The 72,089-nt window shown below is 37.9% G+C and overlaps 3 protein-coding genes across 3 annotated transcripts; 2 read left to right on the top strand and 1 right to left on the bottom strand.

The window, feature by feature from the left end:
* Positions 1-28,738: 28,738 nt before the first annotated feature.
* On the top strand, positions 28,739-37,866 carry sftpbb (surfactant protein Bb). The gene is made up of 9 exons (XM_079552942.1): positions 28,739-28,810; positions 28,977-29,099; positions 29,187-29,279; positions 30,647-30,727; positions 33,019-33,202; positions 35,652-35,794; positions 35,859-35,939; positions 36,004-36,114; positions 37,721-37,866. Exons 1-9 carry the CDS (start codon positions 28,787-28,789, stop codon positions 37,760-37,762), a joined length of 882 nt encoding a protein of 293 aa, XP_079409068.1. The 5' UTR covers positions 28,739-28,786; the 3' UTR covers positions 37,763-37,866.
* A 127-nt stretch (positions 37,867-37,993) lies between these two features.
* Positions 37,994-49,975, bottom strand: usp39 (ubiquitin specific peptidase 39). Its single transcript, XM_079552623.1, has 13 exons — positions 49,839-49,975; positions 48,290-48,368; positions 48,118-48,212; positions 47,867-48,003; positions 47,636-47,788; positions 46,665-46,890; positions 45,198-45,272; positions 44,729-44,796; positions 43,779-43,967; positions 43,543-43,685; positions 42,656-42,791; positions 40,457-40,543; positions 37,994-38,206 (listed from the first exon to the last, which is right to left on the bottom strand). The coding sequence occupies exons 1-13, from the start codon at positions 49,897-49,899 to the stop codon at positions 38,153-38,155; spliced, it is 1,503 nt and encodes a 500-aa protein (XP_079408749.1). The 5' UTR covers positions 49,900-49,975; the 3' UTR covers positions 37,994-38,152.
* A 47-nt stretch (positions 49,976-50,022) lies between these two features.
* cUnh2orf68 (chromosome Un C2orf68 homolog) lies at positions 50,023-54,319 on the top strand. The gene is made up of 4 exons (XM_079579979.1): positions 50,023-50,387; positions 51,525-51,640; positions 52,955-53,106; positions 54,193-54,319. The coding sequence occupies exons 1-4, from the start codon at positions 50,287-50,289 to the stop codon at positions 54,313-54,315; spliced, it is 492 nt and encodes a 163-aa protein (XP_079436105.1). The 5' UTR covers positions 50,023-50,286; the 3' UTR covers positions 54,316-54,319.
* Positions 54,320-72,089: the final 17,770 nt, after the last annotated feature.

Here is a 72,089-nt window from a genome sequence, read left to right as displayed (position 1 = left end):
TTTGTTCTGTGTGTTGCTGACTTAGGCTGACTCCAGGTAAATACTGCTCTGTAAAGAACTGTGGACTTTACAGAATTTGTTTTGGGATGAGGAAGTTTGAAATCCCCCCCCAGTGCCCGTGTAGTGGCTGCTTTCTACAAACACAAGCTGCTCAGGAAACAACTGTGGCTGTTTTTGAAATATTGAGTTCCACATTAGTGAAATTAGTCTTAGTTTAACCTCTTAACTCCCACCTGAACGGATCCCATTTTCTCCAGTTTGGCTTTACCCTAATCAAAACGCTCCTTAGGAAAAAAGCACCAAAACAGCCACAAAAATGAGAAGAAAACAAGGATGTAAACGCAACTAAAATTCATCAAAAATTCATCAAAAATTCATCAAAAATTCAACAAAAACTCTACAAAAACTCAACAAAAATTCATCAAAAATTCATCAAAAATTCATCAAAAATTCATCAAAAATTCATCAAAAACTCAACAAAAACTCAACAAAAATGTGACAAAAATTCATCAAAAATTCAACAAAAATTCAACAAAAATGTGACAAAAATTTGACAAAAAAGTGACAAAAATTTGACAAAAAAGTGACAAAAATTTGACAAAAATTTGACAAAAATTTGACAAAAATTCAACAAAAATGTGACAAAAATTCAACAAAAATGTGACAAAAAATCAACAAAAATGTGACAAAAAATCAACAAAAATGTGACAAAAATTCATCAAAAATTCAACAAAAATGTGATAAATACTTAACCAAAAAGTGACAAAAATTCAACAAAAATGTGACAAAAATTCAACAAAAATGTGACAAAAATTCATCAAAAATTCAACAAAAATGTGATAAAAACTTAACCAAAAAGTGACAAAAATTCAACAAAAATGTGACAAAAATTCATCAAAAATTCAACAAAAATGTGATAAAAACTTAACCAAAAAGTGACAAAAATTCAACAAAAATGTGACAAATTCATCAGAAATTCATCAAAAAATCAACAAAAATGTGACAAAAATTCAATTAAAAAGTGACAAAAATTCAATAAAAATTCGACAAAAAATCAATAAAAATTCGACAAAAAATCAACAAAAATGTGAAAAAAATGTGGAAAAAATTCAACAAAAATTCAACAAAAATTCTACAAAAATTCTACAAAAATTCAACAAAAAACGACAAAAATGTGACAAAATGTTACAAAAAAAAACAAAAATATGACAAAAAAATGATGAAAAAATTACTAAAAAAAAAGACAAAGAAGTTACAAAAATGAGTTGAATACCCAACATAAAAATGATGTAAAATAAATGTGATGACGTGAGGAAAAAGATCCTCTGGGTTCAGGCGGGAGTTAAGAGGTTAAAGTTCCTGCTGAAATACAGTGAAACACAGTTCAGTAAATAAATGACATTGCTGTAAAAGTCACATGGTCGTCTGCAGTAGTTCTGGTGAAGACGTGTTTCTAAATGTGTGTTTATTTTGTTCTGTGTGTTGCTGACTTAGGCTGACTCCAGGTAAATACTGCTCTGTAAAGAACTGTGGACTTTACAGAATTTGTTTTGGGATGAGGAAGTTTGAAATCCCCCCCCAGTGCCCGTGTAGTGGCTGCTTTCTACAAACACAAGCTGCTCAGGAAACAACTGTGGCTGTTTTTGAAATATTGAGTTCCACATTAGTGAAATTAGTCTTAGTTTAACCTCTTAACTCCCACCTGAACGGAGCACATTTTCTCCAGTTTGGCTTTACCCTAATCAAAACGCTTCTTGGGGAAAAAGCACCAAAACAGCCACAAAAATGAGAAGAAAACAAGGATGTAAACGCGACAAAAATGTGACAAAAATTCAACAAAAATGTGACAAAAATTCAACAAAAATTCAACAAAAATTCAACAAAAATTCAACAAAAATGTGAAAAAAATTCAACAAAAATTCAACAAAAATGTGACAAAAAATCAACAAAAATGTGACAAAAATGTGACAAAAATTCAACAAAAATGTGACAAAAATTCAACAAAAATTCAACAAAAATGTGACAAAAATTCAACAAAAATTTGACAAAAATTTGACAAAAATTCAACAAAAATGTGACAAAAATTCAACAAAAATGTGACAAAAATTCTACAAAAAATCAACAAAAATTCAATAAAAATTCAATAAAAATATGACAAAAATTCAACAAAAATTCAACAAAAATTCAATAAAAAATCAACAAAAATGTGACAAAAATTCAACAAAAATTCTACAAAAATTCAATAAAAATGTGGGAAAAAAATTCATTAAAAATTCAACAAAAATTCAACAAAAATTCAACAAAAAATCAACAAAAAAGTGACAAAAAGTCAATAAAAATGTGACAAAAATTCATCAAAAAAAAAAAAAAGTGACAAAAATGTGACAAAAATTCAACAAAATGTTACAAAAAAATACAAAAATATGATAAAAATTTGACATAAAAATTACAAAAAATTGACAAAAAAAGACAAAAAAGTTACAAAAATGAGTTGAATACCCAACATAAAAATGATGGAAAATAAATCTGCTGACGTGAGGAAAAAGATCCTCTCGGTTCAGGCGGGAGTTAAGAGGTTAAAGTTCCTGCTGAAATACAGTGAAACACAGTTCAGTAAATAAATGACATTGCTGTAAAAGTCACATGGTCGTCTGCAGTAGTTCTCATGAAGACGTGTTTCTAAATGTGTGTTTATTTTGTTCTGTGTGTTGCTGACTTAGGCTGACTCCAGGTAAATACTGCTCTGTAAAGAACTGTGGACTTTACAGAATTTGTTTTGGGATGAGGAAGTTTGAAATCCCCCCCCAGTGCCCGTGTAGTGGCTGCTTTCTACAAACACAAGCTGCTCAGGAAAGAACTGTGGCTGTTTTTGAAATATTGAGTTCCACATTAGTGAAATTAGTCTTAGTTTAACCTCTTAACTCCCACCTGAACGGAGCACATTTCCTCCAGTTTGGCTTTACCCGAATCAAAACGCTTCTTGGGGAAAAAAGCACCAAAACAGCCACAAAAATGAGAAGAAAACAAGGATGTAAACGCAACAAAAATGTGACAAAAATTCAACAAAAATGTGACAAAAATGTGACAAAAAATCAACAAAAATGTGACAAAATTTCAATAAAAATGTGACAAAAAATCAACAAAAATGTGACAAAAATGTGACAAAATGTGACAAAAATTCAACAAAAATTCAACAAAAATTCAACAAAAATGTGACAAATATTTAACAAAAATGTGACAAATATTTAACAAAAATGTGACAAAAATTCAACAAAAAATTGACAAAAATTCAACAAAAATGTGACAAAAATTCAGCAAAAATGTGACAAAAATTCTACAAAAATTCAACAAAAATGTGACAAAAAATCAACAAAAATGTGACAAAAATTCAACAAAAATGTGACAAAAATTCAACAAAAATTCAACAAAAATGTGACAAAAAATCAACAAAAATGTGACAAAAATTCAACAAAAATGTGACATAAATTCAACAAAAATTCAACAAAAATTCAATAAAAATGTGACAAAATTGTGTCAAAAATTCAACAAAAATGTGACAAAAATTCAACAAAAATGTGACAAAAAATCAACAAAAATGTGACAAAAAATCAACAAAAATCTTACAAAAATTCAACAAAAATGTGACAAAAATTCAACAAAAATTCAACAAAAATGTGACAAAAAATCAACAAAAATGTGACAAAAATTCAACAAAAAATCAATAAAAATGTGACCAAATTGTGTCAAAAATTCAACAAAAATGTGACAAAAAATCAATAAAAATGTGACAAAAATATGATTCAAATTTGACAAAAAAAAGACAAAAAATGATGAAAAAATGACAAAAATGTGACAAAATAAAAAAAAAAATGACAAAAAGTTACAAAAATGAGTTGAAAACCCAACAAAAAAATGATGTAAAATAAATGTGATGACGTGAGGAAAAAGATCCTCTCGGTTCAGGCGGGAGTTAAGAGGTTAAAGTTCCTGCTGAAATACAGTGAAACACAGTTCAGTTGCTGTAAAAGTCACATGGTCGTCTGCAGTAGTTCTGGTGAAGACGTGTTTCTAAATGTGTGTTTATTTTGTTCTGTGTGTTGCTGACTTAGGCTGACTCCAGGTAAATACTGCTCTGTAAAGAACTGTGGACTTTACAGAATTTGTTTTGGGATGAGGAAGTTTGAAATCCCCACCCAGTGCCCGTGTAGTGGCTGCTTTCTACAAACACAAGCTGCTCAGGAAACAACTGTGGCTGTTTTTGAAATATTGAGTTCAACATTAGTGAAATTAGTCTTAGTTTAACCTCTTAACTCCCACCTGAACGGATCCCATTTTCTCCAGTTTGGCTTTACCCGAATCAAAACGCTTCTTGGGGATAAAGCACCAAAACAGCCACAAAAAATGAGAAGAAAACAGGGATGTAAACGCAACAAAAATGTGACAAAAATTCATCAAAAATGTGACAAAAATTTAACAAAAATGTGACAAAAATTTAACAAAAATGTGACAAAAATTTAACAAAAATGTGTCAAAAATTCATCAAAAAATCATCAAAAAATCATCAAAAATTCAAGAAAAATTCAACAAAAATGTGACAAAAATTCAACAAAAAGTGACAAAAATTCAACAAAAATTCAACAAAAATGTGACAAAAATTCAACAAAAATTCAACAAAAATTCAACAAAAATGTGACAAAAATTCAACACAAATGTGACAAAAATTCAACAAAAATTCAACAAAAAATTGACAAAAATTCAACAAAAAATTGACAAAAATTCAACAAAAATGTGACACAAATTCAACAAAAATGTGACAAAAATTCAACAAAAATTTGACAAAAAAGTGACAAAAATTCAACAAAAATTTGACAAAAATTTGACAAAAAATTCTACAAAAAAGTGACAAAAATTCAACAAAAATGTGTCAAAAATTCATCAAAAATGTGACAAAAATTCATCAAAAAATCATCAAAAATTCAAGAAAAATTCAACAAAAATGTGACAAAAATTCAACAAAAAGTGACAAAAATTCAACAAAAATGTGACAAAAATTCAACAAAAATGTGACAAAAATTCAACAAAAATGTGACAAAAATTCAACAAAAATTCAACAAAAAATTCAACAAAAAATTGACAAAAATTCAACAAAAATGTGACAAAAATTCAACAAAAATTCAACAAAAATTCAACAAAAATGTGACAAAAATTCAACAAAAATTCAACAAAAATGTGACAAAAATTCAACAAAAATTTGACAAAAAAGTGACAAAAATTCAACAAAAATTCAACAAAAATTTGACAAAAAATTCTACAAAAAAGTGACAAAAATTCAACAAAAATGTGTCAAAAATTCATCAAAAATGTGACAAAAATTCATCAAAAAATCATCAAAAATTCAAGAAAAATTCAACAAAAATGTGACAAAAATTCAACAAAAATGTGACAAAAATTCAACAAAAATGTGACAAAAATTCAACAAAAATTCAACAAAAAATTCAACAAAAAATTGACAAAAATTCAACAAAAATGTGACAAAAATTCAACAAAAATGTGACAAAAATTCTACAAAAATTCAACAAAAATGTGACAAAAATTCAACAAAAATTCAACAAAAATGTGACAAATATTTAACAAAAATGTGACAAAAATTCAACAAAAATTCAACAAAAATTCAACAAAAATTCAACAAAAATTTGACAAAAAATTCAACAAAAAAGTGACAAAAATTCAACAAAAATTCTACAAAAATTCAACAAAAATTCAACAAAAATTCAACAAAAATTCAACAAAAATTCAACAAAAATTCAACAAAAATTCAACAAAAATTCAACAAAAAAATGACTAAAAAATGACAAAAATGAGTTGAAAACCCAACACAAAAATGATGTAAAATAAATGTGATGACGTGAGGAAAAAGATCCTCTGGGTTCAGGCGGGAGTTAAGAGGTTAAAGTTCCTGCTGAAATACAGTGAAACACAGTTCAGTAAATAAATGACATTGCTGTAAAAGTCACATGGTCGTCTGCAGTAGTTCTCATGAAGACGTGTTTCTAAATGTGTGTTTATTTTGTTCTGTGTGTTGCTGACTTAGGCTGACTCCAGGTAAATACTGCTCTGTAAAGAACTGTGGACTTTACAGAATTTGTTTTGGGATGAGGAAGTTTGAAATCCCCACCCAGTGCCCGTGTAGTGGCTGCTTTCTACAAACACAAGCTGCTCAGGAAAGAACTGTGGCTGTTTTTTCAATATTGAGTTCCACATTAGTGAAATTAGTCTTAGTTTAACCTCTTAACTCCCACCTGAACGGAGCACATTTCCTCCAGTTTGGCGCCGGAGGGTCTCCACAGGTTTGAGCAAGAAATGGGGTGTTGTTACGGCAATGTGTGGGTGAAAAGATTGGTCTCAACTGAAACTTAAAGAGGGGGTATTCTGCTTTTTTCAGTCACATAGCACCAGTCTATATCACACTACAATGATGACCAAACCTTCTGTTGGTCTGTAAATGCAGTAAATTAGAATAACTGCCTTGTATAAAATGTCTCTCTCAAAATGGCTGTAGTGAATGTCTTGAAATAGGCCTCTGTCTCTTTAAGAACCTCTGAGCCTTTAGACACGCCCCCTCCACACGCTGTCTGTGGCATCAGTGGGGAGGGGGTTCTGCTGAGGAGCAGTGGTTGGTTACTCGGCTGGTGACCAAAGCTCGGAGGCGTCTCCAGGAGGTGGGGGCGTTCCTAGGAGGACTCAGGCAAACCTATCCCTAAAATGGCCGCCATCAGAGTTTTTACAGATTACTCAAAAAAGTTGGATTTCGGAAATTCCGACCTCTGAGATCAAGTGGAACCATTTATCTACGTGACTTCCTTCAGCAGATTAAAGAAACAAATAAAAATAACTTTTCTGTCCAACATTTATTAAAATCGCTGCTTCACTGAAATAAAATTATAATTATGTAACTTCTGTTTTTCTTCTAAATATGTCTTTAATCCTGTCATCTGTGCTTTAAAGTGACAGGATCTGACCTCGCTCTAACCTCGCTCTAACCTCGCTCCAGGCGGAGAGTCAGGCCTATGAGTTTGTTTACTGCACATATGCAGAACACTGTCCTCAGCGTCGAGGGTGTTCATGTACCGGCTCCGACAGTTTGCCAAATGTCTCTCCACTCTTGCCCCCTGTCTTCACTGAAGCAATAAAAAAGAATAATTGTGAGGACAAAGCCTGACCATGTGACCGGTCTAAAAATAGCTGATCATTAGTGTTTACATGAGGGCGAGGCAGGTCCTGACAGGAACAGGAGCCGTCCTAAAGGTGAGTCACGGTGTTAATGAGGTCAGGCTCACAAAGGGGAAATTACCTTTAATTAAAGGCATTTAACTCTAAATATACACGAGGGACTGAAACTACAGGGTAGAATAATTACACATGTGCTTCATGGGGTTTTCTAATCTGTGAATGAAATGTGGAGCTGAAGTTTGGATCAGGATTCAGATTGTTGGTGCGACGCTGGAAATGAAACTGGAAAGAGATGATCGTAAAGTCATGGTACAGGGTTTATATTACACAATAATACGCCTTATTTTATTTATTTATCAGACGTTTGAGGAAACAGAACTACAGACTTTAAGATACGATAAAATAAAATACAGACTTTAAGATACAATAAAGTAAAATACAGACTTTAAGATACAATAAAGTAAAATACAGACTTTAAGATACAATAAAGTAATACACAGACTTTAAGATACAATAAAGTAAAATACAGACTTTAAGATACAATAAAATAAAACACAGACATTAAGATACAATAAAGTAAAATACAGACTTTAAGATACAATAAAGTAATACACAGACTTCAAAGATACTTTTTCTGTCACTTTATCACTTTATCAATTTATTCACCTGCACATCTGTAAATACAATCCTGCTGTTGTTCTATGTCAATTGTTGTAGTTTTTACCTTTTATTTGTTATCTTATTTATTTAGTATTGTTATGCCTGCCCCTATAGCCTTACAGTTGAACGTTTTGTAGCTTTTTTAAAATTATGGGCCAGATCTTGTGGTTCATGGCGCAGGCTGTAGAGCAGACGACTGCGCAGACGGTGGCGCTCCTTGCGATCTTCAGTTTCATAGCTGGCGCAAAAAGTGGGCTGGACAGGAGGGGGGACAGACTCGCATGTGATGTTGTGGTGCCGCCCCCTCCCCAGGCTTTCCCCAGACCTGCGGAAGGCGGTGGTTTGCGAGGGGGTGAGGGGGGGTTCTCTTGTAAACGCGTAACATGCGTGATGCAACGCGCAATGTAAGATAAGATAAGATAAGATAAGATAATACTTTATTGATCTCACAGATGGAGAAATTGCATTCGATGAGAGAGCATCCGGCAGCAGCACCCATTCAGTGGCACCACTCTTTTTTTTCTTTGGTGAAAGATGGTTGTGTCGCGGCCGCCATCTTCACTGTTTTGGTCACAGGAGGAGCACTGGTTGATGGGAAATCCGTAGACGATGACCACGGCGGTGGAGCTCTTGTGCTTGGCCACGATGTTCTTGGCCACACAGGTGTAGTTGGCCGTGTGGGACAGACGCGCCTGCTTGATGATCAGGTTGTGTCCACGGTGATGTAGAAGTTCCTGTCCTCGGCCGGGTCCATGATCTCGTTGTCCATGACCTTGGAGGATGGAGAAACTGTAGCTCTGTCTCCTCTGATCATCTGAAACGGTGCACCGCCTCCTGGGCTTGTCCCCGTCTCAGAGCGTGGTGTCCTGCACTGGTCAGCTCCACCTCGTCCTTCCTCTTCCTCCTGCACAGCTCCCTCCACAGTCTATCACCATCTCCTCGTTGGTCCCTTGTGTTGTTTCCTGTAGCTCCTCTTGTGACGCCTCCTCCGTGCTGCAGGTGTGGGGGCTCTTGGTGCCTCTTCACTGTTCAGTGTCTCAGAAGAAGATGTTTGTAGATCTCAAATGGGTTTAGCTGATAAGCTAGCAGTTTGTTTTCCTTCAAAAAGCTGCTTTCTTCAGGACCATTTTGGACTCTCAAAGTAAACAAATCCACCAAACCTCCACAAAAACACGGCAAAGACGCACAAAAGTATCCAGAAAAACAATGTGGTTCGCTGAAAAAGGCAAACAATTCACTGAAAAGGGCAAACAATTCAGCTGAACCAGGAGAGAGGGAGGTCACTTCCTGTTTTCACGTCGCCATGACGATGAAAAATTAATTAATTATGTTAATATTAATTATGTTTAGTAAAGATTAAAGAAATAAAACTGTCCCTTCGCTGCTGCAGCCACTCACTGCAGATCCAGGCTGAGCGGGCGGGACAGAGAGGCCTCGCGCTGGACACCGTTCGAATGCGCAAAGTTACGAAATGTACAGGATTTAACTGATCAGAAACTGTCATATCTGTGGAGGAGTTACAGAGTTATGTAGCAGTTGCAAGAAAACTGTACTGAACATTTGCGCTACAGCTGCAGGATTCTTGGAGCGGCTGAATTGGAAAAGAAATAAAAAGTTGCTCTGTTCCCTGTGAAATGTGCTTCTTCCTTTTGGACTGAGCTGTGGCCACACAAGGAGCATCATCAGGAGGTAAAGACTGACACACGATGGAAATGTCACCTTAAAACTCAGATCAGACCTGGTGTTGTGGCACTTGAGGCGTGTGTGGTTTATTTATGGAAACTGTTGTTTTGGTGTTGATCTACTGTAGAAAGTAAGCCGTGTGTATCCTACGCTCGAACAGACTTTTCAAGGCAATTTCGCTTTTGTTTTCAATTTGACATCGATTCTAAGGAAGAAGATGAGGCAGCGCGATGTAAAGAGGAACATAATGTGAAGGCTGCCATAGAAGAGCAGCGCGAGTGCTGCTTATGATGAACCACGCCTCAGTCTCCTCTTTTTCTTAAATAACGCCCTCTCCTTTGCGGCGCAGCCTTTAGCGCAAAACCTGCGCCACCTGCAAGATCGCGCGTGAACCACGTTGCGTTTAGAGCTGCACACGGACTGCGCCAGTCACAAGATCTGGCCCATTATGTGTTACAGGTTTTATGTTTCACGTCGTAGAACAGACGTATGGACTTCCTGGAGTATTTTACAGAAACGACTCCAGGAAGAAGTTTGTACACGGAGGGAAACTTTCCGTCTTTTGTTTGTCACCAGACGAACCTGATATCCTGATCGGCCTTACGGAAACTACAAGTCAAAGTCAAAGTGAATAAACTTTATATACTTTATTTTCCAGCTCCATCACCGGGACATGTTTCTGAGACTTTCCTTCATATTTTCACTTCCCCTTCATTTGGCAGAAATGTTTGTCTTGTTCTGGTTTTATCTCGTTTATTACGGGTGGACAACTGAATTTTCTCTTGAATTACTCGGTCTGGAGATCTGTGAAATTACACAACTGAAACAAATTAATGTTGTCATTGATTTTGCTGCTCAGTATAATTAGAAGTAAACCAGGGCAGGCGAGATGTGGTTCTGCTGGTCTGAGAGGCCCCTCCCTGCCCAGCAGACTCGTAAAACCTCGTCTTTTAAAGCATCTCACAGCTTTGGATACAACACCTCAACAACACAGTCACTAGTTAGGGCAGCTGGAGGGGGGGGGGGGGGCTTGTTGGTTGGGGCTACTGCCCTCTCCTAACTGACCCACTCCACACCCTGGCTTTTTAATGCACCACACTGTATAGGGCAAAAAATAAAATAAAATAAAATAAAATAAATAAAACAACCAATACATGTACATACAAATATGGTAGTGACAATACTAATGACAACACATGTTTTATCAGGATCTCTGTGTCTAGTGAACAAGATTCCATTTAATCTCTGAATATTGAATATGCCTGTATAATAGTATAATATTGTAATATTATACTATTACATTCGCATTATCTAGGATGTCATCAAAAATAATCAAACAAATAACTGTAATGATGGTAATAACCAGTGACGTGCACAGACATTTTGAGGGGCAGGTGCTCAACCAAGACAAAAGGGTTAGGGTTATTATTATTTATTTTTTTCTGGCGCTTTCTTGAGTCATGGTTCACAGATGATCTGGTATAATGAGCGATGGGCCTCTGGGACATAACACTCATGCCCCTCACATTGTGAATACAAGAGGAAATAGTTTATTGTAACTCCCTCCAGGACCCACAGAACCTCAGACCTCTGTTTTTTGTACATTTTAGACAAATGTTTGCAAAGAAGTGCATGCTGGGAGTTGTCAGGTGACTCCGTCGTGCCCCTCGTCGTCAGCGCAGTTTGTAAATCTTCTAGTTTCCATTGAAAGGATTCACAATGTTTGGCCTTTTTGGGACTTCTATTCTCACTCCACACCTCCTGAACTCTGTGGTGAGTTTTACCGTTTCATCTTCATCTACAGTCGGATCATTTGGTTGGTTTTGAGAAGTTTATTTGTGTTGCCGTCGCGAGAGGAACTTCATTAACGGAACTCACATTTTAAGATTGTTTAGAGGTTTTACAAAAGTTCCTTCAAGTTATAAATGACAGGATTAAAGTGTTGAGTCTCTGAGGTGTGAGCTTGAATTCGATCCGTAGCTTAAACTGTTTTAGTTCAAGCCAAGGGTTTATTGTTTTGCTCATCACCTCGACTATAGATACAGACGGCATCTCGTCATAGAAGGGGGCGTGGCTTCGCCGAGGGGGAAAATAGAATCTTTAGAGAAACACAATTTTTCGCTCTTTTTAGCCATTTTCTGGTGGAATATCAACTTATTTATCACATATAAATAAAGTCAAGTGTAAATCGGGCCCATATGGATATTTTCTCACAGCAGATTGTTCTGTAGAAGTGAAAAAACGGCAGTTGTAGCAAGCGCTAGCTAACCGTTAGCATTAGCCCGATGCTAACATGTAGCATCAAGTTAGCATTCTCCATTTTTTATGTATTTATGGGCTGTTGAACCACTTTGCTCCTCCCCATGTCTTTGTATCTTTATTTAGTAGAAACTATATTCATAATTCAGCATAATTGAGTAGTTTTTGAATAATTAGAGAAAGTTTAGATCAAATTGTTTTCCCCCTTAACTGTTTTCAAACATGACCATATATGGGCGATTCCAGAGATGGCGTCTGTATCTATTGCATTGAACATGACAGGTTGGGCCGGTCTTGACCCAAAAGTCCCGGGCCGATTTTTTCTGCCAGTCCAGCCCTGATTGCAACGTTTGGAGGACGACCCCATGATTTAGAAGAGGTTTTTAATGCAGGCTACTAGTTACCATAGACATGCACTAGCCTAGCACTAGCATAGCACCGCTAAACCCTTCAAATATAAGGACTGTGTGGAAACGTGACTCATTTAAAATCGCATTGTTCATCAGAAGTCCATCTGTCAGTCGCTTTGACAGATTAATTTGTTGATGTGTTTTCAGAAATGTTCCACTGGGCTGATCCGCTGAAGGCTGACAGTAAATCACACAAAAGAAAACTATAAAACGTGTCCTGGAGTAAGAGTTGAGCCGACGAGTCCGACTGGTCCGATCAGGGAATGTTTCTGAGAGCAATTATCTTCGCACTTGAGTGATGATGGAGCCGCAATTATGACAACAAACAAACAAAATATGCAGCGCTGTGATTTACTGTGAGATGTCAATGACCTGAGAGGATCTTTGTGGAGTTTACGTGATCGTCAGCGGCTACGAACAAGTCACACGCACAGATTATGTGAATTTAATCAGGTGAAAAGTCGGGCCGCTTTTGGAAACGTCTTTCAACTTTAACCTCTTAACCCCTTAACTCCGACCTGAACCGAGCACATTTTCTCCAGCTTTTCCCCCAATCCAAAAGCTTCCTGGAAAAAAAGGTGTGAAAATAGCGACAAAACTGAGACGAAAACAAGGATGGAAATGTGAAAAAAGTGAGAAAAAATTGACGAAAAATGTACAAAAAATGGACAAAAAAATGACAAATATTGACAAAAATTTGACAAAAAAGTGAGAAAATTTGACAAAAAATGGACGAAAAAATGGACGAAAAAGTGACAAAAAATACATTAAAAAAGTGATAAGAATTTGACAAAAAAATTTACAAAAAATTTACAAAAAAACAACAATGGACAAAAATTTGACAAAAAAGTGAGAAAAATTTGACAAAAAATTGAGAAATAATGGACGAAAAAGTGACAAAAAAGTGAGAAAAATTTGACGAAAAAGTGACAAAAAATACACAAAAAAGTGATAAGAATTTGACAAAAAAAATGTGAATAATTTGACAATAAAGTGACAAAAAAATGGCCAAAAAAAATTTGAAAAATTTGACGAAAAATTGACAAAAAATTGACAAAAAATTGACAAAAAAATGACAAAAAAATGACAAAAAATGGACAAAAATTTGACGAAAAATGGAGGAAAAATGGACGAAAAAGTGACAAAATTTACATAAAAAAGTGATAAGAATTTGACGAAAAAGTGACAAAAAAGTCATGAAAAAGTGACAAAAATGAGATGACTGCCCAACAAAAAAAGTGATGGAAAAAAAAATCTGATGATGTGAGGAAAAAGATCAATTTAGTTTTGTAGGTCTTAGCTTTCAAATGAGCTGAACTGGAGAAAATGCTCTCGGTTCAGGCGGGAGTTAAGAGGTTAACCGAGCACATTCTCTCCAGTTTGGCTTTGCCCAAATCTAAAAGCTTCTCGAAGAAAGCGACGAAAACGAGGATGAAAATACAACAAAATCACAATTAAAAAGTAGGTCTTAGCTTTCAAATGAGGCGTCGCACTTTAGATTTGGATAAAGCTGAACTGGAGAAGATAAGATAAGCCTTTATTGATCTCACAATGGAGAAATTCAGCTCTTAGAAACCAAAAATGTGCAAATGAAACAGTGAATGGTGGTAAAATACAGTGAATCCCACAAACTCTAACGGGTGAAAAGTATAAACGGTAACAAATAAATAAACAGACGATAATAAATGTGCGTGTTGGTCGTGCAGGTTTAGTCACAGCACAAGTGGTTATTGGGGATAAAGGGACCTGCCACTGAAAGAGCTGCTCAGCTCCTCCACAGCTGCAGTGGGTGGGAGGTGTTGTCCATGATGGACAACACCCTCCTGTCCCCCAGGGGGCAGCCCAGCACGGAGCTGGCCCTCCTGTCCCGCTGTGTGCGGCCCGGGGCCCAGCACACGGCAGCGTGAAGCACAAACAGCACGGTTAGCGCTCGTGCTTCACAGCTAGAAGGTCCCGGGTTCGATTCCCACCCGGACGGGGCCTTTCTGTGTCGAGGTTGCATGTTCTCCCCGTGTCTGTGGAGGTTAGTGGTAAAAACATGTACAATAGGTGAATCTGACCACCAGCCTGGCTCCACATCATGGAGACGGGCCCCCCTGGCAGCTCACTGGGTCAAATGCAGAGAAATAATTTCTCTACAGGATAAAGATAAGCCTAAATACATTTTATTAAATTAATACAATTTAACTGAACACGGGGTCAGAGGTTAAAGTGAATGAAGCTCGACTATTGGCCGGTGGTTCAGGCTCATTATACCATGGTCTGGGTGAATACTGGATTCTGATTGGCTGGTGCATTATTTTGGTATAACCACACGTAGTCCGGTAGTTAAATCACTGGGATGTCACTCCGCTGTGGCGTCGCCATAGCAACGCATGACACAGCTGAATCAGATAAAGGCGTAATTAGTGACTGACAGGAACGTATGAGATGGATTTAGTGTTTGCTAAATGTTTGTAGAGGAGAGTGAGCAGCTAGGTTAGCTACTGTTAATAACATATGAGCTTTACATTTCTATTGGAAACGGTTAAGGCTATTCATCATTTTCAGGCGTACATAAAATGATCCTGCATTGAAGCATATTTGTCTGGATTAGTAAAGTCAAACATAAAAGTTTGAGTTGGGGGGGCCCAGGTGTGAGCGACTCCACCGCAGCTGTTTCCATAAACAGTTGAGCTGGTTGAGCTAGCTAGCTTTAGCTTCAGGTTAAACCTTGTAAAAGGTAAATAACTCCTGCCCACGAGTGCCGCATATCGGTGTTTCCTTCCAGGGAAAAGTGTTTCCGGGTTAGTCCTGTTGTGTTGTGATTCTGTGCTGATGTTGTGTCGTTGAGCCTGACTGAGATCCTCGTAATAGCTGCGGAGAATGACTCGCTCTGAGACCAGCCTTCAGTGACCGGCTAATAACCCACACAAAATAGTCCCGTAGTCTGGCAGATTTAGTGAGTTTAGTCAATGAAAAACACATTTATTATAAATGTTGCGTTTGTGGGACCCTGGTATAAGCGGATTAAACAACGAGGAGCCGCGTTAGACGTTATAATGCAGGAGGAACAACACTGTGTCGGGCGTTAGAACCGTCTAACGCACTAAGGCTCTGAGTTGTTTAATCCTTACTTATCGTTGCCTTGTCAGCACAGATAAAGCTCATGAAGTGAATTTACTGTTATTCTCGAGCACATGTGCTGAGATCAGGCTTTTTGTGTGAGTTTCCATGGGTAAAATGATCTTTACACACGAGTCTCTAACACGTTACTTTCATGATGAAGCACTGCAGTGACGAGATACTTCTGCAGAGGAGAAACGTGGGACTTTTTAAAGCAACGATTCCCAACATTATAAGTCCGTTTACACGTGCGGTTCCGTCCGTCCACGTGAGCCTGAAGGTCATCCGAGTATGTAGCGTGTGCGTGTCTCCCTCAGGAATGTTTTATCCTCTTCAGACCAAACATTTCCCGCTCTGAGGAGGAAGGCTTTCGATATTGTTGTTTTTACATAACATTCCAGCCACGCCTTTACGGTAGCCGCGCTCTGTGACTCGCACCTTTGTGTTTTTACCTGCTGCAAAAACAACAAGTGGCTCTTCCAAAGAAACAGGGACTAACTCAGCTTCACTTTCTGACTGACCGAGCGCAGAAGGCAAGACAATTAAAGCTGCGTTTTCATGGAGGAAGAGAAAACCCCGCCTTTAATTTCCATCCCTCAGCTTTTAAACATGTCAAAGAGGAACAGGTTGAGTGAGGCTGAGTCATTACTGAACATTAACAGTGATAAATAATAAAGCCTAACATTAAACAACAATAACAAGCTTTTGTGTCCCATTATTCATTTTTATGTTCAAGCATTTTTCAATCCTCTTTGGTCGGCTCTTATAATTATAGACGACAGCGAACCCCAGTAATATAACTTTATTGTGATTATACACAAATTTCATTTCATTTTTTATTTCATTCATTTATTTATTCATTTGAGCAGAAAAGCATGTCAACATTTTACAGAAAGAAAAATACAAAACAAGACTTTGTGCTCAAAAGGAGTAGGAAGAATTTCAAAGAACTTATAGTAAACCTGCCCCTTATCTCTCATTCAAGTCATCATCACATAAAGTTTCCTCTAGACTCATGCAGGAAACCGATGCATGAGTCTGGGCTTACATGTAGATATAAATCGTTTATGATCGTACAAAATGTCAAAGAATTTCATCATTTACAGTTACCAAAAAATAAAAATAAAGGATTTATCATTTACAGTCAAAAATAAATGAATACACCATATGGTACATAAGAGTTATACCAAGTTATACCCTATAGAGTTATACCCTTTTTGTATGATCTTTCGTTCTGATCATACAAAAATATAGATAATATCGCTCAGCCCTGCTATACCAACTATACCCAAATGTACAAGCTCCGTATAACCATGTAGAAATAGAAACTATCTGTCCATAGTCATTCACTTAAGACTGACAGGGAAAGAAAAAAGACATGTAAACATCCATATATACATACGTATATGTAATCTATGAACATATTGGAAACATGTGTTTTGTCCATTATCGTGTAAACTTGAACTAACAAGCTGACCTCACTTTCACACAAAATCATTTCCAAACGCACAAAAACTTACTGTAGTCGATGCAAAATAAAGCTTTAGGGTCTTAACTTTCTTTATATTTTGATATTCATATCCAGGTAAATACACACAAAAATGCAAGTGTCTGCCTGTCTCAGAATGTAATAGTAATGATGATACTTCGCTAGCATATTTTTTAAAGATAATGTCTTTACATGTTCTTTTAAAGTGTCCGAGTGTTTTGCTCCGTGTAGCCTCTTTGTCGAACTCATTCCACAGTGTTATTCCTGCTTGGGAGATACACAGACTTTTAGAGGTGGTGTGAACGCAATGTTTTCTCATCACAAATTCTCCTCTTAAACTGTAATGCCTTTCTCTACTGTTGAACAATTTTTGGATGTTTCTAGGGAGAAGAAATAAAAGATGAACATTGTTCTGAGACTGGGCTTCACACAAATTAAATGGACTTTTTCAAGCTTTCCATCATGTTATTCTGTCACTCCCTCATTAAAAACATGGCTGAAGTGTTGCCTTGGCACATTCACGTGTTTCTGAGTAATCTGTAAAAACTCTGATGGCGGCCATTTTAGGGATAGGTTTGCCTGAGTCCTCCTAGGAACGCCCCCACCTCCTGGAGACGCCTCCGAGCTTTCGTCACCAGCCGAGTAACCAATCACGAACCCCCTCCCCACTGATGCCACAGACAGCGTGTGGAGGGGGCGTGTCTAAAGGCTCAGAGGTTCTTAAAGAGACAGAGGCCTATTTCAAGACATTCACTACAGCCATTTTGAGAGAGCAGTTTTATACAAGGCAGTTATTCTAATTTACTGCATTTACAGACCAACAGAAGGTTTGTCATCATTGTAGTGAGATATAGACTGGTGCTATGTGATTGAAGAAAGCAGAACACCCCCTCTTTAAACTCAACATGATATGAAATGGGGAGCCAGTGCAAAGACCTCAGAATGGGTGTGATGCGCTCTTGCTTTTTGGTGCCTGTTAAAAGCCGAGCTGCAGTCGGGCGAGGGACGACTGACTGAGCCCAACATGAAGTGCATTACAGTGATCTAAAGGATTTGTGATAAAAGCATGGATTCAAATCTCAAATAAATGCCGGGGTTTTGCCTTGGACAGTCGCCTGAGCTGATCTGGACGTGGAGCTTCAGAAAACTGTCCAGCTTCACACCGAGGTTTGTCACAGCCGGTTTTAAGTGCTCACCTAAAGCAGGGGGAGGCAAGTTTTATTTATTTTTTTTATTTATGGTTTATTTGGTAGGGACAGTGCAAGTTAATGAACAAGCCACACCGGATTGTAGCCTTAGGCTAATTTTCATCCGTCGTCCCCCATGCGCACTCTCAAACACACTCATACATCCTGGCCTATTGTACATGTTTTTAGTGGTAGGGGAAACCAGAGTACCCGGAGGAAACCTACGCAGACACGGGGAGAACATGCAAACTCCACACAGAAAGGCCCCGTCCTTGGTGGGAATCGAACCCGGACCTTCTTGCTGTGAAGCACAAGCACTAACCGCTGTGCTACCGTGCGGAGGCCGATTTTCTTTATTGTAAATAGACCGATGGCCGAAGACGCTGATTATTATTAGTCCAAAGTGAAACATTACCATCTTAAATGAGATAAATGACTTAAAATGGCTTGAATTCATCACATTCTATTTTGAATTTGAGTCGGAGCACAACAAATAATTGTGTTTCACTTGAAATGACAAAATTATCTGAATTAAGAGAATAACGACTACTAGAGGTTTTATCTGATCTAAGACCAGACCAAATCTACTCACACCTTAGATTTAATCTGTTAATTCAAGTAGATTTATGTCATTTCTTCCTTAAAACCATTATTCTTTTCCAGTGCACTTCCTTCAAATACCAATGTTGTACATAATATATGAGCTAACTGGGTGTATTGACAGTATTTCTACCTTTTTCCCTCCCATTTAACTCTAATAATGTTTCTCAAAATCATCTTGAGGGCCAGAGGTTCTGTGCTGAAGGGCCGGATTTGGCCCCCGGGCCTGACGTTGCCGACCCCTGACCTAAAGGACCCAAATCCACAAGGGAGGAGGGGGCGCCTTTTGGGCCGAGCAGAATGACCTCAGTCTTTTTGTCATTTAAGTGAAGAAAATTGAGTGACATTTATTCTTGTACTTCCTCAATACTTTGTAAGAGCTCCTTTTACAGACGTTCTTTTTCATTACACGTGACAAATAAGTGAGAAAACATTGACAAAAAAGTGATTAAAAAAAATGATTGAAAAGAGGCAAAAATGTCACAAAAATGTTACAAGAAATTGACAAAAAATGACAAAAATGTAACAAAAAAATGACAAAAATGTGATAAAAAATTGACGAAAAAAACACAAAAATGTGACAAAAAACGACAAAAAAATGACAAAAATGTGATAAAAATTTGACAAAAAACGTGATAAAATTTGACAAAAAATGACTGGAAAAAATGACAAAAAACGTGATAAAATTTGACCAAAAAATGACCAAAATGTGACAAAAAATGACAAAGATGTGATAAAAAATTTGACAAAAAATAAAAAAAAATTGACAAAAAATGACTGAAAAAAATGACAAAAATGTAACAAAAAAATGACAAAAATGTGATAAAAAATTGACGAAAAAAACACAAAAATGTGACAAAAAACGACAAAAAAATGACAAAAATGTGATAAAAATTTGACAAAAAACGTGATAAAATTTGACAAAAAATGACTGAAAAAAATGACAAAAAACGTGATAAAATTTGACCAAAAAATGACCAAAATGTGACAAAAAATGACAAAGATGTGACAAAGATGTGATACAAAATTTGACAAAAAATAACAAAAATTGGACAAAAAATGACCAAAATGTAAAAAAAAAAAGTAAAAAAATTGACGAAAAAATGACAAAAATGTGACATTTTTTCGACAAAAATGTGATAAAAAATTTGACAAAAAATGACACAATAAAAAGACAAAAAACGTGATAAAATTTGACAAAAAAATGACAAAAAATGACAAAAAATGAGTTGAATACCCAACAAAAAAATGATGGAAAAAAAATGTGACAAAAAAAAAATGATGAAAAAAAAATCTGATGGGGCCGAGCAGAATGACCTCAGTCTTTTTGTCATTTAAGTGAAGAAAATTGAGTGACATTTATTCTTGTACTTCCTCAATACTTTGTAAGAGCTCCTTTTACAGACGTTCTTTTTCATTACACGTGACAAATAAGTGAGAAAACATTGACAAAAAAGTGATTAAAAAAAATGATTGAAAAGAGGCAAAAATGTCACAAAAATGTTACAAGAAATTGACAAAAAATGACAAAAATGTAACAAAAAAATGACAAAAATGTGATAAAAAATTGACGAAAAAAACACAAAAATGTGACAAAAAACGACAAAAAAATGACAAAAATGTGATAAAAATTTGACAAAAAACGTGATAAAATTTGACAAAAAATGACTGGAAAAAATGACAAAAAACGTGATAAAATTTGACCAAAAAATGACCAAAATGTGACAAAAAATGACAAAGATGTGATAAAAAATTTGACAAAAAATAATAAAAAATTGACAAAAAATGACTGAAAAAAATGACAAAAATGTAACAAAAAAATGACAAAAATGTGATAAAAAATTGACGAAAAAAACACAAAAATGTGACAAAAAACGACAAAAAAATGACAAAAATGTGATAAAAATTTGACAAAAAACGTGATAAAATTTGACAAAAAATGACTGAAAAAAATGACAAAAAACGTGATAAAATTTGACCAAAAAATGACCAAAATGTGACAAAAAATGACAAAGATGTGACAAAGATGTGATACAAAATTTGACAAAAAATAACAAAAATTGGACAAAAAATGACCAAAATGTAAAAAAAAAAAGTAAAAAAATTGACGAAAAAATGACAAAAATGTGACATTTTTTCGACAAAAATGTGATAAAAAATTTGACAAAAAATGACACAATAAAAAGACAAAAAACGTGATAAAATTTGACAAAAAAATGACAAAAAATGACAAAAAATGAGTTGAATACCCAACAAAAAAATGATGGAAAAAAAATGTGACAAAAAAAAAATGATGAAAAAAAAATCTGATGGGGCCGAGCAGAATGACCTCAGTCTTTTTGTCATTTAAGTGAAGAAAATTGAGTGACATCCATTCTTGTACTTCCTCAATACTTTGTAAGAGCTCCTTTTACAGACGTTCTTTTTCATTACACGTGTGGCGTGTGGCGTGTGGCGTGTGGCGTGTGGCGTGTGGCGTGAGGCGTGAGGCGCGTGTGGCGGGTGGCGTGTGGCGTGTGTGGAGTTTGCGTGTCTCCCTCAGGAATGCTTCATCCTGATTATACAACTCGTTTCCCGCTCGGACGAGGAACTTTAAATATTTTTTTTGTTTTGGCATAGCGTGATGAGACGTTCCAGCCGCGCCTTTATTTATGATTGAACTTTATTTGTTACATCAGCTCAACAGTTTAGCCAAAGGTGATTCTCAGTGTCCCGAGTCGGGCCTCGCGTTGTTTTTGAAAAAAAATCATCATTAAAAAAATACATTTCCTGTCATGTGACGCCTTCGACTCGCTCCTGTAAAAACAAACGACTCTTCAAAAGGAAACATGGCTCAACTACTGTGACTCTCAGACTGGTTTTTTATTGTTATTTTATTGACCTTTATTTAACCAGGATAATCTTTTTTTTCAGGGGAATCTATTGTACATGGTAGGGGAAACCTGCGCAGAGACGGGGAGAAACAAACTTTATTTTTCTTTTACAAATTGTGTTCTTGCTGCAGCCGCCGCATAAACTTTGTGACGAGTCAAACTTCAGAGGCTGATTTGAAAGTTTATTTTATTTTTCTCGAAACAACCGTCCAATCAGAAATCAGAATGAGTCCTGCCCGTCGGGTTGCCAGATTTAAGGCTAAAACGAGTTTGCGATCAACATAAAAGTTTATATCAATACATGGATTCTTTAACCCCGTAACTCCCGCCTGAACCGAGCACATTTTTTGTCCAGTTTGGCTTTACCCCAATCCAAAAACTTCTGGGGAAAAGGTGTGAAAATAGCGACAGAACTGAGACGAAAACAGTGACAAAAATGTGACAAAAAAGTGAGAAAACATTGACAAAAAAGTGACGAAAAATTGATGAAAAATTGGCAAAAAGTCACAAGAAATTGACAAAAAATTGACGAAAAATGACAAAAAAATGACAAAAAAATGACAAAAAATTGATTAAAAAAATTGACGAAAAAATGACAAAAATGTGACAAAAAATGACAAAAATGTGACAAAATGTTACAAAAAAAATACAAAAATATGATAAAAATTTGACAAAAAAATTACCAAAAAAATATGAAAAAGTCACAAAAAATCGATAAAAAAAATTGGCGAAAAAATGACAAAAATGTTACAAAAATATACAAAAATATGATAAAAATTATCTAAAAAATTGCAAAAAAATTATTTAAAAAATTACAAAAAATGATGAAAAAATTACACACAAAAAAAAGACAAAAAAGTTACAAAAATGAGTTGAATACCCAACAAAAAAAGCTGGAAAAAAAATCTGATGACGTGAGGAAAAAGATCCTCTCGGTTCAGGCGGGGGTTAAGAGGTTAAAAAGGAATCAGAAAAAAGGGCCGGGGCCGATCCCTTTTTTCTGATTCCTTTCTAACGGTCTAGTATTTGAATAATGATTATATAAAACAATCACATCAGTGTCATTCCATCTGATTTTTTAACCTCTCAACCCCCGTCTGTTTATACTTGTGTCCTGGCATTACTCAAATCTAAAAAGCTTCTGGAAAAGAGCGACGAAAATGAGGCGTAAAAGGAGAGGAAAACGCAACAAAAAAGCGACAAAAAAGTGATAAAAATGTAAAAAACGTAATAAAAAAGTGACCAAAATGTGACAAAAAAGTGAGAAAACATTGACGAAAAAGTGACGAAAAATTGATGAAAAATTGGCAAAAATGTCACAAGAAATTGACAAAAAATGTACGAAAAATGAAAAAAAAAAATGAAAAAAAAATGATAAAAAATTGAAGAAAAAATGACAAAATGTTACAAAAAAAATACAAAAATATGATAAAAATTTGACCAAAAAATGACAAAAAATGACAAAAAATGACACAAAAAAAATGAAAAAATGACAAAAAATCGATAAAAAATAGACGGAAAAATGACAAAAAATGCTACAAAAAAATACTAAAAAATTACAAAAAATTACAAAAAATGATGAAAAAATGACAAAAAAAAAGACAAAAAAGTTACAAAAATGTGACGAAAACCCAACGAAAAGCAAAAAAATAGGAAAAAAGCAACGAGAGGAAAAAGATCCATTAGATCAGTTTTGTGGTGTTACACTGGCCTATAGGCTGTGAGCTTTTAGATTTGGGTAAAGTAAGAGGTTAATATAAGTATTTTAAAGAGTTGTTAGTCATAATGCAGGTGTTATTTTAGGAGGAAGCCGTGAGTGGAGGAACAGAAGCTGCAGGTGAGTCAGTCAGATCCGTTTCCCGGTAAGTGGGCGGTGACAGGTTAACAACACGGCGGCGGCGGCGGCGGCAACACGCAAGTATTTTCATTAAAGCAGAAAAAAAAGTCTCAGACCAGAAAACCATAATTGCAACTTGACTGCCACCGGGTCGGAGTCACCAATACACACTAATGGAATCACGAAGAAGAAGCTAACAAGCTAACTGTGGGCTAGCGCTACTTAACCCCTTAACTCCCACCTGAACCGAGCACCGTTTTCTCCAGTTTGGCTTTACCCCAATCCAAAAGCTTCTGGGAAAAAAGGTGTGAAAATAGCAACAAAACTGAGACGAAAACAATGATGGAAATGTGAGAAAAAAGTGAGAAAACACTGACAAAAAAGTGACGAAACAATGATGGAAAAGAGGCAAAAATGTCACAAAAATGTTACAAGAAATTGACAAAAAATGACAAAAATGTGACAAAAAAATGACAAAAATTTGATGAAAAATTGACGAAAAAATGACAAAAAAAATGACAAAAATGTGATAAAAATTTGACAAAAAAACGTGATAAAATTTGACAAAAAAATGACAAAAATTTGATGAAAAATTGACGAAAAAATGACAAAAATGTGATAAAAATGTGACAAAAAATAACAAAAAATTGACAAAAAATGACAAAAAAATGACGCAAAAAAATGACAAAAATGTGACATTTTTTAGACAAAAATTTGATAAAAAATTTGACAAAAAATGACACAAAAAAAGACAAAAAATGTGATAAAAATTTGACATAAAACGTGATAAAATTTGACAAAAAAATGACCAAAATGTAACAAAAAAAGACAAAAAATTGATGAAAAATTTACGAAAAAATGACAAAAATGTGATAAAAATGTGACAAAAAATGACAAAAAATTGATGAAAAAAAATGACGAAAAAATGACAAAAATGTGACATTTTATCGACAAAAATGTGATAAATAATTTGACAAAAAATGACACAAAAAAAAGACAAAAAATGACAGAAAAATGAGTTGAACACCCAACAAAAAAATGATGGAAAAAAAATGTGATGACGTGAGGAAAACGATCCTCTTGGTTCAGGCGGGGGTTAAGAGGTTAAACAGTATTTACAGTTAAGTCCGAGTGAAACACAGGATCTCATGGTTTCCCTTTGTCTTTCCTGTCAGTGTAGGATTTACTCTCAGGACAATTAAAGAGTAAAAACACAACATGTACAACAGCTGCAGTGGCGCTGACGGCCTCTAGGGGCAGGAGTAGAACCCAAAACATCTTTAGTTTGACTTAAAACTGCACTGATAATAAATGTACTTTTTTACTGTGTAGACGATGAATAAAATCATTTAATAAAGTCACATTTTGAAACTGGATGTTATTCAGAGGATCTGGTGAATCAGAGGTCAGAGGTCAGAGGTCAAAGGTCAAAGGTCAAAGGTTAGAGCGGGTGTTTTTGTAAGAATATTATTTCTGAGTGAGAGATCGACAGTGTAAGTATTTGCTCTCACAGGTTCTGTACATGTCTTCTACTACTACTAGTACTACTACTACTACTAATACTAATACTACTACTACTACTGCCACTACTACTACTAATACTACTACTACTAATAATAATAATACTACTACTACTACTACTAATACTACTACTACTACTACTGCCACTACTACTACTACTACTACTACTGCTGCTGCTGCTACTACTAATACTAATACAACTGATACTACTACTACTACTGCCACTACTACTACTAATACTACTACTACTAATAATAATAATACTAATACTACTACTACTAATACTACTACTACTACTACTGCCACTACTACTACTACTACTACTACTACTACTACTACTACTACTACTACTACTACTACTAATACTACTAATACTAATACTAATACTTATACAACTAATACTACTACTACTACTGCCACCACTACTACTAATACTACTAATAATAATAATAATAATAATACTAATACTACTAATACTAATACTAATACAACTAATACTAACACTACTAATACTAATACTACTAATACTAATACTACTAATACTAATACTAACACTACTAATACTAATACAACTAATACTAATACTACTAATACTAATACTACTACTACTAATACTACTAATACTAATACTACTACTACTAATACTACTAATACTGCTGTAGTTCTCAATAACAAACTAAATAAAACAACTAATAAAGTAAACTCAGACTTACTCTCGGATCACGAGGCAAACGCAGCTTTGGCGCCACCTGCTGGTTTAATAACGAACTACGTGGCTTCGTCATCACAAACACTTTCATTTTCTTTTCTGATTCTACAGCTCACGTTGTTCGGGAATGTTGGATGTTTTATGATTTTATTATTGTACTTGTGCCACGTGACCCTGTGACGCAGAGCCGGAGACTGCGCTCGGTGCAGGCGGGGGTTAAGCGGTTAAGCGGGCGCGTGCCGCACCTCGTTTCGGATATAATTTAATAATCGTGTGAGTCCGCTGCTCTGATTGGCCGAGCGGGGTCAGCGCGTGTTTCCGGTGCCGCTCCTGATCCTGCGTCTCCTCCTCCGTGTCCCGGGAGCTTGTTTGTGTCCTCGGTCCGGTCCGGTCGGTGCGTAAACGCTCCTCATGGCGCACGTGTGGCTCCTCGCGCTCCTCTCCGCGTTCACGACTGTGGGTGAGTGAAAAAACAAAAACAAAACAAAAACAAAACCCTGTGAATCCGGGCGCAGACCAGGCCGCGGCACCTGATCCACAGTATGGGCTGATGTTTGGGGGATGGAGGTCCGTGGTTCTGGAGGTCCGTGGTTCTGGAGGTTCTGGAGGTTCTGGAGGCTCTGGGGGACGGACCGACGCTGTTCCGGAACTGCAGTGACGTCGTTTTGAATCGTTCACATCCATGCCTGTGTTTGGTGCATTGCGGGGATGTGGCAGCTGAAGGAAATGAATAATACGGTGTCAAAATACAAACACAGCCTCGTGAGCAGTGTGGGGGAGTAACTAAATACATGTAACTGTAATCTGGTAACGTTTGAGAGTATTTAGATACAGTTACTTTCCGAATACCAACACATGCAGTATCAGACACTACATGTTATTGCACCACATTATTGACCGGATTTTCCTCCTAAAATAAACTAAAGATTTAACTTTGTGTCACATGACGCTGTATCTGCTGCTCCATTGGCTGAGAGTTAACCTCTTAACTCCCGCCTGAGCCGAGAGGATCTTTTTCCTCACGTCATCAGATTTTTTTTCCATCATTTTTTTGTTGGGTACTGAATTCATTTTTGTAACTTTTTTTTCATAATTTTTTGTCATTTTTTTGTCAAAATTTCATCATATTTTTGTCACATTTTTGTCATTTTTTGTCAATTTTTTCGGCGAATTTTCATAATTTTTTTGTCACTTTTTTGTCATTTTTTCGTCATTTTTTTCTTCAATTTTTGGTATTTTTTTTGTCACATTTTTATCACATTTTATCATTTTTTTGTCATTTTTTTCATCATTTTTTGTCATTTTTTTGTCAATTTTTGTGTCAAATTTTTATCATATTTTTTTCATTTTTTGTCTTTTTTTTGGTCAAGTTGTTATCATGTTTTTCATCATTTTTTGTCATTTTTTGTCACATTTTTAGTCAATTTTTTATCATATTTTTGTCATTTTTCATCACTTTTTTTCGTCCATTTTTTCTTCAATTTTTTATAATTTTTTTTTTTCATTTTTTGTCACATTTTTGTCATTTTTTGTTATTTTTTTTCGTCCATTTTTTCATCAATTTTTTTCATTTTTGTCACATTTTTGTCATTTTTTCGTCAATTTTTTTGTCAATTTCTTGTGACATTTTTGCCACTTTTTTATCAGTGTTTTCTCACTTTTTTGTCACATTTCCATCATTGTTTTCATCTCAGTTTTGTTGCTATTTTCACAGCCTTTTTCCAGTAGCTTTTGGATTGGGGTAAAGCCAAACTGGAGAAAATGTGCTCGGTTCAGGCCGGAGTTAAGGGGTTAAAGAGTTTATCATTAATGGTGAGTTTATAACATGTGTTCAAACAATAGCACATAAATAGAATGACAATCAAAGTGAAAGTATCTAAAAGTATTCGGAATACAGTACTCTGACAAAGGAAAACATTACAAAATACATTTTATACAAGTATCAGTAACCAGGGTTTCCTAAACAACACTGGGGGGACGCCTTAACTAACTTCTTCTTCTTCTTCTTCTACTTCTTCTTCTTCAAAAAAAAAAAAAAGAAAGAAAGTGTATTTATTATTTATTTAGTTAATAAATAATTGTTCCATGTATTAAACAGAGTCTGTTTTCAGGCGACTCGAGGCTCATCCCAGATTCTCTCAGACCCAAAGACCTGGTGAGATTCATTTCTTTATTTCTTATTGTTTGAGGCTTTCTCGGTGTCATGTGACTCACGCTGAGTCGACTTTAGGAGTGATTTAATAATGTTTACCTAGAGTTAAAGAAAATGACTTTAAAACACTGTTATTGTAAATATATGACACGTTACAGGCTTTTCTCAACATTACACTGACTGTGTCAGATCCTCTTATCATAATATGTTTATTAAGGCACATTTATGACACAATGTAAGAACTGCATCACATTACCTCAGTTAAACAAGGAAGAACAAGTCAGGATTCAAAAGTGAATCCACCATCATGTCAATTGTTTTGTGCTTCAGTGTCTGTCCTGCAGATTTATTATTGTATTTTATTTATTTATTTTATTAACAGTTTTTCTTGTATTACCTTTTTAAGTTGACAGGACAGGACAGTAAGATTAATTATTATCATTAAAGGATATGTGGGCTTTGGGGTGGTCCCATGACTGACATGAGTCTCACCAACCAGACTCCGCTTCTTTACAGAAGAGGGTCTGGCAACACTCGCGCTTTCAAAGGAAGTGACGCAGCGATATGGAGCCTACCGACCAATCAGAGCAGCTCCCTGAACGGGCGTCACGTTGTTGCGCCTTTGTTTTGTAGTTGTTCCCGTAATGCTCCGGTTTGCTTGTATTCTTAAGTTTTTCTGACATAAACGACAGAAGTCATTTACTGAACTCCGTGTGGCAGGAGCGACATTGTTAATGTCCGAATGATACAACTTTCTTGTGGCTGTTTCTGTCGTCACATCCTCTATGTTCTCATTGGCTGCTGCGCTTCAGTTGTCCCACATTAGTCCCGCCTCAAGCAGAAGCTTTTCTACGACAGGGTCGCCAGACTAGTCTCCTGTTTATTAATTAATAAACATCGGAGATTAGTCTGGATGCCAGGCTAGACATGTGTGTGTTTCCTGTCTGTAGATTTATTATTATCATTAAAGGTAATGTGGGCTTTGGGGCGGTCCCATGACTGACGTGTGTGTGTCTTCAGTCCACAGACGCCTGCTCAGAATGCACTGGACTCCTGCACACGTCCCAGAACATGATCTCTGGAGCTCAGACTAAGGTGAGCCCACACTCGTCACCTCTGCGATCTCGTATCAGTCTCGATAACGATATTATTGCGATATTTCACTAAACCACGTTAAAAAAAGAGCACGATGTCAAAGTGTGGGGGGTCAGAGGTTAAAGGTCGCCCTGTCCCTTTGCCCGCACTGACCCGCTCTGTCCAGGCGGCGGTGTACGACGCCCTGCAGTCCCTGTGCCAGAGCCTCCCTCCTGCCCGGGCCTCCCACTGCCAGGGCCAGATCAACACGCACCTCGCCAAGGCCCTGCTGCGCTCGCCCAGCAGCGCCGTGAGTATCAGTCCCAAACCCCCCCCCCCCCCCCCCCCCCCCATGACTGACCGCACTGAGAGGAAACCTGTGGATGTTTTTTGGCAGAAATCGGCCGAGAGCTGCGAGCTGTTCGGGCTGTGTGCGGCGAAGGGGGAGGAGCCGAGCCCCAGCTCCCTCGCTGACGGCAGAAGTGAGAAGGTGAAGTGAGAAAACATGAAATCTTTGTTCTTTTTTTTTGGTTTCACTGTCGTTTGTTGGTCCTGCTGTTAATGCCTCGTAGACCCCAGAGTCTTTCAATTCTAATTCTTTCTTCCTTACAAATCTGAACACAGAACTGAGATCAGAATTTCATGTGGAAAACATCTGTCCAACTGTTAACCTCTTAACTCCCACCTGAACGGATCCCATTTTCTCCCGTTTGGTTTTACCCTAATCAAAAATTTTCTTGGGAAAAAAAAAAAAAAAGTGACAAAAATTCGACAAAAATGTGACAAAAATTAGACAAAAATTAGACAAAAATTCAGCAAAAATGTGACAAAAATTCATCAAAAATGTGACAAAAACTCAGCAAAAATGTGACAAAAATTCAGCAAAAATTCAGCAAAAATGTGACGAAAATTAAACAAAAATGTGACAAAAATTCTGCAAAAATGTGACAAAAATAAAACAAAAATGTGACAAAAATAAAACAAAAATGTGACAAAAATTCAACAAAAATGTGACAAAAAATCTGCAAAAATGTGACAAAAATTCAGCAAAAATGTGACAAAAATTCAGCAAAAAAGTGACAAAAATTAAACAAAAATGTGACAAAAATTCAGCAAAAAAGTGACAAAAATTAAACAAAAAAGTGACAAAAATTCTGCAAAAAAGTGACAAAAATTCAGCAAAAAAGTGACAAAAATTCAACAAAATGTGACAAAAATTCTGCAAAAATGTGACAAAAAATTCAGCAAAAATGTGACAAAAATTCAACAAAAATGTGACAAAAATTCAACTAAAATGTGACAAAACTTCAACAAAAATGTGACAAAAACTCAACAGAAAAATTACAAAAACTCTCAGCTCTAAACTAAAAACAAAAGGTGACACAACACAGCAACAACGTGAGGAAAAAGATCAGTTTTGTGGGTCTTAGCTTTCAAATGAGTTTTTACACAGACCTATATAATAGCCAGAATGCATTTGGTTCAGGCGGGTGGTAAGAGGTTAATCAGAAGGAAAACTAACACTTGAAACCTTCAGCCTCTGACCTAAACATTGAAGAACTGTGGATAAACCTCCCAAGAGCAGCCGACATGACTGACAGCCCAGAAATCTCTCAGTTCTAGAAGACTTTTGTAAGGAAGAAAGGGCTAAAAGACTCTTTGCTGCTAAAGCATTTAAAGCTGTTGCCTTGTTTGGATGTGACGAGGCGTTCACTCACTCCCATGTGTCGATCCTTAAGTGTGTGGACAGTCAGTGGGACCTCTGGGTGGTGTAACAGCAGCCCGCCCCCCCCCTGTGCCCACCCCCCGTGCCCCCCCCTGCATGAACATGAACACTAAATGTCTGTCCATCCTCAGGAGCAGCTGAACCCCGTCTGCAGCCTGTGTGTCCTCGTGATCAAGAAGCTGGAGACGCTGCTGCCCCAGAACATGACCGAGGTGGGTCCGTCGTGACCAGTGTGGGGGAACGGGACTTTTAACCCGTTAAGTTTAGCTCCTCTGGGAAAGTATCTCGGTACTTTATTATGAAAGTAACACGTTAGAGACTCGTGTGTTAATAATAGTAAACAAGAAGCTGCTGACTCACACAAACAGCTCCATACTAATAACTGTGTTCAATAATAACACAATAAATAAAGCTGAAGGCAACAATAATGAGCCTGAACTGACATTATGTATATATATACACATATATCTCTATAATAGAAAACGCAAACTCAATGGCCGCCGCCATAAGTTCCATGGGCGCCGCCATGTTTATTTCCCATACCGCCTTTGAAGCTAAGCAGGGAAGGGCCTGGTTAGAACTGGGATGGGAGACCGTTTGGGAAGACCAGGAAGCTTGGCGACAGTAGTCTCCAAAGCTTTGTCTCCGAACAAAAGTCCACGCAGAAAGTTGCCCAAACAACCAAACACGAGCTTCAAATCAAACGCGCTGCTCCGAGTGCTTCAGCCTCCGTGAGGAAAGAGAAAATGAAACTGTCACTTAACGAGCGCATGGCCTGCACTGCGCCGCGTTTTTTTTTTTTACTTTGGTATTTTTTATTATAAAGCAGCTTTGAAAGCATTGCAGTTTGTTTCTAAGATTATAAATACTGTCTAATAACGATCATTAGGTTATTTCATTTCAAAACCAACTTATTACTTTTTAGATTGCACTTGCACCGTGATGCTCCAAACCGCGGGTCCTGCACCGTGAACCAAACCGTGAGAGCTGAACCCCTAATATTTATCCATTAATATTCCACTGTCTCTTGAATTCTATTTCCTGAGCTCACTCCTTTATGCAGCTGCAGGAGTAACTTTGCACTAGACTACACAGTCATTACAGCGGTTCTGGGATTGCAGAGGCTCAGAGCTTTGTCAAAGGGTCAGGAGTAAAAATCATCTATTATAGAAAACGCTATCTCAATGGCCGCCGCCTGGGCGCCGCCATGTTTATTTCCCATACCGACTTTGAAGCTAAGCAGGGAAGTGCCTGGTTAGAACTGGGATGGGAGACCGTTTGGGAACACCAGGAAGCCTGGCGACAGTACTGAGTGCGTGCGTGGTTGGTGCTGCTGCTGTCCGAGGACAACCCGCTGTCACAAAAACGCGAGTGCACGAGATCTGACTGCCGTGCGTGTGCGCGCATCCAAACAGGGCGCTGTGTGTATGTGTGTGCGTGCGTGCCCAAAACCTGCTCAAACACGAGCCTCTAATCAAACGCGCTGCTCCGACTGATTTATCCTCCGTGTGAGTAAAAATGAAACTACAACTTAACGAGCGCATGGCCTGCACTGCGTAGTTTTTTTCCTTTTTTTTTTTCCTTTGCTGCTGTACCATTTGTTTTCTATTTTGCTTTCACGTATTGTGAGGCCAGAGGTACATTTTATTCTAAAGCAGCTTTGAAAGCATTGCCAATTTTATTGTAAGGTTATAAATACTGTCTAACAACGATCATTAGGCTATTTCTGTTCAAAACCTACTTATCATTTTTTTTATTGTACATTACCGTGATGCACCAAACCACGGGTCCTGCACCGTGAACCAAACCGTTAGAGCTGAACCCCTAATATTTATCAATAATTATTCCACTGTCTCTTGAATCCTGTTCCCCGAGTTCAGCAAAAATATTGTCGTAGTTTGTAACAAAGGAGTACGGGTGCATCAAACACTCCAATTGCAGTTTCTTTCAAATTGTTTTTTGCCTTCATTATTTTACACTTTTGTAGTGGCCATAGTTTTTGGAATGGGTTGGGAACCACTGGTCTACAGCTGAACTGTGTGACGGGTTGGATATTTCTTTGTAATCACTCATAATCTCAGAATATCAAATGTGGAGACTAGCGAGGCCCGGCCGAAGGCCGGGTCTCAGCTAGTCAAATATAAGACAGGAGCACGGGTGCATCAAACACTCCAGTTGCAGTTTGTTTGAAATTATTTTGAGCTTTCATTCTTTTATACATTTGTAGTGGCCATAGTTTTAGGAATGGGTTGGGAACCACTGGTCTCCTTAGTGCGGGTCTACAGCTACACTGAGTGACGGATTAGAGGGACTAACTCAGAATCTCACAATATCAAATGTGGAGACTAGCGAGGGTCTCAGCTAGTATATACTGTTTATAGGCCCAAACTAAAGAAAGTTGTACTAGATTAACCTGCAAAATCGTTCCTCGTTCCTCTGAAAGCCTGGTCTGTAGTGAGCGTTCCATCCTGAGCCTGTGTCTCCGTGGTCGTGTTTTTCGCAGGACGCCATCCGCGCCCTGCTGGCCGAGGTGTGCGCGCTGATGCCGCAGAGCTACAAGGACCAGTGTGACGACTTCGTGCAGAAGTACGGCGAGGAGATCGTGGAGTTCCTGGTGTCGTCTGCAGCTCCTCACACCATCTGCGCTCTGCTGCACCTGTGTGTGGTCGACGCCACGGCGGCGCCACGTGAGCTCAAACGCCACACACACACAGACACACGCACACACACACACACACGCACACACACACACACACACACACACGCACACTGTTCTGTTCTGTGATTGGACCAGGTCGTTCCTGTGGCACATTTAAAACTCACAGGTCAAGTCATGATAAACGACACCAGTTTATGAACAAGCTGAGGTTCTACTGGTGTCTGGTCATCATCAAGGAAGTTTCTTGGTTGCCTTAACCTCTTAACTCCCGCCTGAACCGAGAGCATTTTCTCCAGTTCAGCTTTACCCAAATCCAAATGTAGGCCAGTGTAACGCCTCATTTGAAAGATCTACAAAACTAAATTGATCTTTTTCTTTACATCATCTCATTTTTGTTAATTTTTTCTCACTTTTTTGTCAAATATTTGTCCATTTTTGTAATTTTTTGTGTGATTTTTTTGTCACTTTTTTGTCACATTTTTCGATTTTTTTTTAATCCATTTTTTCTCACTTTTTTGTCAATTTTTGTCACTTTTTCTTAACTTTTTCGTCCATTTTTTCTCATTTTTTCGTCAAATTTTTCTCACTTTTTTGTGAAATTTTTGTCCATTTTTGTAGTTTTTTGTCACTTTTTTGTCAATTTTTTTTTATTTTTTTGGTACATTTTTTGTATTTCTTAAACCATTTTTTTGTCACTTTTTCGTCCATTTTTGTCATTTTTTTGTAAATTTTTTGTCACTTTTTCCTCAATTTGTTCTCACTTTTTTCACATTTTCATCCTCGTTTCCATCTCAGTTTTGTTGCTATTTTCACACCTTTTTTCCAGAAGCTTTTGGATTGGGGTAGAGCTGTAGAAAATGGTCATTTCTATGGCACAGTTAAAACCCACAGTTTAAAACACGCACAGATTAGAACAAGGTAAACCAATACGGACACGTCCAGGGGCGGGTCACGGTTAGGGCCGGAGACCGCGAAAAGTTTAGCTTCTTCTGGCATCGACGATACGATTCCTTTAGATCCAAGTTCTGATGCCGTGAGGAGTGAGAAAAAACAGTGGAAACATTTCCCCCCGGTGGGAATAGAGTGGGAAAATTGGGGGGATAAATGAAAAAACAAGAACTGAAGGGGGGGTGTATCAGGTATCGGTATCGAAGAGAAGGCAACGATCCCCGTTCGCCGTGTTCATGATGGTGTTTCAGCCCCTGTCCCGTTACTCCTGATCCTCCGACACAGACAGTTTGGTTTCAGAGGAGCTGTAGGCCGTGCATGTAGATTGTAGAGGCGAAACGGCCCGATGCTGGTCGCCTCCTGGCTGCTGAGTTTTTAAGGTTTCCCCAACACGTGTCTCCACAAAATCACTCCAATATTGTGCTTTACTGGCCCCTGTGACCAAGTCCACATGACACAGTAAGAAATAGTTTACCTCGAAACCAGCCGCCCCTGGGTCACTGATTAGGCCCCTTTTGTTGGGAAATCTAGTATTGAAAACAAGCTCAGCAGCGCCCCCTACCAGCTGGGAGAAAGGTGCATTTTGGCTCCTACATAGATGAAAGTATATGTTACGCATCCTTTTGTTTTCCCCTCGTCTCTTGTTTGTATCAGATGAACTCCCTGATGAAGGTTCTTTTTGTTTTCACCTCGTCTCTTGTTTGTAACAGATGAACTCCCTGATGAAGGTTCTTTTTATTTTCACCTCGTCTCTTGTTTGTAACAGATGAACTCCCTGATGAAGGTTCTTTTTGTTTTCACCTCGTCTCTTGTTTGTAACAGATGAACTCCCTGATGAAGGTTCTTTTTGTTTTCACCTCGTCTCTTGTTTGTAACAGATGAACTCCCTGATGAAGGTTCTTTTTATTTTCACCTCGTCTCTTGTTTGTATCAGATGAACTCCCTGATGAAGGTTCTTTTTATTTTCACCTCGTCTCTTGTTTGTATCAGATGAACTCCCTGATGAAGGTTCTTTTTATTTTCACCTCGTCTCTTGTTTGTAACAGATGAACTCCCTGATGAAGGTTCTTTTTATTTTCACCTCGTCTCTTGTTTGTATCAGATGAACTCCCTGATGAAGGTTCTTTTTATTTTCACCTCGTCTCTTGTTTGTAACAGATGAACTCCCTGATGAAGGTTCTTTTTGTTTTCACCTCGTCTCTTGTTTGTATCAGATGAACTCTCTGATGAAGGTTCTTTTTGTTTTCACCTCGTCTCTTGTTTGTAACAGATGAACTCCCTGATGAAGGTTCTTTTTATTTTCACCTTGTCTCTTGTTTGTAACAGATGAACTCCCTGATGAAGGTTCTTTTTGTTTTCACCTCGTCTCTTGTTTGTAACAGATGAACTCCCTGATGAAGGTTCTTTTTATTTTCACCTTGTCTCTTGTTTGTAACAGATGAACTCCCTGATGAAGGTTCTTTTTGTTTTCACCTCGTCTCTTGTTTGTATCAGATGAACTCCCTGATGAAGGTTCTTTGTTTACCCAGATGCCCCGGTGCCGTCGGACTGTGACTCGTGCCGCACTCTGTCCGTCCTGAGTCGTCTGCACCAGGGTCTGAAGGACCTGAACCAGTCCGAGTCGTCCTTCCTCCAGTCTGTGTGCGCCCTCCACCCTCAGGCCATCCCTAAGGTCAGCCCCGCCCCTGCACCCTGACCCTGACCCTGACCCTGACCTCTGACCTCTGTCCTTCCAGTGCGAGGCCTTCACCAGAGTCTACAGCTCTCAGCTCCGCAGAGTCCTGGGCTCCCAGCTGGGGGCTCCCGACGCCTGTGAGGTACGCCCCCCCCCCCCCCTCCTCTTTACACCTGTACCCGTGTAACATGTGTGTCCTCCCCCAGAGAGCCGCCCTGTGTGCCCCCCTGAGAGAGGCCCCTCTGCTGGGGGAGAACCGCTGCATGTGGGGGCCGAGCTACTGGTGCCGGGACGTGAAGACGGCTCAGGAGTGCGGGGTACGAACACTTCACAGTCCAGTCTCTGCTTTGGACGCAGAGACTCGGGCCACAGAGCCGTGAACGCGGAGATGTTCACTTTGTCCAGGGGTTTGTGGAACGTTTGAGCCACAGGACGACCTCAGATTTGTCCATTTCCAGGAGAGTGAAATCACACTCAAAGGGGAGACAGTTCAGGGTCGACACCCGGGTGGAGTTTGTGAATGCAGGTTTAAGCAGAGAGGGAAGGGAGAGAGTTCAGCTTCCTGACAGCCTGGTGGACAAAGCTGTTCTTCAGTCAGTTAGACCTGGCTCGTAGACTCCACAGTCTCCTCCCTAAAGGCAGTGTGTTCAGAGCGTGGGCGCAAAGGCTTTGTGGGTTAGTAGATTATTACAGGATGACATTTTTGGACCAAATATACTCACAGCACGACTCTCAGCAAAGAAATGTTCATTTTCAAAGGTTTACTTTATTATTATTATTATTATTAAGAGTAACTTAGAATAAACCATATAGTTTAGTTTAGTTTATTTCTTATTTGGTGTCGTGCACCCGCCTGCATGGGCTTATAAGACACAAATGCAGGCAGACAGAAAAGCATTAAACAAAGAGTGTCCTCATCCGTGTAAGCGCTTAACAAAAACTTAGACAAAGGAAATGGCTTATACTTGAACAAGAACTTAAGCCTTTCCTCATCGGACATTTCAAACAAACGTACAGCAACATCAGACAGTTTACAAAATAACTGCCTTCCCGGATCATGATACAAAGGACAATAAAACACAAAATGCGATTAATTTTCAATGTCATTTAACTGACACAAACAACATGTCGGCTCCTCCTCTGGGACCGAGTGGAATCGTCTCCAGTGCCAGGGGCAGAGTCCCGGACCTCAGCTGAGACCAGACTGACCTCTGACCTCTAGATAGGTTCAGGGTCACATCGGGCTCAGGACCAAAATTATCTTTAAGTTCTCAACTTTGACTTAAACAAGACATCCTTTAACCATTTAAGTTTATACTTTTCAAAGTAGACTTTTTTAATTTCTCCAACATTACATCTCAACTTGTTTCTAAAAGTAAACTGGAGATCAGCATCAACAAACATGTTCTCCATCTGCTCACTCCAAGTGTATCTATGAGACAGGTCCCATTTACAGATGTTCTTCAGTCTTGTGTCAGACATATTGATAAATCTATTCCATAACCGTGTCACAAACATGCCTCACTTCACATGGTTCCCAACCCATGGTCCCCGTACAGAGCGAGCTTAGGGGGGTTTTGTGAACACCTAGAAAGTACCTTAGAGCTCAGTCTGCATTGAATTTTTTCACTGTGGGTTTGTTTACACGACACGCCTTCACTTTATTTATAGCAGCGCCGAGAGCTCGGCCTGCAGATTCAGACAGTGATTTGATCATTCCTCAAATGTGAGATGTTCATCAACAGTAAATCCAAGATATTTGTAAAAAGAAGCCAGTTTTTCTGCATTTTGGGTGTGGATCGATAATAAAGATTTATAAAAAAAGCTTCAGCTCATTCCACACCACTGAATATGTTCCTTCTTTATATTTCTTTATCCTCCCTTTTGTCCGAACTGTAACCGTGGTTCCTTGTGTGTTTGCAGAACCAGGCCTTCTGTAAGAAGTTTGTGTGGAAGTACAAGTAGCCGCCCTGCAGTTCCTCCTCACATTTGCACTACAGCTTCTGTTTCTATTGCACTGAATGATTTCATGATTCACATTCTGCTTGCGTCGTTCCTGCGGGGTCAAACATCGGTCCTGGAAGGCGAAACCCTGCTCTTTTTCTTTCAAATAGCTCGATCTAGTGGGAAACATGACCGACTGTGACTCTGTGGGACAGACGAGCATTGTTTAGCGCTAATACAAATGTCCAGACACACGTAGGTGAGCAGTTTTATTAAGAAACACTTTATTATTCCAAAGAAAACAGAGAAAATGTTTGCCGTTGTACATGTTTTGTTGCTGTATGATGAGGTTTTGCCACTTGCACTCTTGCTGATGAAATAAACTTGACTCCATCTCCTTTACTGTGTGGACTACGCCCCCGTGTGGTGCTTTGTGTCATCGCCGCTCTCTTGTCTTTTCCAGATCTGCCAGAGATTATAGGTTAGGAAACATTTCATCAGCGTGTGGGTCAGGTAGAAAACTAACTTATGAATAAAAAAAGACAAAACGCATGAACTTCAGTGACACAGTGTGAAAGAGTCTTTAGAAACAGGTCTGTGCGTATTTAACCTTTTACCCCCCGCCTACACCAAATGCATTCTGTCCTCTTTTGGCTATTATATGGGCCTGTGTAACACCTCATTTGAAAGCTAAGACCCACAAAACTGATCTTTTTCCTCACATTGTTGCTGTGTCACCTTTTGTAAGTTTTTTTTTTCATTTTTGTCATATTTTTGCTGAATTTTTGTCACATTTTTGTTGAATTTTTGTCACATTTTTGTTGATTTTTTGTCACTTTTTTGTTGATTTTTTGTCACATTTTTGTTGATTTTTTGTCACTTTTTTGTTGATTTTTTGTCACATTTTTGTTGATTTTTTTGTCACATTTTTGTTGATTTTTTGTCACATTTTTGCTGAATTTTTGTCACATTTTTGTTGAATTTTTGCAATTTTCTTGTTGATTTTTTGTCACATTTTTGTAATTTTTTTGTTTAATTTTTGTCACATTTTTGTTGAATTTTTGTCACATTTTTGTTGATTTTTTGTCACTTTTTTGTTGATTTTTTGTCACATTTTTGTTGATTTTTTTGTCACATTTTTGTTGATTTTTTGTCACATTTTTGCTGAATTTTTGTCACATTTTTGTTTAATTTTTGCAATTTTCTTGTTGATTTTTTGTCACATTTTTGTAATTTTTTTGTTTAATTTTTGTCACATTTTTGTTGAATTTTTGTCACATTTTTGTTGATTTTTTGTCACTTTTTTGTTGATTTTTTGTCACATTTTTGTTGATTTTTTGTCACATTTTTGCTGAATTTTTGTCACATTTTTGTTGAATTTTTGCAATTTTCTTGTTGATTTTTTGTCACATTTTTGTAATTTTTTTGTTTAATTTTTGTCACATTTTTGTTGAATTTTTGTCACATTTTTGTTGATTTTTTGTCACTTTTTTGTTGATTTTTTGTCACATTTTTGTTGATTTTTTTGTCACATTTTTGTTGATTTTTTGTCACATTTTTGCTGAATTTTTGTCACATTTTTGTTGAATTTTTGCAATTTTCTTGTTGATTTTTTGTCACATTTTTGTAATTTTTTTGTTTAATTTTTGTCACATTTTTGTTGAATTTTTCTTAAATTCTTCTTGAATTTTTTCTGAATTTTTGTCACTTTTTTGTTGAATTTTTTGTCGAATTTTTGTCACATTTTTGTTGAATTTTTGGTGCTTTTTCCCCAAGAAGCTTTCTGATTAGGGTAAAGCCAAACTGGAGAAAATGGGATCCGTTCAGGTGGGAGTTAAGAGGTTAAGTTTCCCAGTGCTCGTGTTTTAGATCCATGTCTGATACACTGAGCAGTAGAAACACACAAAGGTCTCACGATGCTAATTTTGACCGATTGCAAAAGCCCGTTAGCCTCTGTTAGCATCTGGAGTGAAGCTTTAGCACACGTTATAGCGAGGGAGAAGTGCGTGTTCGTAGGACAGGATACCAATAAACGATACCAGTCTGGAATCTAAATAAATAGAGTATAGAACGAAAATTATATTTTTAGATCAAAGTTTTGATGTTGTTGGTCCAGGGTAAACATTAAAGGGAAGTGACTTGGTTGGTTGCCCTCTTTTTTTTTTTGCTGAACATTTACCGAATTTATTATTATTTTGGTACAATTTTTTTCTTGTTGTCCCTAATTTTTGCTAATTTACAAAAAATATTTTCCCTATTTCCCCCCATTTATTTTTCCCATTTTTTACCCAATTTATTCCCAATTCTTTACACATTTTTGCCCCATTTTCTCCCCAATTTTTCCTTATTTTTACCACAAATTCTCCCCCTTTTTCACACATTTCTTGACATAAGTTGGCTAAACCTGCAGGAGAAAAGGCTTGGTAAAAGGTTTGTGTTCCTTCTCTCTTTTTTTTTACAATTTGTACGATCATAAACGATAAAATTGCAGTCTTAAGAAATTACAAATGCACAGATTCTGTTATGTTTGTGGCCGTACAGTTAAAAAGCTCTAAATTGATCAAACTCCCACGTGAACGTTGGATTGAAATCACATGAGGCTCTTTCAAACTGTCACTGGAAGCTTCTCTTTTACTTTAGTCACTTCTCATTTGCATTGATTCAAAAGATTTAAGTCACAGTTTTAGTGATTTGCTTTAAACGTATGACGTTTACCTGGATGTAGGCCTCTGACAGAGTGATCATCTGAGGCAGGATGTCGATCACCTGCAGGTCCTGCATCTCGTACCACTTCCCCGTGCCCTGGGAGAGGTCACACAGAGGTCACACAGAGGTCACACAGAGGTCACACAGAGGTCACACAGAGGTCACACAGAGGTCAGACAAACAAGACGCACATGCACGACTGACCACGAGCTTTAGGACAAGGTCTTTTCTTTAAACATGGTCCTTTTCAAACAGTGTAGACATATCTCTGGACCAGAGGTTCCGGCTGGGTCGTAAAATGTCGGCCATTCACAGGAATTACCGGCCATTAAAAAAATATATACATAATGAACGTGGCTTGTTATCAATAACAATCTACATTTAGGCAGAGCGCTACACGAGTGCTTTAGTGGGTCCAAAAGACGGCTATTGCTAATGAAAAAATGACGTGAGAAAATGCAGCTGAAATCCAAATATAAAGTGGATCGATTGAGAGCGGCAGGTGTCACGCGGACGAAGCCTCATCTGCACTTTAACTCAGACAGAAAGTAGCCCATATCTATGACCCTCCTTATCCAGGTCTGACCACATCAGCTGCTCAGCGAGGGTTGGGCTTTAACGTGACATCAGGTGTAAAACGGAGGGGCAAATCGACTGAACATGGACCCAGCTCCGCCGCGATCTAGAGCGGCTCCAACACCGGTAACTGAGCCGAGGCGTCTGCGCAGACTGACCGAGGGAAGCGCCTCTAAACCCGGTCACTCTCTGAGCGGCTCCAACACCGGTAACTGAGCCGAGGCGTCTGCGCAGACTGACCGAGGGAAGCACCTCTAAACCCGGTCACTCTCTGAGCGGCTCCAACTCCGGTAACTGAGCCGAGGCGTCTGCGCAGACCGACCGAGGGAAGCGCCTCTAAACCCGGCCACTCTCTGAGCGGCTCCAACACCGGTAACTGAGCCGAGGCGTCTGCGCAGACTGACCGGGGGAAACGCCTCTACACGCGGCCACTCTCTGAGCGGCTCCAACACCGGTAACTAAGCCGAGGCGTCTGCGCAGACTGACCGGGGGAAGCGCCTCTACACGCGGCCACTCTCTGAGCGGCTCCAACACCGGTAACTAAGCCGAGGCGTCTGCGCAGACCGGCCGAGGGAAGCGTCTCTAAACCCGGCCACTCTCTGAGCGGCTCCAACACCGGTAACTAAGCCGAGGCGTCAGCGCAGACTGACCGGGGGAAGCGCCTCTAAACCCGGCCACTCTCCCAGGAGGAGCCAGTGCAGGACAGCGCGTCAGTCTGACTGACCACACGCTCGTTTAAAGAATATCCTAATCAAAAGTATTGCTGAGTTCTTCACACTTTTATAAAAGTAAAAGTACCTGTAGTTCACTATTTTCTTGGAAAATGTGACGAAGCACGAAGAGAAAATCCTTTCATTTCCAGCGTGACGATGGCGCTTCAACTGCGCTTTGTAAAATGGGCTTTTTGATAAAAACATTGAACCTTTCTTTAATATTTGGGGCTGTCTCAAAAACACTTTGTTATGTTAGTCACTGACCCAGGTGACATGTTGTATTTAATATATTTTTCAATATTCTCTCCATATTTTTTACTGTCTGTTTTACTACTGTTTTTACTGCCAATTTGGCCGATGGAAATTATTTTTACCGGCCATTTGCCGGGTACAGCCGGCAAACAGAAACCCTGCTCTGGACACTGATGGTACATTAAAGCTCCTAAATTAGATCACGGCCCAGTTCTTCCTACATTTAAAAAAAGTACAACTGGAGTATGGAGAGAACATGCTTGTTCTGCTGAGTGTTTTCTCAGAGGCTGAACTCCTTAAGAAGGCGGTTCGGTGGTTGGACTGGGCCTGGACTCAGTGGAGAAGGTGGTGAAGCTGAGGACGTTCTCCAAGATCAGGGCCGTCATGTCCAATCAGAGCCGCCCCCTTAACTCGGTCTCCTCCCGCCAGAGAAGCATCCTGAGCTCCAGACTCCGCTCTCTGAGATGCTCCAAGGACAGACAAAAGAACTCTTTGGTCCATCAGGCTTTATAACAGAGACACTTCAGGGAGGAGCAGAGGAGGAGGAGGGAAAGGTCTTGAACATTTCACACCTTAACTTCTCGATGTTTGTATTGCTTTTTTTTTATTTTTTAACTTCAAATTTAAGCTGTGACAAACGTCTGATGTGTCTTTAAGCCATACTTACGTGGTGCAGCACATGTATCCTGTAGGAGCCTTCGGTCGGTTTCCCATCATGCACCACGTTGGCCACCAGGTCGTAGGTGGTGTTCTTCTCTGTAGCCTGAGCCTCCTCCGTCAGGTACTCCCGCAGGTCCACGTTCCTGTACACGGCAAGAAGAAAACAGAAGGAGCGGATTTAGACATAAACAAACTGTTCTCTAAAAAGGCCAGGAGAGAAGAAGAACAGAAGAAGAACACAGGAGAACAGAAGAACACAGAAAAACACAGAAGAAGAACAGAAGGAGCAGATTTAGACATAAACAAACTGTTCTCGAAAAAGGCCAGGAGAAAAGAAGAACAGAAGAGGAACACAGAAGAAGAAGAACAGAAGAACAACACAGACGAACAGAAAAAGAAGAGAAGAAGAACATAGAAGAAAAACAGAAGAGGAACACAGAAGAATACAGAAGAAGAACAGAAGAAGAACATAGAAGAACAGAAGAGGAACATAGAAGAATACAGAAGAACAGAAGAAGAACAGAAAAAGAGAAGAAGAACATAGAAGAAGAACAGAAGAGGAACACAGAAGAATACAGAAGAAGAAGAACAGAAGAAGAACACAGAAGAACACAAGAAGAACATAGAAGAACAGAACAGGAACACAGAAGAATACAGAAGAAGAACAGAAGAGGAACACAGAAGAATACAGAAGAAGAACAGAAGAAGAACACAGAAGAAGAACAGAAGAGGAACACAGAAGAATACAGAAGAAGAACAGAAGAAGAACAGAAGAGGAACAGAAGAGGAACACAGAAGAATACAGAAGAACAGAAGACAAACACAGAAGAAAAACAGAAGAACAGAAGAAGAACAGAAGAAGAACAGAAGAACACAGGAGAACAGAAGACTCACGTGATGGGGAAATTCACAATGGTCGGGTTCTTCTCCACAAAGAAGTTGTTCTTGGTAAATCTCTTTATACAGAAGATGAGGTACGGCGGCAGCTTCATCAACTGGAACCTCTTGAGGAAATTCTCTTTGTATGTTTTGTACTCCTGCAGACAGACGAGGGGTGGGGCGGGGTCAGTTTGACTGGTTTGACCGGTTCTGTATTCATGATGAGGGTCTGATCTGAATCACACACGTACCTTCTCGGTGTTGCCGTTGAACTTGCCCAGGATGTTGAAGAGCGGCACCTGCGGGATGATGAGCTGCTCCTTCTCGTCCTTGTACAGAGGAGCCGTGGGCAGGTCCAGGGTGAGGAACAGGAAGGTGGACTCGGACATCTGCTCCTGGTACTCGTCCGTGTGCAGCAGAGCCTCCTTCTCCTCCGGGGTCTGAGAGACAAACGCCATTGTTAGATCACTGCGGCTGGGCACCGATAAACCACACCAGACTGGCATCGTTCAGGATCGGTTTCGGAAACAAAGCATCGGTGAAGTACTGGTATCAAATATAAATGCAAGGGTACTCAGTTCTATGGTTTGTACTTTCTCTCAGTGTGCATTGTGTGAACTGAATCTTGGGTTTTTAAAAAAGATTACAAAGATAAGATTTCCTAAAACCTTTAAAGAGGGGGTATTCTGCTTTTTTCAGTCCCATAGCACCAGTCTATATCACACTACAATGATGACAAACCTTCTGTTGGTCTGTAAATGCAGTAAATTATAATAACTGCCTTGTATAAAATGTCTCTCTCAAAATGGCTGTAGTGAATGTCTTGAAATAGGCCTCTGTCTCTTTAAGAACCTCTGAGCCTTTAGACACGCCCCCTCCACACGCTGTCTGTGGCATCAGTGGGGAGGGGGTTCTGCTGAGGAGCAGTGGTTGGTTACTCGGCTGGTGACGAAAGCTCGGAGGCGTCTCCAGGAGGTGGGGGCGTTCCTAGGAGGACTCAGGCAAACCCATCCCTAAAATGGCCGCCATCAGAGTTTTTGCAGATGACTCAAAAATACGTGAATGTGCCAAGGCAACACTTCAGGCATGTTTTTAATGAGAGAGTGACAGAATAACATGATGGAAAGCTTGAAAAAGTCCATTTTGCATAATACCCCCCCTTTAAAAATGAATGAAAAGATAAGTGTTTTCTGTGACTTACCAAATCTGGATGTGGGAGCTTTTTGGAGAAGATGCGCATGGAGCCCTGGAAAGCTTTGCTAATGATCGCTGTGAAAGTCAACAGAGCAGACGGTGAAATAGGCAGGTTTCAGAAAGGCTGTGTGTAATAACAGGCTGTGTGTAATAACAGGCTGTGTGTTATAACAGGCTGTGTGTAATAACAGGCTGTGTGTAATAACAGGCTGTGTGTAATAACAGGCTGTGTGTTATAACAGGCTGTGTGTAATAACAGGCTGTGTGTTATAACAGGCTGTGTGTTATAACAGGCTGTGTGTAATAACAGGCTGTGTGTAATAACAGGCTGTGTGTAATAACAGGCTGTGTGTAATAACAGGCTGTGTGTTATAACAGGCTGTGTGTAATAACAGGCTGTGTGTTATAACAGGCTGTGTGTTATAACAGGCTGTGTGTAATAACAGGCTGTGTGTTATAACAGGCGCTGGACTCACTGGTTTTCTTCTTGGTTCCTCCCAGAGCTCCGTGCAGAGCGTTCAGGAACCACGTCATGAAGTCCACTGCGTCTCCTGCACAGACACGTCCGAATGTCAAAGTATTTTTAATGAGGAACAGCCTTGTAAATGGTAAAACAAAAAAAATCTTACATACCCTCATTTTAACTATACAGTTAAAAAAAAGTATTGTTTTGCTTCTATGGAATATAATTCCAAAATAAGAATATATATCGACTTTCTCTACGTCAGTACAAGTGAAGGAAGTCGACAAGTAGATTTCAATTGAGGCTCACCCTATAGGCTGACCCTATAGGTCTATAGGCCGTCACCTTTTAGATTTGGATCAAGCCAGACTGGAGAAAATGCACTCTGTTCAGGTGGGGTTAGAGGTTAAGAGCAGGCGTGAAGAACATGATCCGTAACAATATTTTGACCTTGGATTTGACTGAGTCTGACTCTGTACAGCAGACTTCAGTACACATGACCAATAAGGCCTTCATTTATACTCAGAGATTCTCCCTAAACATTTGAACATTTAAGTGAGCAACTAAACAGTGTTTAGCATTAGCATTATGAGCGTTATGTTCAAAACATGGCTCCAATGCTCAAAGTCAAGTCTTTCTTATTGAAATTCTACTCAGTTTAAGTCCCCGCACCCCTGGTTGGGAAACACTGCTGTTATCTTATCCAATCTTATAGAATACATGAAGTATTGTGCACCTAGTACATGAAGTATTGTGCACCTAGTACATGAAGTATTGTGCACATAGTACATGAAGTATTGTGCACCTAGTACATGAAGTATTGTGCACCTAGTACATGAAGTATTGTGCACATAGTACATGAAGTATTGTGCACAGAATGCATGAAGTATTGTGCACATAGTACATGAAATATTGTGCACATAGTACATGAAGTATTGTGCACATAGTACATGAAATATTGTGCACATAGTACATGAAATATTGTGCACATAGTACATGAAGTATTGTGCACATAGTACATGAAATATTGTGCACATAGTACATGAAGTATTGTGCACATAGTGGCCATACTGCCTTTGCTCTGCCCAATCCCGTCAGACCTTAGAAGCTCAGCAGGGAAGGGCCTGGTCGGTACTTGGATGGGAGACCGTTTGGTAACACCAGGAAGCCTAGCGAATGTAGTGAGTGAGTGAGAGTGGTTGGTGGTGGTCGGAGGGGCCGATGGCGCAGACTGGTTGCCTCGCTTCCGTCAGTCTACCCCAGGGCAGCTGTGGCTACAATAGTAGCTTACCACCACCAAGTATGGAGTGAATGAATAGTGCAATGTAAAGCGTCTTTGAGTGTCCAGAAAAGCGCTATATAAAACTGATGCATTATTATTATTATAGTACATGAAGTATTGTGCTCATAGTACATGAAGTATTGTGCACATAGTACATGAAGTATTGTACACATAGTACTTGAAGTACTGCGTTCCTACCCTGCTTGGTGATCTGGAAGTTCTTCTTGCTGCACAGAACCACCGCCTGCAGCATCTCGTGAGGGGACACGTGGGCCTTGAAGTTCCGCGGGTTCCACAGTTTCCTCATGAGTTCCCCAAACCTCTGCACCAGCAGGAACATGATGTCCCCGGGGGGGCGCCGGATGTCCCGGTAGTTCTCCTCCTCCAGGAAGTAGTTCCTCAGGGGGGGCACGTTGGAAAAGGCCTGGACAAAACCACACGGGACGTTTAACGAAAGGTTTTCACTGAAGCTGAATCAGGATTAAGCTAAAAGTCATAGTTTTTAAAGGTTACGGCGGGATTGTTGGCTGGATGAGCATGTCCTTGGTCACATTTTTTTCGATACCAGTACTTCAACAAAACTTGGTTTCCGATACCGATACCTGAACGATATTCCTTCCGATACCTATACTAAAATATTTGTTGTCTAGAACCAGAAAAAAGAACAATAATGTGTGGATGATTTTAATTACATTTATAATATCAGGTTCATCTCTAATGTCAGGAAATGTGTGAAATTTTTTGCATATTTAGAGAAAATGGGGGAAAATTGGGAGGAATTGTGGCAAAAAAAGGGAAGAAATGGGGTACAAACGGGGGGGGGGGGGGGGAAATCGGGGGAAATTGGGGTAAAAAATGGGGGGGGGTAGGAAATAATGAGTAAAAAAAACCAACAACAAACAAAGCAACAATGAGGGGGAAAACTTGGGAAAAAGAGAAAAAACATGGGACAAAGTAACAAAAAAAAAGGGAAATTATTGGAAAAAACGGGCCAAACATTGGGCAAAAAAATAGGAAAAAAATCTGAAAACTTATTTGAGCTGACCAACTCACAACTTTTAATCCTGTCCCTGGACCAACAGCATCAAAACTTGTGTCTAAAGAAATACAGTTTTTTTTTTTGCTTTCTGCTTTCGATACTTTTTTCCGATCCCAGTCCTTGGTCATACCTGCAGAACCACGTTGGCGTAGTCGTTGGCCTTGATGTTGTTGAGTCCCACGATCCCCGGCAGATACGTGGTGCCGTCGTAGGCTCTGTACAGCTTCCCCTGTTTGTCCAGCCCCGAGATGTGCGGCTTGGTGAACGTGGGCTTCAGCACATACTGGAGACACAAAGGCAGGAGTCAGACACAGCGGTGAGAAGAACCGTCTCCACAGAACATCAACGAGCAGGGCCTCACCGTGATGTCCTCCAGGGAAGAGTCGATGATCTCGTAGTTGTCGGGCAGGCAGTAGAACTTGAGCGTGTGCAGGTTGAGGAAGACGTGATGAGCGAACTGGACGCTGTGGGTGTAAGCGTGGGACTTCAGACCTCGGCCTGGGGCAGAAACAAGTGCAAATGTTCAATAATGGTTTATAGTTATTGTGTGATTCAGCCTAGAACCCGCTAAAAACAAGCCAGAACGAGAGTAGGTCCGAGAAGTCGACCTACCTTGAAAGTATTTCCCACATATGAGACACGCGTAGACATTTATGTGAGACAGAGAGACGGAGCACAGCTTCTCGAAGTCAAAATCCAGCACGCTCCTGGAGAAGAAAGAAACAAGAGGAAAGTGTGACCACATCTGCTATAATGAAAGTGGTGTCCATTGTCTGAGGCTGACCTGTTTATTGTGTCCAGGTAAGGACAGTGGCGGCTCCTGCGGTCTTCTGTCTGACGCCCACGGCCCACTTTTGCTACAACTGAAACAAGAGACAAGTCTGCATAAAGTCTGGGGATCGATGTTACAGCAGAAAAGGTCAGAGAGCGGGTCAGTAGTATCACTGCAAACTTACTGTAGTACTGTACTTAGAGTTTATGAGGATATGTACTTCACTGTTTTTTAAGGCCACCGTTTTTCCATACTGAGATCTGTTCTTACCTGAGCTTAGACGAGTTGATCCGTACCTGTCTGGTCTTTGTGCCCGTGGAAGAGCTTCCAACTTCACCCCCGTTTGGAGCTATAGGAATATACTGGGAGAGGCCCAATGCTAACAACATCTTTGGTCTGTGTGCGTGACTGTGGCCAGACAGATACGTATCAACTCGTCTAAGCTCAGGTAAGAACAGATCCCTGTATGTAAAAATGCTGGCCTGTTCCTTTAAAGTACTTTAAGCACCACTGGGAAGAATAAAGATGTGTTTCATGCAGGGCTGCACAATATACAGCACAATATAATATATATAAGTCCACCATTGTGACTGAGATTGACACATTTTTTGCCAATTCTACATTTTAAGTCCTTTTTTTTAACAAAAATTGCTGAGATTACTTTAACTTCTTAACCCCCACCTGAACTGAGTACATTTCCTTTACCCAAATCTAAAAGCTTCTTGAAAACGGCATCAGGATAGCGACAAAAAGTTACTATATCGCAACAAAAAAGCAACAAACACTGTAACTAAAAACGGCAAAAAAACGTAAAATACAAAGAAGCGACAAAACTGACGACAAAAAATGTGAAAAAAGCTTCAAACAAAAAAACATTTTACGAAAACATGTCAAAAACACAATGAAGCAACAACGACAAAAAAAGCAAAAAAAATAGATCAGATTTAGATCTGTTTTGTAGGTCTTAGCTTTCAAATGAGGCATTGCACTGGCCTGTAGGCTGTAAGCTCGGGTCGAGGAGCTTTTAGATTTGGGTAAAGCTGAACTTAACTGGCGAAAATGTGCTCGGTTCAGGCGGGGGGGCAAGAGGTTAAATCGTGTGGAACAAGCCACGCTGAAATGGTTCAGTAAACATCGCAATATTGCACTCCTAGTTTCATGTATTTGAAACACATCCAGGACTCAGGAGCTTTTAAAACATTTCAAGACTGAAACCAAGGACCACACGCTATTCCCAAGATATTTAGTTCTTTCCTAACCCAAACCCACAGGTTCTTGCCAATGCTTATTAGAATTGTTGTTGTTGTGCCTTTGTGCCTCACACTTTACATCAGTGGGTTTTTTTGGCTGCAAATGTAACTTCCACAGAATGACACGAAATCAAACGCTGCAATGTTAAATCAAAACACACAGGCATTGAAACGACCATTCTTAATCTAAATAGTTTGTTATTTTGTTAACATTAGCCCATCAATGAGTTTTCCATAGACTTACAGCACACCGCCGCATGCTAACACCCAGCTAACGGCTTTAAACACTTGTAGAAAAGACATGAACCGACCTTCATCCTCATTGTCATCGTCGTCCACGTCCACGTCCCTCTCCCGCTTCAGGGAAACCATCACAGCGTTTACTCTGAGAGATTTTAATAGAAACAAGGGGTTTGTTTAGGGAAATGTTCAATGAGCTAGCACCACCGGAAGAGATCAAATCTGGGCCGGATGTGTCGTCACACGGGGGGAGGAAACAAAATGGCGGAGTCAAAAACTAACATTTCGTTCAAATAAAAAATAAATACAATATTTTGTAGTTGATATTGGTATCGTATCTTGCATCTATTAACACCTTGTTTTAGAAATGATCTTTAGTTTAATTTTTGTTTCGTTTTTTTGAAACTCGCTGAGGTTCAATTGTTGGCCAATGGTTTAGCACAGCCGAGCTGTGTAGCCCGCCGGGGCTGCCGCTGTTTTGTTGTTTAATAGTCTTTTTTGCTTATTTATCTGATCAAAATGGACATTATAAAAGATGACGATCTGAAGTATAAACCCGGAGGTCGTTTGGACATGAGCCATGGTTTTCTGCACCATATTCGGAGGAACCAGAAGGCCAGGTGAGTCTACAGAGCTTTTAGCTGTCACTGTTTAGATCAGATTCTTGTATTTGTTCTACATTTCCTAATCTCTGAGGCGAGTGTATGTGCAATTTACTATTTAATTACATAACATGTTTTATGTAATATGTCTACATCTTTGTTAAAGACAATGTTTATCTACTATCCTCACCCAAATATAGGTTTATGCCATAGATTTAAATGCACGTGCAGAACCAAACATCGAACAGACCTTTTTTGTTGAATGAAAATACGGCTAAGCCAAAACTGAAGTTAAAGTTGATCTGGTGGTTTCATTGTACGTTGGTTTACTGGTACTGATGCACATTTTAAAGTGCTGCTAAAGACCAAAGATTAAAACACCTTAGAAAATGTATAAATAATGATGATTTTAATCATGGTAAAGAAATGTGAAGGTTTGTTCATGTTTCGGTCAAAATACATGTGTTTCTGTTGTATTAACCTCTTAACCCCCGCCTTAACCTAACACATTTTCTCTAGTTCGGCGTTACCTAAATCTGAAAAGTTTCTCGACTGGAGCTCACAGCCTATAACGCCTCATTTGAACGCTAAGACCTTCAAAACGGATCCAAGACTTTTTTCACGTTGTATATTTGATGCTTTTCTGAAGCTTTGTGTCACATTTTTAAACATCGCGATATATTGATATTGATATATATCATTTTAAACACGTCCAGGAGGCAGGAGCTTAAACATTGGCTGAATATTAGCGACTTGTTTTTTTAGTGACCAAAAAAATGTGGCAACGAATGCAACAAAAAAGCAATGAATACATGACAAAAAAGTGATTAAAGTAGGTTTGTAGGTCTTAGCTTTCAAATGAAGCATTTCTCTGGCCTATAATCTGTGAGCTCCAGTCAAGAAGATCTGGGTAAAAATGTGCTTGATACTAATAATTGACTGGAAAGTAATTTTATGAAAATGTTCCATGTACTTAATTTACAGTGAAAGTAAAGTCCAACACACTGGAGGAAAAATGCATTTCAATCACTTACAGTTGGTGTAAATAATGAATAAATAAATCTAAACGATGTGTCACAAATACTAATAAAACCTGTAAAACCGTATGTATAACTAATAATAACAAAGTGTGACTGTGATGTGTGTCCCGCTCAGAGACGACTATGACAAAGAGGTGAAACAGGCCAAAGAGCTGGCGAGGCGGAGACACACCACGACGCCCAGACGCCCCCGCAGGCCGGACATCCAGGTGTACCACCCGAAACGCCGAGGTCAGGGCTCAGCCGGGCGGCGCCGAGGAGAGGGCGGGACCAGAGAGAGATTACAGGGAGTTCACCTCTTCACCGAGCACAGCTTCTCCAGATCAGCTTCACAGTGACGCCTCATTTGAAAGCTAAGACAAACAACAAACAAACAAGTAAAACATGACAAAAACGTGACCAAATAATTGTATAAAAATGTCACAAAAACGACTAAAACGTGACAACAAAAACAAGGAAGTTTAGATGACTTGTGTAGGTCTTAGCTTTCAAATCAGGCGTTACTCTGGCCGATAGTCTGTGAGCTCTAGTGGAGAAGCTTTTAGATTTGGGTAAAACTGGAGTTAAAATGTGCTCGGTTAAGACGGGGCTTTAGGGTTTAAGCAGCAATTATTCTGTATCGCTTTAGAAGAATAGTTTTGGTCAAAAAGTGGATTCTAAGCAAGTAAAAAATGTATTACTATAAGTAATAAGCTCTTATTTTGTCCCTAAAAAGTAATAATGTTTTGCCGAGCAAAGTTTTCTTGAGAAAAAAAATCTTATTTTAGGAAATAAAATCGAGCCATTTCTTGTTCAGATAAATTTGCTAAAAACATGATCATTTTTCTTGTAACAAGAAAGAAAAACTTTTTGAATCTTCTTCAGTTTTAGACAAAGAATATTTTTTCTTATTTTAAGAAAAACTAAGATCAACAACTCTTAATGTAAGAACTGATTCTCACAGATAATACATTCCATTCTTTAAAGTGGACGGCTCGGTGGCACAGCGGTTAGAGCCTCAGCTTCACAGCTCGAAGGTCCTGGGTTCGATTCCCACCAGGACGCGGCCTTTCTGTGTGGAGCATGTTCTCCCCGTGTCTGCCACTAAAAACATGTACAATAGGTGAATCCTCCAGCAGGTGATTCTGACCCTCAGCCTGGCTCCACATCATGGAGGTGGGTCTCCGGGCGCTGGCAATACTTTCCTTAAATATTAGTATTTATTAAGAACATTTTGCTAAAAAATGTGAGTAATTTAGAACATTTTACTTAAATCAAGCAACATTATTCCATTTTCTGAGGACATTTTGCTTAATTCTAGCAATTTATTTGCCTTAATTTAGTGTTTCTTTCTTGTTTTATAAGAAAAATATTTTAGAAATAAGAATTCTTGGCAAGAAAAAAATGCTGACCCCATTGGCAGAATTTATTCCTCAAAACAAGACAAAATGTCTTATTTAAAGATTTTGTCCCTTGTTTTTAGTCGGGTACTTTTTGCAGTGTAAAGGCGGATCTTGAACCTGGGCCGGGCCTGGATCCGTGCTGACCTCTGGGTGTTGTTCACAGACGGCTCTCGGGCCGACCCCGGAGCGGAGGCAGACGAGTGCAGCGACAGCGGCTCCAGCTCAGACCCGGAGGGGGACGGCCCCGGCACCGAACTCTTCTGGCTGGACTACCAGAGCGACTGCGGGACCCTCACCTCTGTGCTCGTCTACAAGGTCTGCTCCACACCAGAAAACAGAACATTCATGTGTGGAAGATCTGCACATTCATAATATCGGGTTCATCTCCAATGTCAAGAAATGTGAGAAAAATGGGGAATAATTTGGGGGGGAAATTGCAACAAAAAATTGTCTAAAAAAAAAAAAAGGGTCAAAAAATAGGGAAACAATTTTTAAAAAATTGCGGTGAAATAGGAAAATATAAAAAAAAAAAAAAAAAAAAAATTGGGGGGAAAATATTTGTTTAAAAAAAACAATTAGGAAAAAATGGAGAAAAAATAGAATTGATTAAAAAATTGGGGGGAAATAAAAAAAATAATAATAATAAAAAAAAAGAGAGAATCATTAATTTGAGCTGAAACAACCGAATCACTTCGATACCAGTAGAACCAAAACTTTTTTTTTTTTATACCAGACTGGTATCATTTACAGTGTTGGGAGTAATGTATTACAAAAGTAATGAGCTACATATAATATAGTTCTATTTTCAGTGACTAAGGAATGTTACTTTTAACAAAATAAAGGAATATATTAGAAATGATCATTCAATCAATATCATTACAAACTAACCTCTTAACTCCCGCCTGAACCGAGAGGATCTTTTTCCTCACGTCATCAGATTTTTTTTCCATCGTTTTTTTGTTGGGTATTCAACTCATTTTGTAACTTTTTTGTCAAATTTTTGTCATTTTTTTTGTCATTTTTTTTGTCACATTTTTATCACATTTTTGTTACATTTTTGTCATTTTTTTTGTCACATTTTTATCACATTTTTGTCACATTTTTGTCACATTTTGTCACATTTTTGTCATTTTTTTGTCACATTTTGTCACATTTTTGTCATTTTTTTGTCAATTTCTTGTGACATTTTTGCCACTTTTTCAGCAATTTTTCGTCACTTTTTTGTCAATGTTTTCTCACTTTTTTGTCACATTTCCATCATTGTTTTCGTCTCAGTTTTGTTGCCATTTTCACAGCTTTTTTCCAGAAGCTTTTGGACTGGGGTAAAGCCAAACTGGAGAAAATGTGCTCGGTTCAGGCGGGGGTTAAGGGGTTAAAAGTAAATGTGTTTTGTTGATCCAGGAGGACAAGCCGGAGAAGGTGGTGCAGCGCGTGGCTGAGAGGAACACGCTGGACCAGCCCATGAGAGCTGCTCTGGAGGCGCGAGTCCAGAGGGAGATGGACAAGAGGCGGGACAAATGCTGACAGAGGACAGAGGACACACACGCCAGAGGACACACACGCCAGAGGACACAGAGGACACACACACACGCCAGAGGTGAAGGAGACGACAGCTCTGCACACTGTGAACGTGAAAGTGTGGCGTCTTCGTCTGTTTCCTGCTCTGATTCCCCGGATTGGCGAGCACACCGCTGGATAAAAGCGCTGCCTGCAGGGGGAGCTCCAGGCCGAAACCCTGACCTCTGTCTTTTCCTTTCAAAGACATGGTTTCAAATTAGAGGTCGACCGATGTGGGTTTTTCTAAGGCCGGTGCCGACATTTCTGAACGATATTTTTGTCTGGTTTATCTATAATCCTGTAAAAACCTGAATACTTGGCCACTTTTATCTTATTACTGTAGGTCGCAGTTTCTGTCCCAGCTTGGATTAGGTGCCGTTAGCATTAGCATACTGTTGCTAGCCCTGATTAAAATAGAATTGCGGAGGTTCAAACTAGCTCAGTGGTTGAATTCTCCAGGTTCTGAGCTTCATGATGACATACAGCATTGTTCATATGAGGTTTAGTGAACTTGTTTCTCACCTATTTTCATCGCGATGTCTCTCTGTTCCCCTGAGGCCGAGGGAGTTGTGGAACTTGATTTAAAGCCCTGACTTCGCTCTTTCAGGAAGTCTCGATCACTTTCGGTCCTGGAGATATCGGCCGATAGCTGATATAGTCAACCTTTTTTTTTTTAAATGATTACACATCAGTGCTGAGGTGCCCACAAGAATGTTTTCAAACCTGATTTATCCTCGATATGTCGACCTCTTGCTCCTGGACGTCACTAACTGGCTCGTTGCACAATGTGGCTAAGCTATTCCTGCTAACCTGAGGTCGAAGCGCCCGTGCTTCTCCTTTAGACTCGTTCGAATGATCATGTTTTCTACATAGTGGTGGACAAGAAACTGTGGGTCATTTAAAAAAAAGTCTATAAAGGTTTCCTGCAACAGCACATTTAAATGCATTATCTTTAGACACAAAACTGTCCGTTGTTTAACCCCTTAACTCCCACCTGAACAGTTTGGCTTTACCCCAGTCCAAAAGCTTCTGGAAAAAAGGTGTGAAAATAGCAACAAAACTGAGACGAAAACAATGATGGAAATGTGACGAAAAAGTGAGAAAACATTGGCAAAAAAGTGACAAAAAATTTATGAAAAGGTGGCAAAAATGTCACTAAAATGTCACAAGAAATTGACAAAAAAAATGAGGAAAAAATGAAAAAAATGTGACAAAAATGTGATAAAAAATTGACAAAAAATGAAAAAAATGTGACAAAAAATGGATGAAAAAATGACAAAAATTTGACAAAAAATTGACAAAAAAGTGATGAAAAGGTGGCAAAAATGTCACAAAAATGTCACAAGAAATTGACAAAAAAATGAGGAAAAAATGACAAAAATGTGACAAAAAATGGACGAAAAAATGACAAAAATTTGACAAAAAAGTGACAAAAAATTGATGAAAAGGTGGCAAAAATGTCACAAAAATGTCACAAGAAATTGATAAAAAAAAAGGAGGAAAAAATGACAAAAATGTGACAAAAAATGACAAAAATGTGATAAAAAATTGACAAAAAATGACAAAAAATGTGACAAAAAATGGACGAAAAAATGACAAAAAATTGACAAAAATGTGATAAAAAAAAAAAAAAAAAAAAGACAAATAATTTGACAAAAAATGGACGAAAAAATTACAAAAAAGTTACAAAAATGAGTTGAATACCCAACAAAAAAATGATGGAAAAAAAATCTGATGACGTGAGGAAGAAGATCCTCTCGGTTCAGGCGGGAGTGAAGAGGTTAATTTACAATGTACATCTGTATAGTCTGCAACAGGAAAGAATAAATGTTTTACTATCGCTTTAATGTTAGCCTGTAGCTTCAAGACAAACTGGCCGACCTTTACAAACTCCAACATCTCCCCCGGATAAGTATTTGATTCTACATCAACTTTCAGGAACTCACTCACAGTCCATCATAGAAACTTTAGGATTAGTCTAATGAGGCTAAGCTAATCTCCACAGGAAATGACCAGGACGGGAAGTAGCATCGCTAACAACCTCACGTTAGCAGAAACAGCTCAGTCACATCGAGCAGCCAGACCTGACGGGGAAATCTCAAATCAATGTTTTTCTCCTAAACATTTCATTAAATCTCGTTGAACGTTTGGATTAGCTTTCGTCTCCTCTGCTGCGGAGGGAAGAAGAACCACGTTGAAAGAAAGGGAAGATGCTCCTAAGCTAAGCACCGCTAAACGATAACAGTCTGGTAGCGAGGAAGAAAAAAGGTTAGGTTCTACTAGGTATTGAAAAAATAAATTGAAATGTAACCCCTTAACTCCCACCTGAACCGAGCACATTTTCTCCAGTTTGGCTTTACTCCAATCCAAAAGCTTCTGGAAAAAAGGAGTGAAAATAGCGACAAAACTGAGATGAAAACAATGATGGAAATGTGACAAAAAATTGAGAAAACATTGACAAAAAAGTGAGAAAACATTGACAAAAAAGTGACGAAAAATTGATGAAAAAGTGGCAAAAATGTGACAAAAAATGACCAAAAATTTGATAAAATTTGACCAAAAAATGACAAAAATGTAACAAAAAAAATTACAAAAAAATTATAAAAAATTGACGAAAAAGTGGGGGGGGAAATGACAAAAATGTGACAAAATGTGAAACAAAAAATAAAAAAAAAATGCTAAAAAAATTTACGAAAAAGTGAAAACAATTTGACAAAAAAATTACAAAAAATTTGATAAAAAATGACAAAAATGTCACAAAAAAAATTACAAAAAATGTATTAAAAATTTACGAAAAAGTGAAGAAAAAAAAAGACAAAAAAATTACAAAATTACAAAAAATGTGATTAAAAAATGACAAAAATGTGACAAAAAATGACAAAGGAATGACAAAAATGAGTTGAATACCCAACAAAAAAATGATGGAAAAAAAGAATCTGATGACGTGAGGAAGAAGATCCTCTCGGTTCGGGCGGGAGTTAAGAGGTTAAAAGAGAAAAAAATGAAAAATTGGGGGAATATTTTTGAAAAATTTGGTGTGAAAAAAAGAAAAGAAGTGAAAAATCGGGCACAAAAAAAAAAAAAAAACTTGATTGTTTCACCTCAAACAAATGATACAAATGTAAAAGAAACAAAATGGAAGGAAAAGGAATAAATTAACATTATTCATCTGTTTTATGCTTCTATATGACAAATCAGTATCGAAAACCAAGTATCGTTAAAGTACCGGTATCGTTAAAGTACCGGTATCGTTAAAGTACCGGTATCGTTAAAGTACCAGTATCGTTAAAGTACCGGTATCGTTAAAGTACCAGTATCGTGGCCAGGACAGACTCACCAGAGGCGGTGCCAATAATCGTTCTGGAAAAGGCCGACTCCTGCAACACAAACATGTCGACTGTGAAAAAAAAACCCTCATATTTGTATTTATTTTGGAGCCAAATCGTGGACTTTTGCCGGGCGTGGCGAAGTGGGCGGGGCTTTCGAATGCCGGGACGCCGGAGGGTCGCCGGTTCAAACCTGTTGTCGTGTCACGTGTCCCGCTCCGGTCATGTTTAGTCCACGTGTTTTCATGTGCTGGAAAAGTCCAAGTTTCAGTGTTGTGTTGTCGGCACATGTTTGACTTTTATACTGTGTTTGTTTCGTATTTATTTAGTGTTTTATATTGTTTTGTTTTATTTTGATACGATTTATATGTTACTGAAATGTGCACAAAGCCACGTGTCTCCACATAAACGACTACAGTACAAAAGGTTTCTGTCTATTATTAAAAATTACAAGATTTATAAAAGTGATTTATATAAGTAACAGTGTTCAGGTGTTCGTCCTGTTTCAGAGCGTGGTGTCCTGCACTGGTCAGCTCCTCCTCTTCCTCCTGCACAGCTCCCTTCTTAGCGGAGCTCATTGTATCTTTGGCTGCGTCTGAAACCATCAAATCCGTCCGTTCTTAAACAGGGGAAGTGACATCACCAACAGCTGTTTTTCTTCTTTAAAGTTATTGGTGGAGTGCAGGCCAAACAAAAGTGCATGTCGCCCCCTAGTGTCCAACAACAACATAGTGTCCAAACAAAGACATTTAAGGAGAAAAATAAATCCACATGATCCAAACATTTCCCTTTAGTCTTATTTTATTTCAGCAGCTGTTTCTTAAAGCTACAGCAGCAAATGATCCATGTGGCCTAAGTTTCTACTAAATGAAAACAAAAGCATTTAATCTGTTTCCTGAGTTTCCTCTTTAACACTGACATGTGACTGAGCTGTGGGGACGACAACATGGATTTATCACTTTATAAAGTTTGGCTTGTGCAGAATCTTAATGTTTAATTATTATTATTTTTATTATTAAATGTGCTCCTGTCAATCAACAGTGGTTGCGCATGAATCACTCGAGGGGGGGGGGGTTTGGCGCAGTGGCTTGTGGGACGGCACATAGCTCCTAATCACCGGTTAGTTAGCATCAAAGGTCCCTATGCTAAAGTGGCTATGATAGTTAGCATCAGAGGTCCCTATGCTAAAGTGGCTATGATAGTTAGCATCAGAGGTCCCTATGCTAAAGTGGCTATGATAGTTAGCATCAGAGGTCCCTATGCTAAAGTGGCTATGATAGTTAGCATCAGAGGTCCCTATGCTAAAGTGGCTATGATAGTTAGCATCAGAGGTCCCTATGCTAAAGTGGCTATGATAGTTAGCATCAGAGGTCCCTATGCTAAAGTGGCTATGATAGTTAGCACCAGAGGTCTCTATGCTAAAGTGACTATGATAGTTAGCATCAGAGGTCCCTATGCTAAAGTGGCTATGATAGTTAGCATCAGAGGTCCCTATGCTGAAGTGGCTATGATAGTTAGCATCAGAGGTCCCTATGCTAAAGTGGCTATGATAGTTAGCATCAGAGGTCCCTATGCTAAAGTGGCTATGATAGTTAGCATCAGAGGTCCCTATGCTAAAGTGGCTATGATAGTTAGCATCAGAGGTCCCTATGCTAAAGTGGCTATGATAGTTAGCATCAGAGGTCCCTATGCTAAAGTGGCTATGATAGTTAGCATCAGAGGTCCCTATGCTAAAGTGGCTATGATAGTTAGCATCAGAGGTCCCTATGCTAAAGTGGCTATGATAGTTAGCATCAGAGGTCCCTATGCTAAAGTGGCTATGATAGTTAGCATCAGAGGTCCCTATGCTAAAGTGGTTATGATAGTTAGCATCAGAGGTCCCTATGCTAAAGTGGCTATGATAGTTAGCATCAGAGGTCCCTATGCTAAAGTGGCTATGATAGTTAGCATCAAGGCTCCTTTTCCTAACTACTTCCTAACTGACAGACCAATTCGGAAGCTTCTGATCATGGCGGACGCTGACGCACATCCGGTTTGGCGTAAGAGCTCTTAGCAATCTGATGGTTTCGAAAGGAGCCTCTCTTTCTTTCACCTCCACATTTCCCTCTCAACAGGAGGTAACGGAGCAGCGACTGGTCAACAGCGCCACCTGCCGTTAAAACCTGCAAAATCACTCCACAATCACATAAAGGGAGGGCCCAGTGCACATCCTTGAGGAATCCCAACTGAAATTTCAATAATGATTTGAAAAAATGTCACAGTCACCTGAACGCTTCGAGCTCTTAAGCCCCACCTTCCTCCTGCGCAGCTCCCTCCGCTCCACAACCTTCTGCTCAGAGGAAGAAGGTCCTACAAATGTGCTAAGAAGAACAGAGCCCACCAATGGATTTTTTGTTGTTTTATTGCTCAATCCAAATACAGTATAAATAATTGGATGTTTAAAAATAGTATAGTATAGTATTTTCCTCCCTCTACATAGTCGTTACTTTGGGTCTGAAGGGCCGTCATGCACGAGCTTAAAGGAACAGGCCACCGTTTTTCCATACTGAGATATGTTCTTACCTGAGCTTTGACGAGTTCTTTAGGACCTGTCTGATCTTCCCCCGTGCCTTCAGTCACGTTAGCGCAGACGGCGTTAGCATTTAGCCTCTCCCTCTCTCCTCTATAGCTCCAAAACAGGTCAAGATAGAAGCTACCAAGCTCTTCCACGTTTTCCCTATTTAAATATGGTTACGTGAAGTGTTCCACTACAAAGTATAATTACACAAAATGAAACAATGTGGATTTTCTAAGCGGATAAAAGGGGGGACTATATTGTAAGGCGTAATAATACCAGGAGTAGTTCGAAATCCTCGCAGTAATCTTCACTTTACTGCGCGGACGCCAAATTACTCCTGGTATTATTACGCCTTACAATATAGTTCCCCCTTTTATCCGCTTAGAAAATCCACATTGTTTAATTTTGTGTAATTATACTTTGTAGTGCAACACTTCATGTAACCATATTTAAATAGGGAAAACGTGGAAGAGCTTGGTAGCTTCTATCTTGACCTGTTTTGGAGCTATAGAGGAGAGAGGGAGAGGCTAAATGCTAACGCCGTCTGCGCTGTGTTTACGTGACTGAAGGCACGGGGGAAGATCAGACAGGTCTTAAGAACTCGTCAAAGCTCAGGTAAGAACATATCTCAGTATGGAAAAACGGTGGCCTATTCCTTTAATATAGAAGCTGCAGTTACACGTATGACCTGAGGCGGCAGTAGTGAGTATAAAATGACCAACTTGCATCTCACCCTTTTAACAATCTTTGTTGCAGTGACTTTTCAGTTAGAGAAAGGGTTTGCCGGCAATTTTGTTTATGTTGATGCACTTTATTGAAATACACCAAATATGTATTTTTACAGTTTGCAGTTATTTTGTTTTAAATGGGGGAAATTTTTTAATTTGAATCGTAAATTGGGTTTTTTATTTAAAGGGGGGTATTATGCAAAATGGACTTTTTCAAGCTTTCCATCATGTTATTCTGTCACTCCCTCATTAAAAACATGGCTGAAGTGTTGCCTTGGCACATTCACGTATTTTTGAGTAATCTGTAAAAACTCTGACGGCGGCCATTTTAGGGATAGGTTTGCCTGAGTCCTCCTAGGAACGCCCCCACCTCCTGGAGACGCCTCCGAGCTTTCGTCAGCAGAACCCCCTCCCCACTGATGCCACAGACAGCGTGTGGAGGGGGCGTGTCTAAAGGCTCAGAGGTTCTTAAAGAGACAGAGGCCTATTTCAAGACATTCACCACAGCCATTTTGAGAGAGACATTTTATACAAGGCAGTTATTCTAATTTACTGCATTTACAGACCAGCAGAAGGTTTGTCATCATTGTAGTGTGATATAGACTGGTGCTATGTGGCTGAAAAAAGCATAATACCCCCTCTTTAAAAAATCACAGATTTCTTTGGGGGAAACAAATCGCCCAGCTCTAAGCTGTACCAAGGGAGGGAGGAGATGCTGCTTGTTTACACGTTGCTATGACCAGGTAATTAGGGAGACGTTTCATATTAATGAAGCTGTGATGTCCATCTCCTTGTGGTGAGTTACTGTAAGTCCCAGCTCTGACCATTCGCCAAACGTCTCTCCCGAGAAAAAGAAAGAAACATCTGTTGTTCAAGTTTTGGCAACGAACCCTGTTTGGAGGAGCGCCCTCTACAGGTTACAAAAAGAAAATAACTGAACTTATTCCACTGAACGTTTTTATGTCCAGATTGAGAACTTTTTTTCATAATGTCTTATTGGGGGGATTTATAATTGAAATTTGTAACGGTATCTTTTGCTGCCTCTTGGTTTTTAATCTCAGTGGGACTTTCCTGGTTAAATAAAGTTAAAAAAAAAAATTGTACATAAAGTTTACAAACAAAATATATTATATTTGGGTTGAGTTTTTTGTCATTTTTTTGTTAAGTTTTTGTCACATTTTTGCTGAATTTTTGTCACATTTTTGTTTAATTTTTGTTATTTTTTTGTTTAATTTTGTCACATTTTTGCCACATTTTTGTTGAATATTTGTTATTTTTTTGTTTAATTTTTGTCACATTTTTGTCACATTTTTGTCACATTTTTATTGAATTTTTGTTATTTTTTTGTTGAATTTTTGTCACATTTTTGTTGATTTTTTGTCATTTTTTTGTTGAATTTTTGTCACATTTTTGTTGATTTTTTGTCATTTTTTTGTTGAATTTTTGTCACATTTTTGTTTAATTTTTGTTATTTTTTTGTTGAATTTTTGTTATTTTTTTGTTGAATTTTTGTCACATTTTTGTTTAATTTTTGTTGATTTTTTGTCATTTTTTTGTTTAATTTTTGTCACTTTTTTGTTGCGTTTACATCCTTGTTTTCTTCTCATTTTTTGTGGCTGTTTTGGTGCTTTTTTCCCCAAGAAGCTTTTTGATTAGGGTAAAGCCAAACTGGAGAAAATGGGATCCGTTCAGGTGGGAGTTAAGAGGTTAATCTCAATGGGACTTTCCTAGTTAAATGTATATGTCTTGTACACAGTTCCCATAGTCCTACAAATCAATACAGTATAAACTACATGTTAATTGTGTTGCAGCTCTCCTCTGTATCCACCAGGGGTCAGTATGAGTTTAACATTTGATACATCAATAAGAACTGAAGTAGAACTGCAGCAAAACGTAAAGGCAGAGAAAACGTGGTATGTGAGTGTTATTAGTGAGTTATTGATTACATAATAACACAAACCCACGTTATAAAACCACATTATTAAACTGTCAAAGTGCAGAATATTTGACTTGGTTTATGTCTTTTAGCTCAGAGCTGTGTTAACCTCTTACCACCCGCCTAAACCAATGCATTCTTCTTCTTTGGCTGTTATATAGGCCTGTGTAACACCTCATAGTCAGTCCACCCACAAAACTGATCTTTTTCCTCGTGTTGTTGCTGTGTTGTGTCACCTTTTTATGTTTTTTTTTTCTTTTCTTTTTTTTTTTTCATTTTTGTAAATTTTTGTTGAATTTTTGTCACTTTTTTTTGTTGAATTTTTGTCACATTTTTGTAGAATTTTTGTCACTTTTTTTGTTGAATTTTTGTCACATTTTTGTAGAATTTTTGTCATTTTTTTGTTGAATTTTTGTCACATTTTTTTTGAATTTTTTTCAAATTTTTTGTTAATTTTTTATCACATTTTTGTTGATTTTTTGTCACATTTTTTGTTAATTTTTTGTCACATTTTTGTTAATTTTTTGTCACATTTTTGTTAATTTTTTGTCACATTTTTGTTAATTTTTTGTCACATTTTTGTTGATTTTTTGTTATTTTTTTGTTGAGTTTTTGTCACATTTTTGTTGAATTTTTGTCACATTTTTGTTAATTTTTTGTCACATTTTTGTTGAATTTTTGTCACATTTTTGTTAATTTTTTGTCACATTTTTGTAGAATTTTTGTCACATTTTTGTTGAGTTTTTGTCACATTTTTGTTAATTTTTTGTCACATTTTTGTTGATTTTTTGTTATTTTTTTGTTGAGTTTTTGTCACATTTTTGTTGAATTTTTGTCACATTTTTGTTGAATTTTTGTCTTTTTTTGTTGTTGAATTTTTTGTCACATTTTTGTTAATTTTTTGTTATTTTTTTGTTGAGTTTTTGTCACATTTTTGTTAATTTTTTGTCACATTTTTGTTGAATTTTTGTCACATTTTTGTTAATTTTTTGTCACATTTTTGTTGAATGTTTGTCACATTTTTGTTGAGTTTTTGTCACATTTTTGTTAATTTTTTGTCACATTTTTGTTAATTTTTTGTCACATTTTTGTTGAATTTTTGTCACATTTTTTGTTGAATTTTTGTCACATTTTTGTTGAATTTTTGTCTTTTTTTGTTGTTGAATTTTTTGTCACATTTTTGTTAATTTTTTGTCACATTTTTGTTAATTTTTTGTCACATTTTTGTTGAATTTTTGTCACATTTTTGTTGAATTTTTGTCACATTTTTGTTAATTTTTTGTCACATTTTTGTTAAATTTTTGTCACATTTTTGTTGAATTTTTGTCACATTTTTGTTGAATTTTTGTCACATTTTTGTTGAATTTTTGTCACATTTTTCTTGCGTTTACATCCTTGTTTTCTTCTCATTCTCATTTTTTGAAGCTAATCAATAAGCTTCTTTTTCCCCAAGAAGCTTATTGATTAGGGTAAAGCCAAACTGGAGAAAATGGGATCCGTTCAGGTGGGAGTTAAGAGGTTAATCTCAATGGGACTTTCCTAGTTAAATGTATATGTCTTGTACACAGTTCCCATAGTCCTACAAATCAATACAGTATAAACTACGTGTTAATTGTGTTGCAGCTCTCCTCTGTATCCACCAGGGGTCAGTATGAGTTTAACATTTGATACATCAATAAGAACTGAAGTAGAACCGCAGCAAAACGTAAAGGCAGAGAAAACGTGGTATGTGAGTGTTATTAGTGAGTTATTGATTACATAATAACACAAACCCACGTTAAAAAAACACATTATTAAACTGTCAAAGTGCAGAATATTTGACTTGGTTTATGTCTTTTAGCTCAGAGCTGTGTTAACCTCTTACCACCCGCCTAAACCAATGCATTCTTCTTCTTTGGCTGTTATATAGGCCTGTGTAACACCTCATAGTCAGTCCACCCACAAAACTGATCTTTTTCCTCGTGTTGTTGCTGTGTTGTGTCACCTTTTTATGTTTTTTTTTTCTTTTCTTTTTTTTTTTTCATTTTTGTAAATTTTTGTTGAATTTTTGTCACTTTTTTTTGTTGAATTTTTGTCACATTTTTGTAGAATTTTTGTCACTTTTTTTGTTGAATTTTTGTCACATTTTTGTAGAATTTTTGTCATTTTTTTGTTGAATTTTTGTCACATTTTTTTTGAATTTTTTTCAAATTTTTTGTTAATTTTTTTATCACATTTTTGTTGATTTTTTGTCACATTTTTTGTTAATTTTTTGTCACATTTTTGTTAATTTTTTGTCACATTTTTGTTAATTTTTTGTCACATTTTTGTTAATTTTTTGTCACATTTTTGTTAATTTTTTGTCACATTTTTGTTGTTTTTTTGTTATTTTTTTGTTGAGTTTTTGTCACATTTTTGTTGAATTTTTGTCACATTTTTGTTAATTTTTTGTCACATTTTTGTTGAATTTTTGTCACATTTTTGTTAATTTTTTGTCACATTTTTGTTGAATTTTTGTCACATTTTTGTTGAGTTTTTGTCACATTTTTGTTAATTTTTTGTCACATTTTTGTTGATTTTTTGTTATTTTTTTGTTGAGTTTTTGTCACATTTTTGTTGAATTTTTGTCACATTTTTGTTAATTTTTTGTCACATTTTTGTTGAATTTTTGTCACATTTTTGTTAATTTTTTGTCACATTTTTGTTGAATGTTTGTCACATTTTTGTTGAGTTTTTGTCACATTTTTGTTAATTTTTTGTCACATTTTTGTTAATTTTTTGTCACATTTTTGTTGAATTTTTGTCACATTTTTTGTTGAATTTTTGTCACATTTTTGTTGAATTTTTGTCTTTTTTTGTTGTTGAATTTTTTGTCACATTTTTGTTAATTTTTTGTCACATTTTTGTTAATTTTTTGTCACATTTTTGTTGAATTTTTGTCACATTTTTGTTGAATTTTTGTCACATTTTTGTTAATTTTTTGTCACATTTTTGTTAAATTTTTGTCACATTTTTGTTGAATTTTTGTCACATTTTTGTTGAATTTTTGTCACATTTTTGTTGAATTTTTGTCACATTTTTGTTGAATTTTTGTCACATTTTTCTTGCGTTTACATCCTTGTTTTCTTCTCATTCTCATTTTTTGAAGCTAATCAATAAGCTTCTTTTTCCCCAAGAAGCTTATTGATTAGGGTAAAGCCAAACTGGAGAAAATGGGATCCGTTCAGGTGGGAGTTAAGAGGTTAATCTCAATGGGACTTTCCTAGTTAAATGTATATGTCTCGTACACAGTTCCCATACTACAAATCAATACAGTATAAACTACGTGTTAATTGTGTTGCAGCTCTCCTCTGTATCCACCAGGGGTCAGTATGAGTTTAACATTTGATACATCAGTAAAAACTGAAGTAGAACTGCAGCAAAACGTAAAGGCAGAGAAAACGTGGTATGTGAGTGTTATTAGTGAGTTATTGATTACGTAATAACACAAACCCACGTTAAAAAAACAGATTATTAAACTGTCAAAGTGCAGAATATTTGACTCGGTTTATGTCTTTTAGCTCAGAGCTGTGTTAACCTCTTACCACCCGCCTAAACCAAATGCATTCTTCTTCTTTGGCTGTTATATAGGCCTGTGTAACACCTCATAGTCAGTCCACCCACAAAACTGATCTTTTTCCTCGTGTTGTTGCTGTGTTGTGTCACCTTTTTATGTGTTTGTATATGTTTTTATTTTTGTGACATTTTTGTTAATTTTTTGTCACATTTTTGTTAAATTTTTGTCACTTTTTTGTTTAATATTTGTCATTTTTTTTGTTGAATTTTTGTCACATTTTTGTTGAATTTTTGTCATTTTTTGTTGAATTTTTGTCATTTTTTTGTTGAATTTTTGTCACATTTTTGTTGAATTTTTGTTGAATTTTTGTCACATTTTTGTTGAATTTTTGTCACATTTTTGTAAATTTTTCGTCACATTTTTGTTAATTTTTTGTCACATTTTTGTTAATTTTTGTCACATTTTTGTTGAATTTTTGTCATTTTTTGTTGAATTTTTGTCATTTTTTGTTGAATTTTTGTCATTTTTTGTTGAATTTTTGTCACATTTTGTTGAATTTTTGTCATTTTTTGTTGAATTTTTGTCATTTTTTGTTGAATTTTTGTCACATTTTTGTAGATTTTTTGTCACATTTTTGTCACATTTTTGTCACATTTTTGTCACATTTTTGTCACATTTTTGTTGCGTTTACATCCTTGTTTTCTTCTCATTTTTTGCGGCTGTTTTGGTGCTTTTTTCCCCACAAAGCTTTTTGATTCGGGTAAAGCCAAACTGGAGTCAAGAGCTTAAATAATAAAAGCTCCACAAACCTTTTGCAGCGTCGTTGGGGAGGCACTAAAAGCCTTAAAAGTCAGAATACATTCCTGTCATTGTACCCTTGGGCAAGGTGCGTCACCCCTGCTGAACCCTGCCTGTGTGAATGAGAGAGCGTGACTGTGATTTGTGGTGCTCAGAGAGGCTGCAGGCACAGAACCGCAGCCAAAGCTCTGTCAGTCAGCCCCAGGCCAACCAGGGCCTCGCTGCTGTGGTAAACAACTCTGACGGTTCCAAAACGTGCCGTGTTTTCTCAAATATACCCGGGACACATCGACATTTCACCTCCACCTCTCCCTCTAAACAGGAAAGAGCGGAGCAGCGACTGGTCAAGACCTGCAAAATCACTCCACGATCAAATAAAGTGAGGCCCCAGTGCACATCCTTCAGGAATCCCAACTGAAATTTTTATAATTATTTAAAATAAAGTGCATTTTCTCCAGTTTGGCTTTACCCAAATCTAAGATCTTCCTGAAAAATGTGTCAAAATAGCAACAATAATGAGATGAAAACAACAATAAAGTGATGGGCCTAGAACATCTCCCTGAGGAAACCCAACTCAAGTAGTTTGTGAAATACAGATGTCGTAACCACCCGAATGCTACGATCGATTGTACCGGGGCCCAGAGTGAGGCCCCAGAGTGAGGTCCCAGAGTGAGGTCCCAGAGTGAGGCCCCGTGCTGGTGTCTGGACTTTTGTAACACAAGGTTGAACCAGGTAACGTCCAGTTTAATTAAGAGTGTAAACAAACCTCTGCTACGCTAACAGTTCATATCCTCTGCTATGCTAACACACAGGTCATATCCTCTGCTTTATGGAGCTTCTCCACATGAACAATGAAAACATCTGGACATTTTAGTCACAGTCTAGTCTCAGATTTATATTTTTTTTTTTTTATTTTAAGTCCAATTTTAGTCAGCAAAAACATTTCTTTGACTGAGGCCTATTCATATTTCATAAGACCCAAGAACTTCGGTGTATGTTTCCATGGTTACAAGGCAAAAATGACGATATGATGATATGAATTATGATTAAATATCTTAGTTGATGAAATTGACTAATTGACTAAGGATGTAAACACAACAAAAAAGTGACAAAAATTCAACAAAATATGACAAAAATTCAACAAAAAAGTGACAAAAAAGTGACAAAAATTCAACAAAAATGTGACAAAAATTCAACCAAAAAAAGACAAAAATTCAATAAAAAAGTGACAAAAAATCAACAAAAATGTGACAAAAATTCAACAAAAAATGTGACAAAAATTCAACAAAAATGTGACAAAAATTCAGCAAAAAAGTGACAAAAATTCAACAAAAAATGACAAAAATTCAACAAAAAATGACAAAAAATTAACAAAAATGTGACAAAAATTCAGCAAAAAAGTGACAAAAATTCAGCAAAAAATGACAAAAATTCAACAAAAAATGACAAAAAATTGACAAAAATGTGACAAAAATTCAGCAAAAAAGTGACAAAAAATCAACAAAAAATGACAAAAAATTAACAAAAATGTGACAAAAAATTAACAAAAAAGTGACAAAAATTCAACAAAAAATGACAAAAAATTAACAAAAATGTGACAAAAATTCAACAAAAAAGTGAGAAAAATTCAGCAAAAAAGTGACAAAAATTCAACAAAAATGTGACAAAAATTCAACAAAAAATGACAAAAATTTAACAAAAATGTGACAAAAAATTAACAAAAATGTGACAAAAAATTAACAAAAATGTGACAAAAATTCAACAAAAATGTGACTCATTTTTGCCACTATGTTGTTGATTTTTATTTTAATATATTGTTGACAAAAACATTTTAAAGCAGTGGTTCTCAACCTTTTTGGAGCCGCGACCCCTATTATAACAGTTAATCGTGGTCGTGACCACCGCCCCGGTCACACCGTGGGAAAAACAGGGACAATTCTTTAAAAAACAGAATAAAACTAATGGCTAAAATAAAAGGAATCAAATTTAGAACAACTAATGGTACTCTGGTAAAATAGCACATATGCTATAATAAAAATTTTAAAAAATTGCGACCCCCTTGGGAGAACCACTGTTTTAAAGTAACGTTACTTGAGTAAAGACTACTCTCCCCACGTCTGTGCCTAAACGACTTCTCCATCATGTTAAAAGTACTTGTTATTGTAGTATTTTCATCATCTCGTGTCAGCTTTGAGTTTGCGTCACTCCAATAAATCGTCCTTTTGTTTTGTTTTGGTTTCTCACAGCGGCTCCAGAGTGAAGTTTTGCCAACAGCCCCGGGCTCTTCCTGTCAGGAATCGACGCCGCGCTGTGATTGGTCCACGTGGACACGCCTCTGGCTGACGTCACCCCCCCTCCACACACACACACGCCCCCCCCCTCCCTCACAGCTGCCTGCTCTGACAGGTCTGCGATGTGGAGGGAAGGCGTGGGGAAGGCGTGGGGCCACAGAGTCTCAAATATTGACTTTGTGATTAAAGCTGCCGGTCACAAGTCACTGTTATTGTACCATTGAAGACATTAAACTGTGCACGAGAAATGACTATAACCTGTGATGTTACACTGGCCTTTAGTCCTCCAGGCAACAACAGTTTAGATCTGGGTAAAGCCACAAAAACTTGACAAAACGCAACAAATAAGTGACAAATAAAACAACAAAGAAGCGTTAAAAGAACGACAAAAACGTGCCAGGAAAGCAAAAATAATACAACAAAAAACACGAAGAGTAAAAACCCCGGAAAAAAATTCAAGACAATGTGACAAAAATAGTTAGGATCAATCTTGTCGACCTTAGATTTCCAATGAGGCTTATATGAAACACCACTGTCCATTGTAAAAGGCATAACAGAGTAATTATAGTGTTTTTTTTTTTGTAGAACCTGAAGGCCACATGTTGCATCTACAAAGGTGTTTTGAGGCAGGACTAAAGCCCAGTCAAATCAGGCTGTGGTTCCGCATGAAAATAACGACCCAGACCACTTTACCCTAGTTTAGTTTAGTTTATTTGAGCAGTTAAAAAGCTGAAATCATTGCAGTAAAACATTTAATCGTATCACAGTGGTACAGGGAACATATCACAAAGTACAAGATAAAAGAGATGCATGTTTTGCCACAGAGGGCGCAGTGTATTATTGTCTTTGCCCACGAAGAAGAAGTTGATTGTTGTTCTTTGACTTGACTTCAAAAAATAAAAAGATGGCTGACGGGGCAACACGGTCATTTTACGGTGCTGCGGCGGGTAATGTTGTCACGCGCGTAAAATCAGCCTCAGTGTCAGTCATTCATAGAAGAGGTTCAAATTAAAACAAAGAAGAAACTAACGAACTAAAGACTTGCCTCGACAATATTGATTTGCCTCATTGGGAAAAGAGAACCTGTTTCTGAGCGGCTGATTTAACACAGACCAAAACTTACAACTTACTGTTTGAAATGTTTGTATAAATGAACTGTATTTAACAGAAACACAACTACAACGGAAACACAACTACGACAACTGTGTGGATTCATGAAGGACGTCTCGTGCCAAAGGCGATCGTTAAAGTGTGTTTTCTCAGACGTTTCCACTGCCAACACAGTTAACCATTTCCAAAAGGCACTAGTTCTGTATTTAAAAAGCACATTAATACACATATTATCCGTGATCATTTCCATAATTCATTTGTGTATAATGAATGATGTATTTGATTATTATATGATTATATAGTAAGCCCTACAGCAGGGGTCGGCAACGTCAGGCCCGGGGGCCAAATCCGGCCCTTCAGCACAGAACCTCTGGCCCTCAAGATGATTTTGAGAAACAGTATCACACAAATCAGAGAGAACTTTTAACATTATTAGAGTTAAATGGGAGGAAAAAAAGGTAGAAACACTGAGGTCATATATAATGCACAACACTGGCATTTGAAGGAAGTGCACTGGAAAAAGAGTAATCGTTTTAAGGAAGAAATGACATAAATCTACTTGAATTAACAGATTAAATCTAAGGTTTGAGTAGATTTGGTCTGGTCTTAGATCAGATAAAACCTCTAGTGGTCGTTATTCTCTTAATTCAGATAATTTTGTGTCATTTCAAAGGAAAAACAATTATTTGTCTAATTTGAAGTGGGTTTTGTTCTTGTTCCATCGGCGCTGTAGCGTTTGTATCTTGGATTAGTTCAAACGGACTTAAATTCAACATAGAATTTGATGAATTCAAGCCATTTTAAGTCATTTATCTCATTTAAGATGGTCATTTTTCCCGTGTTGTGCTTTACTTTGGGCTAATAATCATAATAATCAGCGCCTTCGGCCCTCGGTCAGTTTACAATAAAGAAAATCGGCCTCCGCTAAGAAAACTTGCCTCCCCCTGCCCGACAGTGCAGTGTCAGGGTGAAGAGCAGCAGCTCCTCATCATTGTTTCATCTCCATCTCCAGTTTATTCCACAATTGTACGGCATTAAGTGTCGGGCGAAAACGTTTCAATGTTGAGCTGTTTCTGAATCCTGAAGTTCAATTCATCTTGTCATTCATAAGGACTTGCGGGGGCTGCCCCTCCCTGAAGGAGCCGGTCTCAGGTGATCTGAGCTGGTCTGGTCTTGTTGAAATCTGAAACTGGAGAAAACGCACCGGGTGAAGGTGGAGGGTGAGACGTTAAACCTCTCTTAACCTCTTAACTCCCGCCTGAACCGAGAGGATCTTTTTCCTCACGTCATCACATTTTTTTTCCATCCTTTTTTTTTTATTGGGTATTCAACTCATTTTTGTCATTTTTTCGTCAATTTTTTATCACATTTTTGTCCAATTTTTGTCATTTTTTTGTCATATTTTTCGTCAATTGTTTGTCAATTTCTTGTGACATTTTTGTAAAAAAAAATGTCAAATT

This window comes from Gobius niger (assembly GCF_951799975.1).
Source record: "Gobius niger genome assembly, chromosome: 1".
Classification (NCBI taxonomy): domain Eukaryota; kingdom Metazoa; phylum Chordata; class Actinopteri; order Gobiiformes; family Gobiidae; genus Gobius; species Gobius niger.
This window is presented reverse-complemented; position numbering and strand designations above follow the sequence as displayed.

Bases quoted from the DNA above. Each gene is read 5' to 3' on its own strand.
- sftpbb (XM_079552942.1), top strand. From the start codon at position 28,787: ATGATCTCTGGAGCTCAGACTAAG. The intron at 35,940-36,003 runs GTACGCCCCCCC...GTCCTCCCCCAG, and splicing joins GGGCTCCCGACGCCTGTGAG to AGAGCCGCCCTGTGTGCCCC. The intron at 36,115-37,720 runs GTACGAACACTT...GTGTGTTTGCAG, and splicing joins AGACGGCTCAGGAGTGCGGG to AACCAGGCCTTCTGTAAGAA.
- usp39 (XM_079552623.1), bottom strand. From the start codon at position 49,899: ATGGTTTCCCTGAAGCGGGAGAGGGACGTGGACGTGGACGACGATGAC. The intron at 47,789-47,866 runs GTGAGGCCCTGC...TTGTGTCTCCAG, and splicing joins CTTCCCTGGAGGACATCACG to TATGTGCTGAAGCCCACGTT. The intron at 45,273-46,664 runs GTAGGAACGCAG...GTGTCTGTGCAG, and splicing joins CTTCCAGATCACCAAGCAGG to GAGACGCAGTGGACTTCATG.
- cUnh2orf68 (XM_079579979.1), top strand. From the start codon at position 50,287: ATGGACATTATAAAAGATGACGATCTGAAGTATAAACCCGGAGGTCGT. The intron at 50,388-51,524 runs GTGAGTCTACAG...TGTCCCGCTCAG, and splicing joins CGGAGGAACCAGAAGGCCAG to AGACGACTATGACAAAGAGG. The intron at 51,641-52,954 runs GTCAGGGCTCAG...TGTTGTTCACAG, and splicing joins GTACCACCCGAAACGCCGAG to ACGGCTCTCGGGCCGACCCC.